The sequence below is a fragment of the Nomascus leucogenys genome, chromosome 25 (genome assembly GCF_006542625.1).
Source record: "Nomascus leucogenys isolate Asia chromosome 25, Asia_NLE_v1, whole genome shotgun sequence".
Taxonomy (NCBI): Eukaryota; Metazoa; Chordata; class Mammalia; order Primates; family Hylobatidae; genus Nomascus; species Nomascus leucogenys.
In genome coordinates, this window is record NC_044405.1 from 20,764,046 (window position 1) to 20,836,134 (window position 72,089).

The following is a 72,089-nucleotide window of genomic DNA, read 5'->3' on the forward strand; positions in this document are numbered from 1 at the left end:
CTCATTAGCAGCTCAGGTTCTCTCTGGTCAGTAGCTATGTTCTAGGCAGTCACCCAGGGGAGACTTGGAAGGGAGCTCCCTAGGAGCACCCGAGAAACACACACAGCTGTGGCAGGCATTAGGTTCCTCCTGTAATAGTTCCATGCTGTGGGTGGGTGTTCCTCCTGCTGTATTGCACACAAGCATAGCTCTCTGAACCTCTTTGTATTTCCACAAACTGCCCGACACCCTGTAGCTTACGGACCTTCAATGAGCTAGACTGAATTCTGTTGTCTAGAACTAAGAACTCCGAGGCATATGCTGTAATGCTCCTGCTAATTTTGGTACTCCGTCGAATACCACCTTACATTATACCTTTTTTATTTAAATCTCTAATTGGTCAGATACTCCAGCCCCCAGCAGATATATGTAGCTCCTTCGGCCTTCAGGTCCACAAGAAGAAACACAGCAATTGTCCCGTGCCAGTAATGCTATTGGGCCACAGTGGCTGCGCAGAGATCTTGGAGGGGAAGGAGAAAGAGTAAACACTAGGACATGAACCTGCAGCGCCGCCCCCCCAGCCTGGGAATCTGCTCTTCAGTTTCTCTGTTGGATTCCCTCCTGACTTGCCTTTCTTGGCAATCCATGTGTCTGGGTAGAAAGAAGAGCCTGGAGGTGCCTTCCATTTGGAAGGGGTCTCCAGAATAAATCAAGAGTCAAGTGGGAAATGGAGCAGGGAAGCCAGGTAACCTGCCTCTGGCTTCAAGCCATGTGCGGGCAAGACACAGATAGGTTTTACACCAGCATGTTAAAAAGCTGGCACAGATGGAAACCAAAACACTTTATTCTTCCATCACAGCAGGTGTTCATATAGAAATGTATTCACTTCTTTTAATCAAGGTAGAGGTATTGAGGGAGGAGGGGGGACATGGTACAGATCAGGGTATACTGTCTGGACTCGTTTCTTAATTTACATGTGTTTTTTTCTAAAATATCATACAAATTGCTTTGTCATTCTTCCCCTGTTCCTCAACTGTCTTTTGCACCCATCATAAAACTTGAATCCATTGACTTATTGCCAGGTGACAAATACTTGCAGGCTGGGTCCTTTCCTTTGTTGTGTCTATAGTGTTCATGGTTGGATCAGGGCTTAGGACATAGCAGCCACCTGTGCTAAAATAGAAGTTCTCCAGTCCAGTTTCGTTTACCAAGGATTGAACTTCCTTAGAGAGGTTTAACACCAATGCCCTGGACATAATACACCCCGTGATCTTGCCTGTTCCTGTTCAGTGGGTCTCTCTCTTTCTCTCTATCTTTCTCTCTCTCTCTCTCTCTCTGTCCCTGGAAGGGTTGCAGGAAGCAGAGCAGGGAGTCAAGGATTTGATCCATTCCTGGCCACACATGGTCCTAACTAACGTAACTAGCCCTTGCCTACAACTGCAGTATAAACCACAGAAGGGCAGGAAACAGGCTCTGGGCTTCAGCCATCACTTTGTCTGCTATCTGCTATTTGTATAAATACTTGCTGAACAAATGCACTTAACACTTTACACCTTGAAAAATTTGCATGGAATCCATTTTTGTTTCTTACTTGATGAGAAGACCCCTTCCAGAGTTATGACTTTAGAAATCTGGAAATTCAATGTGGCACACATATGCTGAGATACCAGCATAGGAGAACTAAAAACAAACTGGGGTGATTTTTTAAGTAATAAAAACAACAATAAGAAGTCTAAGCCATATATAAATAACTGATGGGAAAAAAACTCTTTTTAACAAATTATATCACAGCTAAAAGTAAAATAAAGTAAAATTCAGTGTTATTTTATTATTTTTACTGAATTGTAATTGTTTAATTATTATAAATGGGAGTCATTGCAAAAAAAAGTCATTTTGGTCCTAGTAGCCCATTGATTAATAAGTTCCACTGAATGTTTAACAATATATAGAACATTTTAAACAAAAAAGAGTTAAGAGCAAAGAATACATACTCCTTGATGTTGGTTTCGCTTATAGCTCTAAATACTGATGGAAAACCTGTTCCCTGTCATAGAAAACTACTTCTCTAAGCACTTGCACTGCACTAATTGATCTTTTAATTGGCTCAGTCAACACTCTTAGTCTTTCTACACAACAAGTTCTAATTGCTACAAGCAACTGGAGCAACACTCAGATTGTCAAGAAGACAGAGGCATCCTATCAACCTCTGCTTCAAGCAGTGTGCTGGCAAGACACAGATAGGTTTTACACCAGCATGTTAAAAAGCTGCCACAGATGAAAACAAAAACACTTTATTCTCCCATCACATCAAGGGTTCATATAGAAGTGCATTCACTTCTTTTAATCAAACTAGGAGTATTGAGGGAGGGGGCAAACGGTATAGATCAATGTATGCTGTCCAGACTGGTTTCTTAATTTACACGTATTTCTTTCTGAAATAAAATAAAGACGCCTTTGCCATTCTTCCCCTGTTCCTCAGCTGTCTTTTGCACCCATAAAACCTGAATTTATTTACTTGTTACCAGGTGACAAGGACTTGCAGGATAAGTCCTTTCCTTTTTTTGTATCTGTAATGCCCATGGCTGGATCAGGGCTCAGGACATAGCAGTCACCTGTGCTATGAATGAGTTTACGTCTAAAATTCACTCCTATTTGATGAATGCCTTTTCTAATTAAGTAATAGCAAGCAATCAGTAAAATGTTATAATAAAGCAGGATTTCTTAACACTGGCACTACTGACATTTGGGGCCAGATCATTCTTCTTTGCTGGGCTGTTCTGTGTGCTGCAGGGTATGTAGCAGCATCCCCAGCCTCCACCCACTAGACACCAGTAGTACAGAGTAGCCCCCCTAAAAATCATTGCTCCTGTTGAGAAGTCCTGGAATAAAGATGCCATATATACACAGATCAGATACTTTCCTACAAAACTACGCAATTCAGGCTTATTCATTTCTTTTCGAGAAGTTGTTTTCACTAAAATAACACTCCCTGGATAGGCTCAGAAACGAAACAGAGAAGAAGAAGGAAAAAAAGCTGATCTAAAGTGATCTCAAATCAAGCAACTTCAGTGGATTATTAAAAGCAGTCGCAACAAAAAATGAAAACGAAACAAATAAACAAAAACCCCTCGTAATCCACATCTCTCTGAAGGAATTGTCTGGGGTTATTTAACCCTCCACCCAGCCTTTCTGTGTGTCATTCTCCATCCATCCTTGATGACTTATCTCCTAAGGAGCTTGTTAGGAGTTCCGAATGCAGCCAAGGAGGAGTCAGGTCTCTCACTGACAATGGATTATGCTGGTGTAAAGCATGCTTTCCAATTTACAGACAGAAGAAACTGAATGGAGAATGGTTCTTTAACTCATTGATTAATTTGTGTCCTTATTTCTTCCCCCACACCCTTCCTTCCTTTTTTCCTCTTTTTGTTTCTCGTCTTTCTACTTCTCCTTCTCCTTTTCCTTCATCTTTTGACTTCTAGACTCTTTCATTTCTCTAGATAAACATCAATGCTTTTTTTTTTTTTTTTTTTTTGAGACGGAGTCTCGTTCTGTCGCCCAGGCTGGAGTGCAGTGGCACGATCTCGGCTCACTGCAAGCTCTGCCTCCCGGGTTCACGCCATTCTCCTGCCTCAGCCTCTCCGAGTAGCTGGGACTACAGGCGCCCGCCACCACGCCCGGCTAATTTTTTGTATTTTTAGTAGAGACGGGGTTTCACAGTGGTCTCGATCTCCTGACCTCGTGATCCGCCCGCCTCGGCCTCCCAAAGTGCTGGGATTACAAGCGTGAGCCACCGCGCCCGGCCTAACATCAATGTTTTCTATCTAAATGCTGAAATTAAGAAATATTTTTAAAATAGTTTTGGAATTCATGGCTTTAAAAAAACACATTCAAGGCAGCAATCTTTTTTAAATTATTATTATACTTTAAGTTCTGGGATACATGTGCAGAATGTGCTGATTTGTTACATAGGTATACACGTGCCATGGTGGTTTGCTGTACCCATCAACCCATCATCTACATTAGGGATTTCTCCTAATGCCATCCCTCTCCTAGCCCCTCACCCACCAACACGCCCTGGTGTGTGATGTTCCCCTCCCTGTGTCCACCTGTTCTCCTTGTTCAAATCTCACTTATGAGTGAGAACATGGGGTGTTTGCTTTTCTGTTCCTGTGTTAGTTCACTGAAACTGATGGTTTCCAGCTTCATCCATGTCCCTACAAAGGACATGAACTCATCATTTTTTATGGCTGCATAGTATTCCATGGTATCTCTGTTTCTAATATCCATGAATTCTAAGTCTCTCCTGCTGGGAAGAACAAGGAAAAGAAGGATCCTGAGAAGAGAAGGAGACGTGGTGCAAATGTCAGGGACAGAGGGAAGGTTTCTGCATGAAGCCACCTTGGGAAAAAGAGAGGAAGCCTAGAGAGGAGGCTCCGAAGCTGAGCCCTGCACCCGCCATGGGAAGAACAGCGCCACCGCACGTGCATGGGACAGGGCAATGCCACCTGCGCTGGGTGTAAGCTGGGAACTCAAGAAACAACTGTCAGCTCTAATATAACATAATGATGAACTCAACATAGACTCAAGTCTGTTTTTCCTCCTCCTTTATTTTTAGTTAGGGTACATGCAAGCTACTTTTGCTCTTTGGATCCATTGCTGAATCTGGAAACCAGCAGTGACCAGCTCTAGAGTAAAAAAATCAGGAAGGGGGCTGGTCACACTGGGTTGGAGAATCAGACTTGGGGATACCATGCCATGAGGTGTGTGGCCTCTGGGCAACAAAATAACACCAGTTTAGACTCATCTCCTTTAAACAGAAGGAAAAGCCAGGCCTGAAAACATTGGTTAGAACAAGGAATCCTGGGCTAGACACGGTTGCTCAAGCCTGTAATCCCAGCACTTTGGGAGGCCGAGGCGGGCAGATCACTTGAGGTCAGAAGTTTGAGACCAGCCTGGCCAACATGGTGAAACCCCGTCTCTACTAAAAATACAAAAATTAGCTGGGTGCGTGGTGGCGCGTGCCTGTAAAACCAGCTACTGGGTAGGCTGAGGCAGAAGAATCGCTTGAATTTGGGAGGCAGAGGCTGCAGTGAGCCAAGATCACACCACTGCACTCCAGCCTGGGTGACAGTCTAAAGAAAAACAAAACAAAAACAAACAAACAAGGAATCGTGGATGAATAACTAACTTAGCATGCAGAAGATGTCAACAATACCGTGTCTAACATACCAGCTGTCTTGATTTAGGGCCTTCCAAGAGTTAATTCTCTTTCATTCTACATTCCCTGTGAGGTTTGCATTTCTCAGGTGTGAGTTAGCTTTAAGGAGAATTCTTAGACACCTAAACCTCACAGAGGAGAGACACCATCCTACAGCCACACGCCATTTAAGCAAACTCATTTGATAGTGTTTCAGGCTTGCCTGATTGGAGTGGGTGGGGTGTGGACCCTAGATTCTAGGACAGAACCTTGTGCTTAAGGAATTCAGGGCCAAATTACAAACTGGCTGGAGAAACACCTCAGGTAGCTCTAATAGGCCCACTCAGAGAGCAGACGAAAGTCGTGTCCTAGGATGAGCAGATCCTCTCTGGAGGAGGAGCCCCTTTGAAATGAAATGAAATGACAAAGGGTGACCAGGGCTGAGTGGAGCGTCTAGACATGGAAAGTGGTAGAAATGATTACGGTATTACAAAAGGATTTACCTCAGCCCTGGTTCAATCCTATCTCCTCCAAAATGTCTTATTTGAGGCTTTTTTCCCCTCTGAATACACATTTCTAGCTTCATAATAGGAAAGAAGAAGAAAAGTGAATTTATTTCATGGCCAACTTTTTGTGGTGAGAGATAAGAAAAACAGACTTTTTAAAAGGTTCACATTTAGCATTTGAAGAAATCGAATTCTGAAAAATGTGAATTCCTTACCTGGGTTCACACAGCTCGTTTGGGAGGAAATGTGGGTGAAAGTACAAGTCTCTGGCAAAGCTGGAATAATCCACCACTCTTTGTGTAGGAAGAAGGCACAATAGGAAAACGTGCATATCGGCTTTTTTTTTTTTTTTTTTTTTTTGGGACAATCTCGCTCTGTCACCCAGGCTTGAGTACAGTGGTGAGATCTTGGCTCACTGCAACCTCCACCTCCCGGGCTCAGACTATTCTTCTCCCTCAGCCTCCCAAGTAGCTGGGATTACAGGCATACGCCACAACAGCCGGTTAATTTTTATATTTTTAGTAGAGCCAGATTTTCACCATGTTGGCCAGGCTGGTCTTGAACTCCTGACCTCAGGTGATCCACCTGCCTCAGCCTCCCAAAGTGCTGGGATTACAGGCTTGAGCCACCACACCTGGCCGGCTTACTTTAAAAAAAAACAATAAAAATATAGAAAGAGGGAACACCAAAAACAGTAAAAGCAGGTTACCTACAATGGGACGTAAGATGCCAGTGATGAGAACTTGAAAAAGTGAAGCTTTTATAAGTAAACTGTAATATTTTGATTTTTGAAGACATGTTTAGAGTCCACACATTTTTAGAAAAAAAATAGTAAGAATGAGGAGGAGAAAAAAAAAACTAAAACCAAAAGCAGACTGAAAAAAAAGAAGATAATTGTATTTCAAATGAATATCAGACAATGATAAAGGGGAATAAAGAAAGTGAGAAAGCAGGAAAGAGGTACTGGAAAGAAAGGAAGGAGGGAAGAGGGAAGCAGAGGCGGGGAAAAGAAAATCCAAGTAACTTGAAGGAGGGAAAATCCAACAAATTTATGAACACAGTATCTGACTTTAGAACCTCTGTTTTGGGTAGAGTGGAATGGGAACAGGAGAATTGCAAACAAATCTTGACTACTTTTAACAAATAAATTAATAATTAGGTATTAAATTGCATTAATAATCAGAGGAATTAAAATTCATCTAATCAAAAGAATTTCTTGTAGTATACGGGCAAAAAAAAAAAAATCCTGTGACTGTTTTGGATGTATTGAAAGAGGAGCAAATATAAAAATGTGCTGATGTTTGAGAACCCTCAGGTTCTCAAACAGGCACTGCAGGGTTCTCACTGCAGAAAAAGGAATATACAAATATGTAATGGAAGAAGGCAAGAAAGGACTTTGTGGGGATATATTTGAATTCAAGGTACTGGCATGAAGTCATGATTTCTAAGATATGTGTGCTTATATAGCTATATTTTTGTATATATTTGCTTGCATGAATATACTAGAAATATACATATACATGTATGTATTTCCTCCCTGCCAATTGAAAGGGCCAAGAAATTGTGAGAGGAAAATAAAATCTCAGAACCCCAAACTCCCTATGCCAAATGGAAAGTTAAGCTTAAGAACTAAGCCTCTCAAAAACCGCCTAGCTGTAATTTCACATGCCTACTTTGTCTTATGTAAAATGCAGATTTACTGAGCCCGAGATGAATGCACAATTGACTTTTCCTCCCACTCCTGTCTTTTCACATGTAAAATGTAGATCCACTGAGTGCCAATCAGAGCCTCACAAGCATGGAACCACTTGCCTCGTTGCCTACCCTCCCCCGGCCCTCCTGCTGGTTCTTTCCACTTTAAATATTGAAGCCCTCAAAACCCTCTGGAAAAAGCACAGATCCTACTGTGACTTGTGTTTCTTTTTCCTAGGTGCATCCTCAACGCTGGCAAAATAAACCTTTGAATCGATTGAGATCTGCCTCGGTGATGTTTAACAAAAACAAAGACATTCAGTAGCTATGAGTACTCCTAGAGCTCGGCTCTTCACTGCAAATGCCATCCCCCACTAAATGGAACAAGAGCTCTTCAGAGGAATAGCTAATTCCAGGGCTCGGGGCAGGGTAGGTCAGCATGAGCTGGAAAGGAAGAAAGTAGCTCATAGAATGAGAGAGCTATGTTGTAAGGACACAGGAGCCACCAACAGAGCTCCCAGTGGCCAAACTGTGGGCAACTGGAATCCCAAAATAATGCAAGTAGAATAATGAACTATTGACAAATAGGAATTCATGAATACACAGGCATAAAAGGTAAGGAGAGAGGGATGGATCCTACAGTAGAATGCCAAAATCTGACTGATAGATGTGGAAAGCATGTCGGAGTTGGAAAATCGCATTCTGCAATAATCATGGCAAAGACTGGATCAGGCAAGTATTGTCAATGCGTGCATTTAAATCTAAAGGGATTTTTTTTTTTTATGAGAATCAGGATATTTTCAGGGTCTTAAAATGTCATCCCATTGACTGCTTATTCTCGTTGCAAAGGAGAGAAAAACAGTAATTAAACAGTGAAGATATCAAACACCACTTTAACCAAGTGACCAATATTAACATCACCAAAGAGGGCTGGATGGCTGTTGAGCGTCCCCAGATATGGTACTCTGAGAAGGACACACCATTCTCTATGTGGTATTTCAGCATGCAGCACATGACCTGAATGTAATCACACACAAAAAAAAAAATCAGAGAAGCCCACAATGAGAAATGTTCTATTAAAATAAGCAGGGGCGTGGGCTGACTGTATTCTTCAAAATGTTAACATCTAAAACACAAAGAAAGCCTGATTCAACAGGGAAACTAAAAAGACAGGACAATTAAATGCACTACCTGATACCAGAGGGATCCTGCACTGCAGGAAAAATGCTCTAAAGGACATTATTGGGTCAACGGACACAATTGGAACACGAATGGTAGATTAGATAAAACATGTTACCAATGTTAAAACACCAAAGTTGATAAGTGTACCATGATTACGTAAGAACATATCCTTATTCTTAGGAAATAGCCCAGGAAGAATTTAGGCATAAAAGGGCATGATATATGTAAATTACCCTCAAATAGTTCAGAAAAACAGGTATGTGTGTGTGTGAACACACGTGTATGCATATATGTGTGTGCACATGTACATTTGAATGGAGACAGAAAAAACACAAAGACAAAGCAAGTGGTAAAAATGTGTGTGCTAAATGATTCGTGTCTGCTCTTCATGTTATTTTCATTTTTGAAACATGCCTTTTAGTTAGAAATTATTTTCAAATAAAAAGTTTGAAAATGATGCTTGTACACATTGAATGCATCCACAAATGGCTGTCATGAAACAGCCCAGCAAGTGTTGCTGAGAGGCCATTATTAATCAATACATATATATTAATATGTCATTCCTGATGTTTTACATCACATTTTAATTGTCCACTAGAGCTTTGATTTCCAAACCTTGCCCTTTAATGGGCTGTATCTGAATCCCCTAGGATGCTTTTAAATGATACAAATTCCAGGAACCCGGAACCTGATATAGAAGGTCTGAGGGGGGGCTCGGAATCTGTTTTTCAAACAACCACTGGAAAGAGAATACATCCACGCATATACTTATAAGCAACATGTTCTTTAAAATTCCACCCAATTTTTGTGTTTGTGAAGTGACATTCCAATCGTGTCAGTCCTTCACACTTGCACGGTATACTTAATCTCTTTTGATTCTTTCCTACAGACCATCACTTCACCCTGCACTGCCCAGGCATCATCCACTGAATATCCCCCGAGGCCAGGTTAAACTTTGGTTGAGGACATTCTATTCCCTACATCCCTCACTCAGTCCTCCTGCTTTCACTGTCCTATAGGCTACCACATGTATCAGCTCTATTCCCCTTCTGATCCTAATCACTCCTGGGTTCAAATCTGAGCTATCATCACAACCTCCACGTTTCACCTATTAGAGAAATGATCCTCAGGTAGAAGGGCTTGTAGTCCTTCCAGACGTCTCTGTGATTCTCAACCTGCCTGGTCCCCTTTCCTGTTTGTTCCTTCTTTTTTATCAAAACATCTTTACATGTTACAGAGAGATATTACCTCGGTTTCAGCACAGCAATTTGTTCATCTGATCGCATCTAACTGAAGCATCTGTCAAGGATGAGATAAACATGGTTTCACAACGGGGACTATCGCCCAACCTGGCAGTCTCACCTCTCAACTGCCTTCTAGGCCTGCCTAGATAAAAGCTGTTGTTCTGTGCTGTAAAATAACAAAATAACGTTGGTGTGTTTTTCCTTCCCACCAAATAGCCCACAGCCATTCTCCTAAAATTGATGACGTTTTCTTTTTTTGACACCTTCTTTAACTGGTTCAGTTACAAGCTTATCTGATTTTGATATCAATGTCTCAATTCCAGCTTAATCCTTAAATAAGTAATGAATGAAGCAATGACTCAAATGGCATCACCCCGTTTTATGGACCTGAGCATGTTTCACACAGTGTGCCCTCTGCTCGACCTTACGGGCACTGAGTTTTCTGTGTTGTAGTGAACAAGTTTTCAGCTAAAACTAATCAAGGAAAGATCAAGAGGCTGCCCTACAAGAATATAAACTAAAAGGAAATTTTATGATGTGTGCATACACTTGTTATCTAAATACTTGTTTCAAAAATAATAGAAGGTTCACTTTTCACCTGCAGTCTCAACATCTTACTGAATCAATAAAAATTCAAAATGCCTGTGTTTTATGAGTGACCAGGAGTGACCTTTCCCCACCTCTCTACCCAAGGCTCCAGGGTAACTTGAAAATGACAGCTCTGGATACAGCAGTGGTTCTCCAGGTGTAGTCCCTGGACAAACAGCATCACCTGGGAACTTGTTAGAAAAGCAAGTTCTTCCTTCCACACGTCCATGTGTTCTCGTCATTTAGCTCCCACTTACAAGTGAGAACATTCGGTATTTGATTTTTCTGTTCCTGCATTAGTTTGCTAAGGATAATGACTTCCAGCTCTATGTCCCTACAAAGAACATAATCTCATTCTTCATGGCTGCATAGTATTCCATGGTGTGTATGTACCACATTTTCTTTATCCAGTCTATCACCGAAGGACATTCAGGTCAATTCCATGTCTTTTCTATTGTTACTAGTGCTGCAATGAACATACATGTGCTTGTGTCTTTATAACAGAATTATTTATATTCCTTTGAGTATATACCCAGTAATGGGATTGCTGGGGCCTATTGGACAGTAGAGGGTGGGAAGAGGGAGAGGACCAGGGAGAATAACTAATAGATACTAAGCTTAATACATGGGTGATGAAATAATCTATACAACAGATCGCATGACACATGTTTACCTATGTAACAAACTTGCACATGTACCTCTGAACTTAAAAGTTAAAAAAAAAAAAAAAAAAGAAAGAAAAACAAGTACTCAGGCCCCACCCCAGACCTACTGAATGAAAAAATCTATAATGAGGCCCAACAATGTTTTAACAAGCCCTCCTCCAAGAGCTACATCATTGTCCGGGTGCTGGAGATCTGAAGGCTGATACTAGCTTCAGGAATTCTTTGACCAAGTGAAATCAAATAGGAAAAGAGAATATACATAAGTTTTCTAAAGTTTTTCTTAAGCCTAAACTATGTGCTTAACTATCCAATTAAAGTTGAATATTCATTATTTTTCCTGTTTTCTGAAGTTATTATGGAGAACATTTGCTGCATTCTTTATTTGGCTGGAGATGCTTATAGTAACCAAGGCTGAGTTATGGTGCTTGCCTGAGGTGCAAATTCAAAGGCGCAAAGCTCATGAATCAAGATGAATATTAATGCAATATTTAAAAAGTCAAAACGAATCCAAAAAATTATGAACAAAATAACAAAATTGTAAATGGAGATTAGGCCAGCCCGGAACTTTTATGACTAACCCTCTTACATCACTCTAATCCTGGCCTTGTTAGTAATAACCTCATATTATCATCAATAAATTGTGATAACCTTGGAAGAGGAGTGTATCAGTTGTGCCTCATATATGCTCATTTTTTTCCTGAGTGTTTTGCCAATGGCATGATCATAGACGGCAGCGTATAATGGGAGCAGAGAGGACTGGGGACCAGCTGAGTGGAGCACAGGCAAAGTAATGTTCCAGAAGCCTGGGGAAGGTGCCGTCCAGGGGGACCTACGCCAGGATTTGAGGTAGATGTGGGAGACTAGAAACAAGTGGGAGACTGGAAACAGGTGGGAGTGATGGACATAACTATTTGCCAAATGCCATGATGGGACAGGGATTAAAACAAGTAAAAAGTCATGGTTAAGTCCACACAAATAGCAGGAGACAGAAAAAGCCTGTGAGCCATAAAATTAGGCAAAGCTGAAAGGAGGGAGTTGGCCTTGAGACCAGGAAAGAAAGTGGGCCTGCACAAGAAGAGACAGTCCCAGAAGGTAGCATGACATATATAAAAAGTCAACATGCCAGGCATAGTGGCTCATGCCTATAATTCCAGCACTTTGGGAGTCTGAGGTAGGAGGATCACTTGAGGACAGGAGTTCAGGATCAGCCTGGGCAACATAGCAAGCTCTTGTTTCTACATAAAAAAAAATTAAAATTAGCTAGCTGTGGTGGCTCGGCTGTCACCTGTAGTCCCAGCTACTGGAGAGGCTGAGGCAGGAGGATTGCTTGAGCCCAGGAGTTCAAGGCTGCAGTGAGTTATAATCATGCCACTGTAGCCCAGCCTGGGCAACACAGCAAGAAAACACAAAAATACAAGTCAATAGCCAGGACATCATTGAGAACTATGCATACGTATGTAGATCTGCAACCAGCTTTTTTCAATTAGCAATATATTCAGAGAAAAATTTTGTATCAGAAAATATGGCACTGCTTCATTTTAAGGTGATGCCATGTTATCTGTATTAGTCAGGACTTTCCAGAGACAGAACCAGTAAGAATGGATGGATAGAGATTTGATACACAGATGATTGACTGATAGGTAGACAGATGATAGGTAGATAGATAGATAGATAGATAGATAATGTGATTTATTTTAAGGAATTTGCTCAGGGGATTGTAGAGCCTGGCAAGTCCTGATTCTACAAGCAGGTTGGCAAGCTGGGTCCCAAGGAAGAGCTGATGTTGTAGCTCTGGTCTGAGGGCAGTCTGGAAGTAGATTTTCTTCTTCCTCTGGGGATCTCAATCTTCTTCTCTTAAGGCCTTCAGCTGATTGGATGAGGCCCACCCATGTTATGGCAGGTAATATGCTTTACTAAAAGTCTACAATTTAAAGTTTAATCATAGCTAAAAAATAGCTTCACAGTAACATGCAGACTGGTGTTTAAGCAAACACTGGGCACCATGGCCTACCCAGGGCAACACATGAAATTAACCAATATTAACCATGAAATTAACTGTAACCATTACAGTTTAGCCACAGTAATTTCTATAACCAGCTTCTGATTGACAGAGATTTTTCCTTATTTTTCCATTATCATGAATAATGATACATACAAATAAAAACATTATTTTATATGATAAATGATGATACAGATTTTATATCCATATATGACATGATACTGTTACATGATAATATTGTATTATTTTAACATGATAATATGGATATTTCTGTTGCATACATTCCTCAAAGTGGACCTGCTGCTCAGAAGGTATGTGGACTTAAAAAATCATAATGGATACTGTCAAACTGCCTTCCACAAAGCTTCATTCCACAACAGCATGTGAGAAAGCTTGTTTCCCTATGTGCTCTTGGACACTGGGTATTTCCAAGAATCACAATATTTGCCAATACACTTTTCATGAGCATAGCCAAGGGAAGTGGGTGGAAATGGGAGCAAGAGCAGTAGTGGCTGGAACAGGCAGGCCCTCGGACTTTCTCCACACAGCAAGCATGCTGCCCACCATGAGACCTTAGAATGATTCACCAAGGCAGTCAATGTCTTAAAAACGAGAACATAAAAGAAAGGCATTATGTCACTCAGGGAACATTGGCACAATTTTCTTTCTTGAGATCCCAGCTGATCCTGCCTCATCCTTCTGCAGAAATGACAAAAGGAGTCGCCCCAGGGGGATTCTCCTTCAAAATGTTCTTTCAAGGACACTTTTTGAAGAGGAAGGGAACTGGATTAAACCACTCTTGCATTTCTACACAGACATACAAGATGGGCAATTTATAAAGAAAAAGAGGTTTAATTGGCTCAGGGTTCTGCAGGCTGTACAGGAAGCATGGTGCTGGCAGCTGCTTGGCTTCTGGGGAGACCCCAGGGAGGTTTTACTAATGGCGGAGGGCAAAGCGGGACACCTTGGTATCCCATGGCCAAAGAGGAAGCAAGAGAGAAAGGAGGGGGATCTAAGTTCCTTGAAACAACCAGCTCTCATGTGAACTAAGCGAGAACTCACTCGTCATCAAGAGGATGACGTTAAGCCATTCATGAGGGATCTACCCCCACGACCCAATCACCTCCCACCAAACCCCACCTCCAACATTGGGAATCATATTGCAACATGAGATCTGGAGAGGACAAACATTTAAGCCACATCTGGAACCTGCCTGAGCTACTGGGAACTCACCCTCATCTACCCTCTAGCCAGAAGCTCCATGTGGCAGGCACTGTTCACACACTCTATGTGCATTGACCTAACTGAGTTAAGTAGAATGTTTCTAACATTTTAGAGATGAGGAAACTGACGCACAGGGTATTTAGGTATTGACTACGATCATACAGTTGAAAAATTGAGGAGCCAGAATTCAAACCTATATGGATTGACCTGGGGCCTGTGTGAGAGGTTCCACTCACATCTATGTAAGGTTTCAATTGAAGAAAGGGCTCAATGGCCAGAAACATGAGCAAACTGCTGCTTTCAATGGGGCCAGAAGTGACACCCTCGGACTAGGAATTTGAAGAAAAGCTCCAGAGTAACATGCCAGGTACACACACATGCACACAGGTGCATGCTGGTTCATGAAAGCACCCACACTTTTCCCACTCAAACTGCCACAGCATCCAAAGTCTACCATTAGAAATTCATGCCTATTCTTCACTACCCTTTCTTCTTTTAAAATTCAAATTCCACACCATGTCAGACTACAGCAATCATCAGTTTATTTGATCCCTGTGAGAAGATGATCAGATTCAAACTTAGGAATAAAAAGCAGGAAGGGGCTGGGTGAACTTAGAAGGGATGGTGCTAAGAGAAACACGGAGTGCTAAAAGAAGACTCACAGATGCATTCCACCACTCTCTGGAGTGTTCAGACCTGTCTGAGGATATCTGGCAGAATGGTGGGGTGCAGCTGCCTGGAGTCAATTTGCATGAAGGATCGAGGAACATTCTGGAAAAAAGCATATGCAGATGCAATACAAAGGTAAGCAGACAAGGCTGGCTTGACCAAGTGCCTGCTTCCTCAACTTTCTGAATGTAGCAGGGTCTGTTTTCACTACAGATTTCCTAAGACATCTGTGCATAGGTCCTGCCTTGATGATCCTCTCATGGCACACAGTGACCAAGTGGGAGAGAAGCTTCTCCACACTTAAGAAAGCACCTTGGGTGGAGAGGGCTCCAGAAAACATAGAGTAGCCTCATCACCCCAAGACCCAGAGATGCTATAGAGTGCTGGTGTGCCAGTGGTCATGGGCAGAAGGAACCAGGGCACAAGTGCTGGTGCCCAGGAGAGCCAGGGTACCTAGGAGAAGAGGCAGAGGTCCTCTGTGAACAGGCTGTTGGTAACAGAAAGCACTGTTTGATGGGTGTATTTGAGAGCACCATCATTCACTAGGAAATACTTGCTCAGAAATATGTGAGGGAGACTTAGAGAACTAGGGATTAGGAGGTTAGGTAACGTCATCTAGGGGAGGTGATAGCAAAATGTGGAAAATAATTTTCCTATTATTATGAGTGAATTGTGTCCCCCATCTCCCAAGGTTTGTATGTTGAAGCTTAGTACCCCAGAATGTGGCCTTACTTTGAAATAAGATCATTGTAGATATAATTAGTTAAGATGAGATCATACTGGCTTAGATCTACTCCAAAATGACTGATGTCCTTATAAAAAGAGGAAATTTGGTGGATGCAGTGGCTCTTTCCTGTAATCCTAGCACTTTGGGAAGCCAAGGTAGGCAGAATGCTTGAGCCCAAGAGTTCAAGACCAGCCTGGGCAACATAGCAAGACCCTGTCTCTACGAAAAATACAAAAATTATGTGGGCATGATGGCACCTGCTTGTAGTCCTAGCTACTTAGGAGGCTGAGGTGGGAGAATTGCTTGAGCCCAGAAGGTCAAGGCTGCATTGAGCCATGACTGTGTTACTGGCATTTCAGCCTGGGTGACAAAGCAAGACCGTGTCTTTTTAAAAAGAAAAAAAAATGGAAACATAGACATGCACACAGGGAGAACACCATGTGAAGATGAAGGCAGATATCTGGGTGATGCTTCATAAGCCAAAGGAATGCCAGGTTGCCAGAAATCCACCAGAGACTAGGAGAGAGGCACAGAAGATTCAGCCTACAGCCTCAGAAGAAACCTTCCCTGCTGACACCTTGATCTCAATCTTCCAGCCTTCAGAGCTAAGAGATAATCAATTTATGTTGTTTAATGCAACCCAATTTGTGGGACTTTGTTACAGCAGCCCTAGGAAATGAACACAATGAGGAATGTAGCTGCATTTATACCCACAGGCCAATGTGACCTGGGTTGGCCAACATCTGCAACTGGAAGCTCACCTTGAAAATCGATGCTCCTTAAACTCATCACCAGGACCTGATTATGATACAGTCAGCCAACTAATTACTGCCAAGAATAAGAAATAAAAGTTTTCTGTTTTCACCAGAGTAAGAAGGTCCAGCTGTTCCATTAGGAGGAGTGATTAATCCAGTTTTGAAGAGCTGGGTATTTCCTGTTGAGCTAGGTCTTTCCTCTGGGGAAATTCTTATTTTTCGCAACCAAGGAAGAAAGTCTTATTCACTATATGGAAGGAACTCAAGAAACATGGTATTGAGGATGTTGATGACAGAGATGATGGGAGTAGTAGTGGTAAAAATAGAAATTAGCCATTTCTTCAATAATCTTCGCTATAAGAGTTGGATGGAGCACAACCATCTTCCACTGGAAGTTGTTCCTGTTTTCTCATTTCACCTTCTGACATCACTTGTAAAATGTATATTAAGAGAGCAGCATACTATTTTTTGAAATGAGACATTTAAAATACCTTGAATCAAGTAAAAATATGAAAATCTTTAAATTAATAATAAGTACTTGCTGGCCTTTAGAACATTCATTTGAGCTATTTTTGATATGTGAGAGAGTTGTGCAATCTCGTCTCTTATAATGTGACTTTCACTAGTGTATTAGAGAAAATGTTATTCCAATTTGCAAAAATTATGTAACTAAGAATTTATTTGCTGTCTTTTATATGCCAAGTAGTGTGTAATGGAGAATAAAGAAACTCAATACATGGTTTCCGCTCTCAAGTACCTTACTTGTTAAGCAAGGCAAGACCTTAAGACAAGACGCAATAATGGGTGAATAAGGTGAGGTGTTGAATTTTTCAAGACTAAGAAAGCTTGAAGAAGGAAATATGCAGTCCTTGGAGAGACAGGACCCAAAGCAATCTCACAAAACCAGTCCTGTTTTGACTGGAGAGTCTGTCTGGCTTAGACCATCCTTTTCATCTTTTGGTTTCTAGTTTGGCACAGGGAAAAATGTCCTTGATACTCCAAAGCATACTTATGAGAAATGCACCAAAATTTTTTAAATGTGCATTTATTTGATGATCAGCAAATATTAGGTCAATTGTGGTAAAACTTTTTCTGGGTCGGGTGCGGTGGCTCACGCCTGTAATCCCAGCACTTTGAGAGGCTGAGGCGGGCAGATCACGAGGTCAGGAGATCGAGACCATCCTGGCTAACATGGTGAAACCCGTCTCTACTAAAAATACAAAAAATTAGCCGGGCGTGGTGGCGGGCGCCTGTAGTCCCAGCTACTCGGAAGGCTGAGGCAGGAGAATGGCGTGAACCTGGGAGGTGAAGCTTGCAGTGAGCTGACATCGCGCCACTGCACTCCAGCCTGGGAAAAAGAGCGAAACTCCGTCTCAAAAACAAAAACAAAAAAAACAAAACTTTTTCTGGCCAAATGGTCACCTGTTGGTTTTCCCTACTCAGCACTCATTTTCCTGTTGTTGTTGTTGTTATAATGCAAATATTTTCCTTTAGAAACCACCTCTCACCCACCCTCAGACCAACCACATTGGCTGGGACTGATCCCACTTATTCCTATTTTCCTATGGGCCCTGACAGCAGCCTGGCCATTCAGAGCAGTCCATGCCTCAGGCCAGACTTGGGCTCAAGAATTGGCATAGCTTTGTGTATATGGAGCCAAGACGCCCTTTGAAAAGTACAACGTTGTTTAATAAGTCTTTAAGTACCCTTTTCATCTGCCAATCAATTTATAATAAGGTATTGAACTACTAGTAAAGTCTAAATTAATGTCATAATATTAAAAATAAAACGAATATGATATTCAAAAATATATCAATGTCTTGGGAGGGTTTTAAACAAGCGTTTTAGAAATACTTTAGAAACAATTATCTGGGCCAGAGAGATATAGTGCTTTATGGACTGAGTTGTAGGTTTATGATCCTTACATTATCCAAAGCACCTGATAAATCATAGGGCTGTTTCAGCTCTTTCCAATGGTCACGAAAACTTTGAGTAGATCTAATTATCAATGTTATGCACATTTCTACATATTGAAAGCACTGGAAGCTCTTCCTATATAAAGTGACAAAACATGAAATAGTTTGAAAAAATGTGTCAGGCTTCATTTTATTTGATAAAATGCTGTATTTAAATATAATTAAAATAAAAAGTCAAAACCACATTAAAACGTGTCAATATTTCAGCAAAAGGTGATTTTTTTTTCCTCAAAACTCAGAAATCTATCCCATCTCAACTGATATTCCACGGGCTATACAGTATATTTCCTGTATGTAAACAAGTAAAAATAACACCAGCACTTCTCCAGGGCTTCTGTGTCAATATGTTATCAGAAAATGTCACCTCTCTCCCTTCTTGGGCTTATTAAAATGAAATTTGATAAGTTAAATCAATTAGATGAAAAAATACTTTTTTAAAAAGATCAATTTTATATTTTAAAATTAGAAGTAAAAAAAATCATATTGTACTTTTGCTACGTTGAAAGCATTGCTCATTTCTTGATAATGAAGAAAAGGGAAACGTTACATCCAGTTGAGAGGAAAAAAAAAAGATGCTGATGGTGATGCCGACTTAAAATAAATAATCACAAATAGCCACGCATTTGTAGCCCTGCACTTCCAGACTTTCCCTTCATGAAAGCCCTGGGGATTGGGGCCATTTTTAAAGGCTCTGGAGTGACCAGAACATTAGCTAATTTCAGAGAGTACAAAATGAAATACTATCTATGAATTCCAATAAGTATCGTCGCTAAAGATGACTTCTCAGAACTGCGGAACTCTTTATGGAGATTTTAGCTGGGATGATGGTGCTTGTAAGTAATCTCACTCCAAAGCAGTTCATTTTCAAGAAGACACTTACATCACTAATTGTTCTCACTCAGAGAGCTATTTAATGCTCCCAGATCCTCCAGCCCCTCCCCACTGCTCTCCTGCGTTCCAATGCTGTCTTGTCTCCTAATGAGAAGCCTGCAGCATCTATCAGCCCTCCCAGAAGCCCTGTACTCCCACCTCCTGCATGGGAACGTGTAACTGCAGAAGGGGCTCTGAGCAACAAATGACTCTTCCTTAGTGAGGAACGAGATAGACTGCGTTCATGGTAAGAAAGCTCAGAAAGTGTAAACAGAGCACCTGAAAAAACAATGACCAGCAATTTAGTACAGACAGAAGTAACAGCGAGTTAGCAAGCTCTAAAGCAGAATTGTAAATCCCTATTCTTCGAAAAGCATAGTACATTCTAAGGAAAAAACTGAATTATCTGAACACTCTAGAAATCTAAAAAAGACAACTCTAAACCATACTAAATGTTTCTACCCCAAAGAAAAGACAAATGCTGATCTTGGAGAGTTTACATGCTCCTAGAGATCTCTGAGGTTAAAAATTCCCCCAAATGATTCATTTTGACCACCTCAATTTTGGTGAGAAAGGAAGAAGACAGCTTACGATATTGAAATTAATGTGCATGGGGAGTATTCATCCTGCATGGAAATCACATCAAAGAACACCTTAAGTTGTTAATTTCACAGACTTAAAATACTTTAAGCTTCTTAGCATTTATAGGAAAAATTACTACATTTCGTGATCAGCTGAAACTAAAAATTTTCAAGAATTTTCTTGTATGAAAAGAGGAGGAGATTAAAGCTATCTTTCTTGGGATCATGGAAAGTCATCAAATTGATACAAATTGAGTGTTAACTCTTTTTCTGTTCCTTTTATTGTATATCCCCCAGTCATTTATCTTCTTTGTGGTTCAGCACCCTTCTTTGTGGAATCAAGCTGTTTTGAAAGTGCTAGATTCTCTACCCAGGAAGATAGTGTACATTCTAGGAGTAAGTGAGCCCCCACTGAGAGATGTGTGAATTAGCCCTACTGTGGCGTGGCGACAATGTGTAAACTCTCCTCCAGTACACATACACCTAGTAATTTAGATAATTCTATTAACCATATGTTGCTAGAGATTTCCCTTTCCCATAAGCAAATCACAACAAAGGGAAAGGTTGTTTGAGCACCAGCCAAAAATATAAAAATAAAAAATAAAAAAAGAATGTTTATTGATGGCTTTCATTGTGCTAGATTCTGAGACTCCGTGAGATAGCCCCTTCCCCCTGGGTTTTACCCGCCAGCCCAGGAGCTACGACCCAAAGTCCCGGAGATGAACAGAGCAGCTTCAGTTCAGTGTTGGCTGTGAAGGCGAGAGGCACATGCTCTAGGAATTCCAGAAAGGAGGTCATACGAGGGACCGGGCTGGACAGCAAACAGCATTCTGCAGAAATTATATGACTTTTTTTTAAAGACCTTTTTACTTGGAAATAATTTCAAACTTAGAAAAAATTACAAAACACCACAAAGGGCTCCTTTATGTCTTCACCAGATTTCTCAATTATTAACATTTTGTTATTTTTGCTGTCATTTTCTACCTTATGAATCATTTGAGAGTAAATTACAGACAAGATGCCTCTCTACTAAACACTTCAGTGTGTATGTCCTAAGAAGGATATGCTCTTACATAAGCTCAGTGCAGTTATCACAGTCAGGAAATGATCATTGATACACTACTCTCATCTAACCTTGGAGATGACTTTTTAACTGCCCCTTTTGCACAGTTTCTCCTATTCCATGGGTTTCTGTGTATTCAAAACAATAAAAAACAACCCTCATTTTTATTTGGGTCTTAAGAGATTCCCAACAGGGAGAGAGGTGGACCTCAAACCATCCAAACCTCAGTCCAAAGAGTCTCCAATAAGATGGCATTCAACTCTCAAAGGAAACACATTTTCAACTCATCATTTAGCCAGCTTCATTTCTCAAAATTCCCTCCGACAGCAAAAGTTTTAACAGTTAAGTTTCTGCCAGAAGAGTTGTCTAGCAGTTGTTCCCGTCCCCTGTTCCTCCGTGCCAGCTTCCTCCCCCTCCCTGTCTGCCCCATGTCTGACACCGAAGCCACATCAGACGCTGGGAGAAGAAGCAGACACACACCCTGTCAACACATCTTTGGCTGCCCGACTCTCAGCACAGTAGTGACGGGGGGTCACCAGCAGACAGGATGCTTCCCACATGGGGATGATTTAATCCCCAGCGTTTTCATCCAGTGCAAGAGAGAAGCCCGCTGCTTGTGGGCCAGGTGATGGGAATTAGGCAGGAGCCATGGTAAGAATAAAGGTGCTCCTGAGTGACAGGCATCACCCCTCCTCCACTGGGGTTTTGCCACAGTAAGGCTCAAAATATCCGACAACAAAAAACTTCAGTAATTAATCTGGGATTTTCATTTTAAAAAGACTTTTTGAGCCCTTTTAGGCAGATGCTGAAATCATTTCAACATGCCCTTCCATAATAAGGTTCAGTGTTATTTTAAAAAATTACTTGGAGCAGGGTGTTCATGCTTGGTAACAGATACATTTTAGGACTTGGCTCCTGGGATGGCCTGTTAACCAAATACAATCATGTGATTATTCTAATGACACGCCTGGGTCCTTCCAGAAATGTGAAAGAATGAACAATCTAATAACCAATTCCTGGAATAAATCACATGTGCTTTTCCAGAACTTTCTCACAACCTAATACAGTTTTCTTCCATTAACAAAAGGCATAACATTTAGCATTTTCTCTGGCAAACTAAAAGCATAAAGAACCCACAAAAATTAAAAAAGTAAGTGTAGAGAAATATTTTTATGATAGTTTTATAGTTTTATTTATGATTAGTTGAAATGAGAACTTGGGTCTTTTTATTTTTTTCAAACAGGATCTCACTCTCTTGCCCGGACTGGAGTACAGTGGCACAATCTCGGCTCACTGCAATCTCTGCCTCCTAGGTTCAAGTAATTCTCCGGCCTCAGCTTCCTGAGTAGCTGGGACTACAGGCATGCACTACCATGCCTGGCAATTTTTTGTATTTTTAGTAGAAACAGGGTTTCACCATGTTGACTGGGCTGGTCTTGAACTCCTGACCTCAAGTGATCTGCCTGCCTCGGCCTTCCAAAGTGCTGGGATTACAGGCGTGAGCCACCGTGGCCGACCAAAGACTTGGGTCTAGACACTTTGCTCAAAATGCGACCCAAAGATTAGCAACATCAGCATCACCTGGGATTTGTTAAAATTCAGACTCAGGTCCCACCCCAGGACCCCGGCATCAAAATTTGGATTTTAACAGGATGTCTAAGTGATTTGCACACACACTAAACTGCAAGAAGCCATTTTGTAAACAAGTGTGCCATCCAGGCAAGGCTAAAAGAAGTCACCAGAGAGTGAAGAAAATCCCAACAGAGTTCACAGAAGAGGTGGGGGCCACAGTAAACTTAAGGAGTATGAGTATTTTCCAAAGAACCAAAAAACTAATATCCCACTTAATTTATCCAAAATATAGTTACCAGATTTAGCAAATAAAAATACAGGGCACCCAGTCAAATTTAAATTTCAGAGCAGCAACGGACAATTTTTTGGTATGTCCCAAGCAGCATTTGGACACATTTTTACCAAAAAATTATTTGTAGCTTATCAGAAATTCTAATTTAACTGCACATTCTATATCTTATCTAGTAATCCTATTTCAGAGACTCCAGATTAAGAACCAAATTGCAAATATGTCCTGAATGAAGGTTTCCCTAATAGACTTTGACGAACTTTGCTAAAAGAATGATAGCCTTTTCTTTCCTTAGTTATTGTATTTGTTTTTGTCTTTTTTCCTTCCTTTCTCCTTCCTTCCTTCCCTTTCCTTTCTTTTTTTTCTTTCCTTTCTTTTCTCCCTTCCCTTCCTTCCTTCCTTTCTTTTCTTTTCTCTTTCACTCTTTCCTTCCTTCTTTCTTTTATACCTGAAGTTCATCTTATTTCTCATGTGTTCCTGAGACTGTAGCTAACCTATTTTATTCTCTTACCAGAACTCAGGCAAATAAGTGTTAATCTGGAATAGTTCTACTTGTTGTGGCATGAGAACTGCGCACAACTGGAAAAAAATGGTTTTTACTTACTGGGAGCATCCTGGCTAAATTCGTAAACGCGTCCCTCCATTACCGATAATAAACGACGTAGGACTATACCATCCAAATAGCTACCTTCCAATATTTTAAAGTGCTTAATTGTGAAATGACACTTATAAGTAAGAAAACTTAATAAAATGTAGAAAAGATTATACAGTTCAAGAGCAAGATTTTACCTTCTAAGAACAGAATGAAAACAATCAAACAAAAGCTCTGAGGCCCAGTAATTTCACTCAAATTAGAAACACAGAAAACAATGAGTAGGGCCAATGTGCAGTAAAAGGCACATTACACTCATGGAAAAGGAAAAAATTCAAGCATGTGTTAAAAGGGCAATAAAAAAAAAGGAGAAAAAATATAACAGCCTATTAAGCCACAAGAATGTTTCTTTTGATGCTTATTTTTGTATTAAATAGCACAAGGATAATGCCATCAATTAACCATGATCTTCATGATAAAACAGAATATTTTACGGTCAAAAAAAAACTTGGAAAAGCCAGCTTTTAGTTCTCATGCAACATCCTAAAATCACTAGAACAAGTGAGTTGCTAATTTTGTTCTCTGTTACAACAACAGAAATAAAATCTGGCAGAGAACAAAACAGTTACCATACCCACAACCAACATATCTACGCATCTTTTTTTTTTCCAGCTGCTATTCATATCAAGTTTAAGAAGCCACCCCATAAGTCTCCCAGAAGTCTCTGAAAAATAAAAATAGGCAGAAAAGATGATTACTGAGGACTGTGAGTGGGAAAACCATGTACTCAATTTGTTCCCAAAGTTTTGCAAGAAAGCAAGATGATTGTAATAACATATTTGCACTGATTCCTCTAAAAGGACCATGCACCATAATGAATGCCGAGTAGTGGAGTTGGTGGTGACAGTTGGGTTGGCATTCTTAGACCCAGATGTTCTCAGCCAGCATCAGCCCTGATCTCCCTGATGACCTGCACACTCTTAAGGTGCTGGTTTAGAAGATTTTTTGCAGAGTGGAAAATATCAAGGAAAGATGCACAGAGGAGTGCTGAAACCCAAATGCTGTCTTAGGTTGGTCAATTGTACCATGAAAGGAATTAAATTTCTCAGAGATAAGAGTTTTGTGTACATTATAAGATGAACTTTTCCATTCCTGATCACTAGATGGTGTGAAGGAGTCCAGAATATGCCACCCCAAAATATGCCACTTTAGCATGAGTATTATTTTGAGCTGAAGGCAACTGTGAATCAACAGAAGCAGGGAAAGTTCTCTGCCCTCCCCTTATTTGCCTAAAAACAGGGCATAAATTTCCTCTTGTGAAAGTATCATATATTCCCCAGTCCCCCTGGACCAGGATGAAAAGAATGACCTTTATCACTGAAGAAATATGATTGACACTGATAAGTCTGCATAAAAAAATTTTTAAATTATCCTTAACTTTTTTATTAGTCAGAGGGACAGAACGCTAGAGGGGCAGAACTAATGGAATAGATTAGATTAATAGAAAACTCCATTAGTTACCTGACCTCCATAAGCCCGTCCTTTAACTGGAGGACCACAGTGACATTTAAGGTCCCCTGGGATGAACATCAGTTCACAGCCAGTGTCCAGTAGTCCTCAAAAAGTCTGATCATTTCCCTTTTCCCAATGCACAGTTACCCTGGTAAAAGACTGGAGGTCTCCTTGGGGAAGGATGGGACAAAGAGTCACTGCATAAACAGTTGGTAACGTAGTGGGGGTCCTTCCTCAAAAGGACCCAGACTCCCCTTCATTCAAGGGGTTCTGGGTCTGTAAACCATCTCAAGTCTGGAAATTGATTGAGGGGCTGTGATTCTCCGTTTTTATAATTCAAATTAGACTTTCGTCCATTTGATCTAGAAGTTTTCTGCTTGTATAAATTAAGTAGGCACGCAGTAGGCTTCCTATCAATTTCACTTCTGGGAACACCATGATTAATTACCCAATGCCAGAGCTCTACACAAGTCAGACTATTCTGATTGCTGCTTTGCCTCTGCTGTCCATTATGGTAGCTACACCCACCTTGTCTTTGGTGGTTGAGTGCTGCCACTTGGCCCCTGCCACCGAAAGATCCAATTATTGCCACTGTATTTAAATTTTGTAGTTGAGTGACTGTGGTTCCCCCTGTTAGATTTGACATACAGAAAACAGCAATTACAGGGCTCTTCAAAGATGCAGGTGCTGCTCTCACAAATCCATTTTGCAAGGCATTGGTCAAGGGTATATTTTCTGGACCATCCTAGCTGGGATGAGCAGGTCTAAAGTGACTAATTCACTCCACCATCTCAATCTCCCTAAGCCTTTGGATCCCTTCCTCTACACTAAACCAAGGGAGATCAGGCATTTCTATCTTGCTCACAGGGGTCGTTTTTTTAATCCAAATTTTAGCTAACCAGGCAAATAAACTATTAGAACCTTTTTTAACTTCCTGAGCTGCAGCATTAAATGCAGAGTCCCTACTTCATGGGCCCAAATCAATAAATTCAGCCTGATCCAACTCTATGTTCCTTCCACCATTATCCCACATCGTTAATATCCATTCCCATGCCTGTTCTCCAGATTTCTGTTTATATAAATTAGAAAACTCAAGCAGTTATTTTTGAGCATAGTGCACCCCCTCATGGGTCACACTCTCAACCTCACCTTTAGGGGCCTGCTTGGACTTTAGTCTAGTTACAAATCTAGAAGCAAACAGGGGTGTTAGGGGTGGCTCCTGAGGAGAATCAACATTATTTTGCCTGGCAACTGCCTCAGAGGAGGCCATCACTGTTGCCTCAGCAGTGCAGGGTTTATCTCCTCAGACAAAGGGGGAAAGGCTGATGGCCATGATGGCATGGGTTGGGGAGGGGATGTTGCCACTAATGGGAATGAGGAAGCTATTTATTCTGGCAAAAAAGGTTCATCAGAGTTTACAAACTCAGTGTTCCCAGCTTCATCAGGATCCTCCCACACGTCTCCATTCCGAGTTGCAGGTTTCCTTTCTTTCCCAATCAGTGCCCTCACTTTAACAGCAGACACCTAGCAAGGCTGTGCATGCACCTTTCATTGCACATCAGACACTCGCATGATAAAAGCTTGTACCTGTTTCTCCACAATTTCATCTCTTTCTCTACAGGAGATAAGACTCTTACTCAAGGCAATCTTAGCAGATTTGAGGCTCAGTACCTGCTTCTGAAGTTGGGAAATAGAATCCCTGAGTTTGGCTGGGTGCGGTGGCTCAAGCCTGTAATCCCAGCACTTTGGGAGGCCAAGGCGGGTGGATCACGAGGTCAAGAGATCGAGACCACGGTGAAACCCCGTCTCTACTAAAAATACAAAAAAAATTAGCCAGGCATGTTGGCGGGCGCCTGTAGTCCCAGCTACTCAGAGAGGCTGAGGCAGGAGAATGGCGTGAACCCAGGAGGCGGAGCTTGCAGTGAGCCAAGATCATGCCACTGCACTCCAGCCTGGGTGACAGAGCAAGACTCCGTCTCAAAAAAAAAAAAAAAAAAAAGAATCCCTGAGTTCATCATTTTATTTCATCACTTTGTCCAGCGAACTTCAGAGCAACCAACCAGCTTCATTATGTTCTTTGGTTCTCCACATATGATCAAATGCATTATGTATAGAGTCACTAAACTCCTTGCATCTCATGAGTGATAAATCAGGAGTGTCAGATGCATTTATTTTGCATAATTCTCTAAGCAGTTCACACCAAGGACTATCAGTGTTCTCCATACTATTATAAGTAGAGTCCTTACCATTTTTTAGTCTAATCATATTAAGCAGTCAGCTCCAGAAACCCCAAAACCAACAAAAGAACTCCATCATTAACATTCTTTTCCTCTAGAACCACTCCTGGTGCCAAAATCTGTATTAGTCAGCGTTTTAGTCAGGGTTCTCTAGAGGGACAAAACTAATGGAATATATATATATATATATATATATATATATATATATATATATATGGAGTTTATTAAATATTAGCTCACATGATCACAAGGTCCCACAATAGACCATCTGCAGGCTGAGGAGCAAGGAGAGCCAGTCTGAGTTCCAAAACTGAAGAACTTGGAGTATGATGTTTGAGGGCAGGAAGCATCCAGCACAGGAAAAAGATGTAGTCTGGAAGACTAGGCCAGCCTCTCTTTTCACATTTTTCTGCCTGTTGTATTCTAGCCACGCTGGCAGCTGATTAAATGGTACCCATGCAGATTAAGGGTGGGTCTACCTTTCCCAGCCCACTGACTCAAATGTTAATCTCCTTTGGCAACACCCTCACTGACATACCCAGGATCAATGCTTTGTATCCTTCAATCCAATCAAGTTGACAGGCAGTACTAATCATCACAACTTTCATTAGTTTTCCCTAGGAATTTCCTAGTTACTTTTCCACAAATTTTCAGTCCTGGAAGCCCAATTCTTCTTTCCTTTGTCCAGGTACTTCTTCACAATTTATTACTCTTTGTTAAAATGGTATATAAGCCCCAGAGTCTAACCACTTCTTTGTGTTGTCAACTCCTGTGCACACAAAAATGTTAACATCAATAAAATGTATATGCCATTTTCCCTATTAATCTGTCTTTTGTCAGTTTAATTTCTATGCCGCAGTTACTAAACCTAAAATGGTAGAGGGAAAAGTGGTTTTTTCCCTCCTCTACACATCACACAGGGTTGTAAAATATGTTCAAGTTAATTTAATCTGTTTTAAGGTTTAATGAGACTGGTTTTATTTTAGAGCACAATGAACTTTGGAACTCTTTCCTCTCAGTTGCCTAGATGCAGGTATGACACATCTGAGAAATTATCCAGGAATTAGCTTTATCACAAGAAGAAAAAGTCAACCACCCATGATTGTTGCATTCCCAGAAACCAGGGGTGCATCTTAGAATTTCTACACCTCTGACTTGGCAAAAGCCTCAGCTTCATGAATAGTTGCAGGAGGTAAGTTGATGCAATGGGATGCTGGGCAGGTCTCCCAAACCCAAATCTCCCGCTTCCTCGTGTTCCCTGTAATTTCCATAATAGAAGACAACAGTTTTCATTTCAAAATTATTGATAGCAATCACAAAACAATACCCGTGAGAAAGGTTACACTAACAATCCCACGTTCAGTTTTCAATGGTTAAGAGACATCTTTTCCAGCAAAAGATGCGGATGAGACTGAAAAGGATATCACAGATGGAGGAGAAAAACACTTAAAATGGGGTTTAGCCATGATAGAAATAAATTTCACCTACTTCTGAGCTTGACAGGCCAACCCCTACTAGGCTTCATCCATCGACCCAAAGCAGCTACTCGGATGTTACTTTCCAAGCATTGTTGTTATTTTTTTTTTTTTGTAAAAACAAAACAAAACAAAAAAAAACACCTGAGTTCATCATTTATTTAATTTTTTTGGTAAAACAATTCATTTACTTCTTGCCTTCAAAGAGCTTTTCAACTGGAGGAGGATGTAAAGAAAAATGCATAATTATGTTGAGTAGAAACATAAATATATTCTAGCAATTTACAGTCCTTTAGAGCCTGAAGTTTAGAAATACATACATTTCAACACATATTCCAAAAATACTTCTGCGAAGAGGCAGCCCTCTCCTACCAACAGCTACTAAAAGAGTCCACCATAATGTCTAGATATAAAAATACATAATCATACAATTAGTGAAAACCTATTTTTCATTGTGTAAAATTTCAAATATCTATCAAGGTTGGTTCTATCATTGGTGTGCTTGAATTGGAGGGTGAGCAAGGCTCCTATGTTGCACCTGGGAATGCACCTCTTAAATCTCTTAATATGTTATCCTTCTCTTTAATTTTCTTAAAATTTCTTTGTTGAAAAACCTAGAGCATATTTTCTACATTTTGCATGTTGCTGACTGTTATCCCCATGGTGATTCTTGATAGATTTATTTTTCCGTTGTGTTTTCTACAGCCCTAGTAGTTAGACCTAGAGGCTGGCAAAGATTTAGCTTAGAAGGTTTGAGTGATAATATATCAGGAGATGTGCTGTGTCCTTCCCATTGCATCCAACTGGAGACACATAATATCTGTTTCTCTCTCTTTTTGTGATATTGGCATTGACCACTGGGAGTAGGTGATGCTAGCTTCATCCAAAGGTTCCCTTCAGCATTTTGTCTAACAGTTTTAGCAGTCATTGATAATCCTTGCCTAGACTCATTGTTTCATTAGTGGTTACAAAGTGGTGGTATTCTAACTCCTTCTAATGCCTCCTTTGTTTATAAATTCTTTTGAAAAAGAAAAAGTTTATCTCCTCAACTATTTTGGTTATCCCAAGGTACAGAGCTTTCTGGAAATTGGGGATAAATGCTTGATTCTTTACCTTTATTTGCCAGTTTTCAGAACAATGAGTTGGTTCCTGGCATCCTACAAGGGGAGTTCAAAGCTTTTAAAATATCACTATAAATGCTTGGATTTTGACATACCCTCTATGTTTCAATACATTGTGGATATTATTCTTTGTCTGTTTGTGTTAAAATAGGATCTTTCTGCTGTTGCCCAGGCTGGAGTACAGTGCTGCAATCATAACTCACTGCAGCCTCGACTTCTTGGGCTCAAGTGATTCTCCCACCTCAGCCTCCTGAGTAGCTGGGACTATAGGCGTGCACCACCATACCCAGCTAATTTTTCATTTTTTATTTTTTGTAGAGACAGGGTATCACTATGTTGTCCAGGCTGGTCTTGAACTCCTGGATATTGTTCTTTTTAGATCCATCTTTGAATATAGTTTTTTCATCTTTGGCCAGTAGGAGGCTTTACCTGTTAGGTCCTGTGTGTTTTGAGTCTTTTTCCATTGCCTAAGCTTTCTTTGAAGGCTTCCTTGCTTTCTGGTATGACAAGATGTTACCAGCTCATCTTGAACATTTCTTGCCCCAGGCTGGAATTAACCTTTTTTTTTTTTTTTTCTCAAGGACCCCTGGTTCCTTTCAATAAAAAAGGCATTTGGATACGAAAGCATGGATGCTTGGGAGCTCCTTGTTCTTGGGGGGGTTAATCATCGGTTCTAGACCTTTTCAGTGGACATATCCAGAAAATGTTTTTAAATAGAAATACATCAGGAGTTTATACCAATATTTACAATTTAAGTGAAGAGCTACAGATTTTTAAATGTAGTGTCTTTGATTTTCTATTTAATTATCTTAAGTCAAAAAACTTGATTTCTTATGACATAAATATAATTATTTTGTGCTTTTCCTGGTTAATGTAAGAAAAAAAAATTTAAAAATCCATACCAACATATTATTAACAATATAACTACTGAAGCAATAGTTATATTTTGTTGCAGTTCTTTTCGTCCTGAGGACGTATCCCAGTGCAGATATACAACCAAATAGACAAGAGTGTAAATCACTTCAAATAATTCCTTTCTATGTGATTAATACTCCGACTGATTTATTTCATTTTGTTTTTGAATTAAGGGATTTTTTTGTTTTATAATTTTGTCAAATATTTGTATATTTTCAAATGAACAAAACAAAGCAAATTCAGGAAAACCTCATTTCCAAATCTGTTGCTTTCACTGTTTCCTCCCTCCTCTAATTAATCACTTTTATTAATTTGTTGTTTACTATCCTACTGTCATTGAATGTGTTAAATATTAAATACACACTCACTTTTCTTAGGCAAAAGGTAGCATAATACACATTCTAATTTTCGTCTTGCTTTTTGCACTTAAGAATCTATTCTAAAGATTACCGCTTGGCAGTATATAAGTTAGTCTTTTATCTCTTTTAGTAGCTACATAGTAGTTCATTGTGTAGATGTAGCATAGTTTATTCCATTAGTCCCCTCCTGGTGAATATTTGGGCTATTGCCAGCCAGTGCCACAATAAATAGGCTTTTGCATTTTTTTCTCATATTTGGTAGTCTATCTTTGGGATAGATTCCTAGAAGTGGGATTGCTTGGTTAAAAGATAAATAGAGCTATCATGTTGCTGAAATCCCCGCCTAGTGGCTGTACCACTTTGCATTTCCACCAACAATACATAAGAATGTGTGTTTTCCCAAGAGAATATTTTCAAATTTCAAAGTATTCAATTAGAACACCCACCAAGAAAGATCTTTATTAGGAGAATCAAAATAAAGCTATTGATACTTAAAATACACCTAATAACAACAATTTTTAAAGCTTTTGACAGGTGCTTTTCATACATACAGACCTAAGAATTTGACTTAGAAATAACAGAGAAGTTGTACTGAAAAGATAGAACTAGAGAGAGGAGACCCAGTGGAAGAACTGAAAAGTAGAGAGTCATTGGCTTAAAGAGTTGAAAAATAGATCCTTATCTCAGCCCTGCTGTGAGCTAGGTGTGTAATCTACACGAAATTGCCTGCCACTCTGGGTTTCAGTTCCCTCTGATGCATAAGCAGGAGGTGAGGTTTCTTACCTCACCCTGCTGTCAGTTGCCTTCCAGATCTCTCATCTGCGTGCCTGCATGCAGAAGGCGAAAGGAATGCTACAGGAAGCCATCAGACCAGGGTGGGAAAAACTGGGGGAAGCCCCGCTTCCACATTAGACCAAAATCAAATCAGAAGCCCAGACACTCCTAAGCTGGGTGTTGTTTGCAAAACATTGTTCTCCTGGGACCTGGGACCAAGGGTGGGCAGAGGGTGGAGTCTTCAACATTTACCAAGTTCCTGTTTTATGCTGGGCATGCTGTAGCTGCCCGGCATTTGTCAACTTGCTATTGTCCCTGTAATCTGTTTTGCCAATAAAGACACATGGTCTCAGAGAGATTAAGTGGTTTGTCCCAAATCACACAGCTGGCAGCAGAGCTGGGGTGAAAGTCTTATTGCTTTGTACCTGTGAGCCCTACACTGCTGCAGAAATACTACAAAGAATCAGTTCTCTCCTAGACGACAGAGGCCATGTACTGAACACAATTAGTTAAACCCAGTGTAAAACTGGAGCCTTCTGGGCATGATAGAGAACTTCCAGCTGTCTTTGAACTGTGTCCCAAGAAAGCTGTCAAATGACTCACTGCCTGATAAGGAATTAGAAAACCATAAAATAATCCTGTCAATCTATTCACTAAAGCTAGAAGTTCATTTGTTACCAAACTCCTGGCCAAGCAAAATGGTGTCAAAAGGGAAATTAACACTTAATTGATCCATAACTATGCAGAAAGCATTATGTTGGGTGATTTACAGATGCTACTTAATTTAATTTCATAATATTCCAAGAAAATAAGGGTCATCTTTCCATTTTACAGATGAAGCAACTGAAGCTCAGAGAGATAAACTAAATGCTGTAAGTTCTCGCATTTAGTAGTGGTGGGACTACAATTTTACCATGTTACTTTGTGATTTCAAAGCCCACTCTCAATTCCCCAAGTTGTATTAAGCCAATGTGACAGGACCGAAGGAGCCCGGCAGTGGACAAAGAGCAGGATTTTTTCTTCTCTGGTTTTCTCGGTAACCAGCTATGTGCACATCACATAAAGACTTCAGCGTTCAGTTAATTTTTGTCAAGATCTCTTGAATAAGGTCACAGCCCACATTCTTAGCACGGCCACTCTGCCCTATGGCCACCATGGCCTATATGACCTCATCCCTGCCTACCCAATAGAAGTCACTCCCACCTACCACACCCTAGCTCCCCTGGACCCACTGAGCTCCTTCAGAGCATTACTTCATCACACCTTGGAGGCTTTGGGTACACTGTTCCTTCTGCCTAGCACCCAGTCCTCCTTCTCCCTCTCCCACTCCATCCCTTGGGTAACTCTTATCTATCCTTCAAGGATGAGTTTAGCCATGTTTTCCTCAAAAAAGTTCCTGATCATTCAACCCCATAAGATCACTCTGCTATTTGCCTCCCTAGTATCATAGCCTCCTTTCCCTTTTTTAAATAGCATTTGTTACTTTTAACATGACTTCTTCGTCGTATTTTCTATTGCAAAGTTCATCTTCCTTGTAAGTTCTATGATGGTGACAAACACACTATCTGTCTCATTCACTGATCTTTCCCCAGGGTCACACACAGCATCTGGCTCCATAAACACATGCTCCCGACTCCGTCCCTCCTGCTTGCCCCTTCCTGTAGCCTGGACAGAAGACTTGGGATTCTTCCAGGAGAGATGCTCTAGAGTGGACAGACTTCATCTATCATTGGCATTTTTTAAAAGACTTGATTAGAAACCAAAGTAACAAGTATGATTAAATGATGGAAATGCTAGATGTTAAAAACCAAGGTTAGAACTCCAGGTTGTGTCTTGTGACCTCAGTTGCCCATGAGTTTGGCAAATTGCAAAACCACGCATAGGAAGGGTTATTGCCTCAACTGTTGTTTTGGATCAGTTTAGTCAGACATGCATATGGCAGAATTTTTTTTTTTTTTTTGAGATGGAGTCTCGCTTTGTTGCCCAGGCTGGAGTGCAGTAGTGTGATCTCAGCTCACTGCAACCTCTACCTCCTGGTTTCAAGTGATTCTCTTACCTCAGCCTCCCAAATAGCTGACACTGTAGGCACGTGCCACCATGTCCAGCTAATTTTTGTATTTTTAGTAGAGATGTGGTTTCACCATGTTGGCCAGGGTGATCTCAAACTCCTGACCTCAAGTGATCCATCCACCTGGGCCTACCAAATTACTGGGATTACAGGCATAAGCCACTGTGCCCAGCCCAGAAATTTAACATCAGGTATACGTCATCAATTATAAAGCCCTGAGTATGGAGAATTCATCTTTTGCAGAAGGTTCCCCTGTGGCCAATTTACTAGAAAAATACAAAGAAACCACACCAGGAACCAGGAGGTAACACTATCAGCAACATCTTTGCATAAGACAATTTCTCCATCTAAACACACTCATTTTTATTTTTACTTAACTATAATTTGCTTGAAAAAATGCAAAATAATCTTCTGTGATAAATTATAAATACTTTTACTCAATATTACAATTAACCTATATTCCTGAACCCTAAACCATGGCACACTGTCTAAGTGCCTTGTACACACTATTTTGATAAACTCCCACAGTGACTTTAAGGATGGTACTGGTGTTTTCCTTGTAGACAGCCAGGAAAGGGAAGAACAGAGAGATCGAATACTGGTCCCACAAGGCATGGGCGGAATCCAAACCCAGGTGGGAAACTTCTGAGCCCACTAGGAATCCTTCCTGTTTGTAAGCTTGCTTTGTATTAAATGATCAAGCACAGACACACTTATCCTAAAATGGGGAGCACATGCCCTGCTTTTTGATTGAACTTGAATTCTCAGAAACATTATTTATGGGGGAAAAGTCTTACAAGTAAAGAAGTCAGCTGGCTCCTCAGTCCAAAAGCTACCTGGAGAAATCTTTTATTATTGTCCAATTAAGTTTGGCAAATTGCAAAACCACTCGTAGGAAGGGTTACTGCCTAAAATGTTGTTTTGGATCATTGTAATCATACATGCTTATGGTCGAAATTTAACATCAGGTATGTGTCATCAATTATAAGGCCATGAGTATAGAGAATTAATTGCATTTTTTATTGTGACAACATTTACCAAATTGACCATTTTTAAGCATTTACCAAGTCAATCATTTAGCATTCTATAGTTCAAAGGTGATGGGTGTTACATTTAAAGGAAAGATGACATAGTCAACGATGCCACTAGCATAAAGCATCTAATTTCTAGCCTCTCCACTTCCAGCTCTCTTCTTTCTGTTAGGCTGGAAGTAACTGCCATGATCTCACCACTAGAAGGGAAAAAGAGAAATCTACCCATCTATGATAGTGAAGAGAAAGCTCAAAGCAAGTGGATCTATGGCACTTGTACTCAGACTTGAGCAGACACCAGAATCCCATGGAGGGCTTGTAAACATCCAGATTGCAGGCCCACCCCCAGGGCTTGTAAAGATCCAGATTGCAGGCCCACCTCTAGGATCTGAGGTGGGGGGGCCCATGATTTTGCATTTCTAGCAAGTTCTCAGGTGATGCTGACACTGCTGGTGCAGGGACCACGCTTGAGAACCACCTACCCATGACACTGGTGCACAATGTTTCGAACTCATGCCAACAGCAGACAGGATGCATCTACCCACATCTATACCTGGCACACCTGCACCACACAGGAACACCACATACCTGCACAAGGTATCACAGGCATACCCATCACACACATACACACCCTTTTTTGCATGTGTATGCCAGAAACACACTATACATCTGCACCACTCATATGTAATACAAACTGGCATCATGCACACAAATACCACATGCCTACATTACACACTGTCGTGCACACACAGCTGCACCACACGTCTATAACTCACATCATACACATTCACCCCGTATGCAGACAGGCACTCACATATACACTGCACATAAACAGTACATACCTACACCAAACACTCCTCACGCCTGCTCCACACACTCACATGCATGCATACCCCCAATCTACACATCATATGCACTGTTCATCTGCACCACACATGCGCGCCACAGCTACACACACTCACCCTATTGCAGATTCCGAGCTACCTGCTGCTATCACCTTGCTCTTGAGACATTCCCTCAATCCTTCTCCTCCTTTCCCCCTGCCCTTTGGCCTCATCCTATTTTTCCTCCTGGGTGGCCCAAATACATTTCCCAAAGTGTCCATCCAAGAAGCCTCCCACATTGTAGGCATCTCTGTATTTTCTTCCCACCCCCATTTGACTTAGCTACTCTTTGTGAACCAAGTTCTTTATGTTCAACTTCAGTCCAAATACTTTCGTTTCAACTTAAATAAATGCAGCAAATAGTTACAGATCTTTTTCTGTGCAAAGCCTTAAACTAAGCATATTGAGGAGGAAAAGTGATGAACGAGATGATGCTGACATTCATTCATTCATTCATTCAATCAGTGTATTAGCTAGGTACTGGTGAGCCATGGCCAGCATAGGTAGGAGGTACTTGATAAGTTTCTTCCCAGAACTCTTTAGATTCCAGGGAGTGGGCAGCAGGGTCCTCTTCCCTCTTCTGAGGTGACTTCTGGCCCCTATTACAACTCCAGATGGTTCTCTGTGTATGGAAGAACCATCAATACCAGCAAACAAAAATTAACATTTTTATAATATTAACAATAATACTAGCAGCAAAAAAAAATGCCACCTTTTAGTGAGGATAGTATGGATATGTAGGGCGTATCTACATACTAAGATATGTAGCACTATGCACTACATATCTTAACTGGTAATTATTCCTCCAGATATTATCAATCCATTTTCCAGGTCAGAAAATAGAACCATGGGATGAATCTTGCAGGTGGAGAATGGGAGTTTCAATCCAGGTGACTGACACGAGCCAGCGGCTGCTTCCTTTCCATTTCAGCACATGCAGCCCCTTCTCCAAATTCAGACAGAGCTCCCTTGATTGTGCAATCCGAGGCAGCATCAATGCAACTCACAGAAATGGCGGACATCTCTGTCTCACCTGCTCCGTGTCTGTTATCAGGGAGAGCAGTGTCATAAGGTCAAAGGCATTAAAGGTAAAAGCAGGCATTCAAGACAAGCAGATGAAACCACAGTGGGACTTTATTTCTTTTTATCATTTGAAACAAAGCCTTAACTTAGAGTAAACAGGCTTTGGCAAAGAGATGACTTCCATCGTGCAAACCATGAATTCCATTCTTATGTTAGGATGGTCTCCCTGTTTTAATGGAGCCACATACCTTTGTGTGGCTGGTTACACAGTGGGTATCCAAGTAGTAAGGACTAATTTAATTTCTCCATGATTCAGGCTTGTCCAGACATTTGTCCTCAAGCTGTATTTGAGGGCAGCAAGCATAAAGAGTCTCTTGGCCAGAAGACACTCCCTCGTTCACCTCCCACTTGCCCTGTCTGCTGACCTCCAAGGAAATTCAGTCCTGCAGTTAACATCTGTGGTCCCATCAGCTGGGTTGAAGTAAAAGGTACTTAACGCACGCAGCTCGTTTTGCAAGGTTAGAAGGAATCAATAGGAAATGTGTTTAATGTGGTATCACTATCAGGACTCATCACACTTTTAAAAGTGAAATATCTACAGTGCTGTATAATCTTAGTCTCGCTGTAAAGAGAATGGGTTTAATGTGCTTTAAGATAGTTTTCATGCCTATTACAGATGCACACCCACAAAAAATGGGTGAGTGTTCTCTGGAATTTCACTATTACATATCTTCTTACGTATCTTTTTCTTTTCTTTTTTCCCTTTCTCCTTTTCTTCCTTTCAAGCATTCTCTTCTCTCTCTTTTCCCATCTCTCTCTTCTCTCTCTTTTTCCCTTGCTTCCTTCCCTCCTTTCTCCTCTCTTTCTTTGTTCTATCTTTCATTCTTCCCTTGAGTTTTAGGTGTCTAATTCCCTCCCATGGAAATTTGCCAGAATTTCAGCAAACCACCAAAATGAGCTAGCTAGGTGATTTCTCTTTGAGTTCCCCGGAGCACACAGGTCTCCTGTAAGACTGAGGCTTGAAAACTCTCTCATCAAGGAGAGGAGCTGAGTGGAACCCATAGCCTTATCACAAACCCGACTTTTCCATAAGCTTTCGTGAAATTATTCCAAAAGAGAAGCCTGTCTGAACAGAGCATAATTAAAGATAGCACATTGTTCTTTTGCTAAGTAGATTGCAAGGTAAAAAATCTTTGTTGATTTTCACACATCATACATAACGCTGGTGGAAAATTAGAAATAGTAAGGTCAAGAGTGTATTATGTGTTTGCGGGGCAATAAAGGTGCTCTTCAATTTCATAATGACCTGTGTAGGGAAATCACGGTCCATAACAAAGGGAAGTGTCAGAAGAGATGAAAGAAAGCAAACCTTGGTTAACCAGTCCCTATCAGCACTAGCACAAGGCAAACATATGGATATTCAGCTCTATGAGCATTTGTCTATGGCATTCTTAGTACATAGTTCTGATTTAAGAGTAACTCAGCAGTACAGTCTAATGCTATTCCCTCAGATGACTGTTTAGAGAAGTGACTCAACTGCTTGACTTGGAAACTTACTGATAACTACCACTGGTACAATTTTCAACCAAAATGGCTAAACTGGGAATTAACTTATATTGGTTTGCTAGAGCTGTCATAACAAGTACCACAAACTGGATGACTTCAACGACAGAAATATATATCATTTCTCTCACAGTTCTGGAACTCAGAAGGCCAAGATCAAGGTTGGTAAGGTTGGCTCCTCCCAAAGGACGTGAGGAAGAATCTGTTCCAGGCCTCCCCTAGCTTCTGGAAGCTTCAGGAACTCTTCAGTTTGTTACATTCTCCCCATGTCTTTACATCACCTTCTATTTGTGTGTGTCTGTCTCTGTGTCCAAATTTCCTCTTTTTTACTAGTTTTTCTTGTTTTGTGAGACAAACTCTCACTCTGTTGCCCAGACTGGAGTGCAGTGGTATGATCTCCACTCACTGCAACATCTGCCTCCTGGGTTCAAGCAATTATTGTGCCTCAGCCTCCTGAGCAGCTGGGATTACAGGTGTGTGCCACCATACCCAACTAATTTTGGTATTTTTAGTAGAGATGGAGTTTTGCCATGTTGGCCAGGCTGGTCTTGAACTCCTGGCCTCAAAGTGATCCACCCACTTCAGCCTCCCAAAGTGCTGGGATTACAGGCATGAGCCACTACACCTGGCTCAAATTTGCTGTTTTTTTTTTTATAAGGACACCAGTCATACTGGATTAGGACGCACCCTAATGACGTCATCTTAATTTGATCATCTACAAGGACCCTATTTCCAAATAAGGTCACATTCATAGGTGCTGGGGGTTAGGACTTCAAATATATATATATATTTTTCGAGATGGAGTTTCGCTCTTGTTGCCCAGGCTGGAATGCAATGGCGTGATCTCAGCTCACAGCAACCTCTGCCTCCCGGGTTCAAGCCATTCTCCTGCCTCAGCCTCCAGAGTAGCTGGGATTACAGGCATGCACCACCAAGCCCGGCTAATTTTGTATTTTTAGTAGAGACAGGGTTTCTCCACGTTGGTCAGGCTGGTCTCGAACTCCAGACCTCAGATGATCCTCCCACCTTGGCCTCCCGAAGTGCTGGGATTACAGGCATGAGCCACCACGCCCAGCCAGGACTTCAAATCTTTAGGGGGACACAATCCAATGCATAACAACAGGCATTCGTTTTCATATCCACATGTTCATCACTTAATTATTATCCTTACTGAGTTGTAAATGCACACTGTATGTCACTTTACATATTCACACCAAATTCTCTTTCATATGCCCTAAATACCTCTGAATAGAGGGGCTTACATGCCAAAAAGGAAATGAAATTTCACTTATTTTCCCTATTTGACCATCCAGAGAATGAGCCTTTCCAACGGCACAGGACAAAGATGCAACCCATGCCATATGGGAAGGGTTGAGGTCCCAGCCAATCCAAACAGAAGTGTCCATTGTGGAATGAGGGTACCCATTGTCATAGCCACTGTCCTTCCTCTAGGAATTCACCAAAAGTGAGGATGAGGCCTAACTAAGCTAGACTTGGTTATATGAAAGCAGTACTCTGTCTTTCAGGTAAGCGATAGAAACTAGTTCATGACATGGGTAAGCTACACATCAAATTGAGTCTTTTGGCAATATTATATAAAATCTGACACGACTTACGAGGTTGTCCATCCTGTCTCATTAATATCCAAATTACTAAATTTGTTTTGCTGATTTTCCTCCACATGTTTATAACATTAAATATGCAAAAAAGTACTTTTTTACTAATGCCCTTATACCAAGTTCTTCATAATTTATTTTTTTCTTTTTTGCGAGACAGTGTCTCACTCTGTCATACAGACTCTGTGATCCATCCATCCACTGCAGTGCTGCGATCTCAGCTCACTGCAACCTCCATCTCGGGGGTTCAAGAGATTCTCCAACCTCAGCCTCCTGAGTAGCTGAGACTACAGGCACGTGCCATCATGCCTGTCTAACTTGATGGGGTTTCATCATGTTGGCCAGGCTGGTCTTGAACTCCTGACCTCAAGTGATCCTCCCACTTCAGCTTCCCAAAGTGCTGGGATTACTGGTGTGAGCCACTGGGTCTGGCCAGTCTCCATGGTTTAAATATCATTTCAGTATCAGTGTCAAAAATTTGGTGAACATGTAAGTATCAAATAAGTCTACAAATCCTGTGATTATGGCCCCAGGAAGTAACAGCCGATTTCCCTTCAGAGAATCAGCATTTTGCCACTCCAGGCCACCACTTGAGGAATTGTATACCTAAAATATCACAGCTAGAGGTTAGGGCTTCCTTAACTTGATTAACCCAATTTAGGGCCCTACTTGAAGTCACAGCAGATTGTACTCAATCTTATTATTTTATTTTAAAATGAAGAGTGTATGTACAAGGTTCCCGTTTAATAATTTAATAAGCCCACTAAAAAGTGTCTCAGATCTGAGAAACAAGAACTTTTTACAAGAAAAAATTCAAAACTAAAGAACAATCACTTTTAAAGCATAAAGGAAGGACAACTGAAAAAAGGAACTGTGTGTTTGTAAAAGTAAGAATATTTTCCATCTCTTGGATTTATAGTATATTTCATTTTTCCTGAATAAATCACATAGACATGAATGTACCATTTAAGTTTATTTGAAAATCAAGAACTTAATGACCCCTTGAAACTGAAGGTAATTCTGATATCTATAATATTCATTCTTTTTTACCTTTGGTGGACACTACAATGAAGCAAATGCACATGACTATTTTCAGTCTCCTGATGTAGATGGATAAAAAGTACTAGATCCCTATGAATGTTTTTTCACATGATTCTCTATATGTAGTATGGCCACTGTCAAAACTGGGAAAATTCTGAATTTTGTTATACTCATATAATCTACATAAAGACAAAGACCAATTGTGTGCCTAACCAAGAGCACCTCATGGCCTGATACCAGCGGAGTGAAGAACCGCAGCTGGACCATTCATCCTCCTGACTCCAGCCTCACCCCACTTCCACTCACCCTCTGTGTCCTTTAGTTCTGAGCCACTAAACCCTATAATTCAGCACCTTCCTCTTTCAGGAGGTCATCCCGGCTTTCCCGGTCTGCTTGTGAACATTCTCACATTTACCCATTTATTTCTATCCTAGGAATCTCGTTCCCCATGCTCTCTATCCCAGATGGCTCATGGTCTTAATAATGCACCAAAGGTGAGGGCGGAAAAGCTGAGCAATGGAACATATTGAACTTGGTGCCCCGAGAAACCAGACACTCATGTGACTGGATGAAAACGAAGGCTCTGGAGCATTGGCTTTCTCATCTGTATAATGGATAAACTATTTCCAAAACCACGTTGTGATTGTGAGAGTTCAAGGATCTAGTGAACCTGGTCAGAGTAAGTGCTCAGCAAATGTTAACTATTTTATTATTAATAAGTAGTTATTATTGTTAATATTTTACCATCTAGATAGGTATCAATACTTTACCATCTAGATTGTTGGTCAATACTTTACCATCTAGATAGATGTTATCTATTGTCTATCATCATATCATGAATATATTTATATTTTAACAGCAAATGAGACACTGGGGCTCACTGACTTTACCATTCTCATCTAACAGATGGAAGGGAAAGGTGATCTCTACAGCAGCTACTAGCAGAGCCAGGGCTAGGACTCAGCTTCCCCAATTCCCTAATTCCTAACTTGTCCTTGGCACTAGGAAGTTTCTCTTGAGTCCTGAGAATCAGAGAATTGATGTTCACCTTATCAAATAAGATCTTTTAAGATTATAAACTCAGCAAGAGAGGAGACTGTTTCATAGTTAAAGAGTCCCAATTCCCTCTTCATTCTCTTCTGCATTTGGGGGAGTGGAATGCTTTGAGATATCTCTCTAAAGCTTCAAGATACTCTCCTGGGAATGTAAGAGCTTGCCCAGGGTCATTTGATGTCAATGACACACCAATAAAAACGATGCTAAAAACAGCATTAGTTAACATTTTCCAGAATCCATATCTTCCTGGATAGACATTAAAAATCTCTAAAAATGTAAAATTATTTTTTCTTCTGGTTGAGTAGACCCTCTCAACTCTATTCTTTCACTATTATGAGAAAAGCACACTGCTTCCCTACACTCTCACACACCACTTCTGACACCATATGTAAGAATAGTGTTACACTATCCACCCGGAGATAGTGCTAGATCCCAGAGCTTAAGAGCTCTGCCCCACAGAACTGCCCCCACTTCATATGCCAATCACAAGCCCCACGTTATGCTTTTGACCCAACAGCTATAAATTAGTAGTTTATAGCTACTTTTGACCTGTGCTTTTGACCCAACAGCTATAAATTAGTAGTTCCCATGACTCCCATCCTTGGGTTTCATAATTTGGTAAGACAGCTCATAGAATGCAGGGAAATACTTTACTATGTTTACCAGTTTGTTATAAAGGATATTATAAAGGCTGTACATGAACAGCCAGATGAAGAGGTACCAGGAGCAAGATATTGGGTTGAGAGGGGAGAGGGTGGAGCACACAGGTTTCATGACATAAAGCTTTTTCCATGAAAAAGGTAATAATATATGTGGATGGATTTCCTAGTACTACTGTAACAAATTACCACAAACCTAGTGGCTTAAAACAACACAAATGTCTCATATAATTCTTAAGGTCAGAAGTCTAAATAGATGTATTAGGCCATTCTTGCATTGTTATGAAGAAATACCTGAGGCTGGGTAATTTATAAAGAGATTGTATTGGCTCAGGGTCCTACAGGCCATGCAAGCATGGCACTGGCATATGCATCTGCCTGGCTTCTGGAGAGGGCTTCAGGGAGCTTTTACTCATGGCATTAGGCAAAGCAGGAGCAGGCAAGACACATGGCAAAAACAGGAGTAAGAGACAGCACAGAGGTGCCATGCACTTTTAAACAAGCAGACCTCATATGAACTCAGAGAAAATCTCACTCATCACCAAGAGGATGGTGCTAAATCATTCATGAGGAATCTGCCCCCATGATCCAATCACCGCCCACCAAGCATTACCAGCATGGGGAATCACATTTCAACATGAGATTTGGAGGTGATAGACACTCAAACTATATCATTCAGCGCCATGGCCCCTAAAATATCATGTCCTTCTCACATTGCAAAATACAATCATCTCTCCCAACAGTTCCCCGAAGACTTAACTCATTCTAGCCCCAATTCAAAAGTTCCTAAAGTCCAAATTCTCGTCTGGAGATGAGTTTCTTCCACCCATGAGCCTGTGAAATCAAAGACAAGTTACTTACTTTCAAGATACAATGGGGGTACAGGCATCAGGTAAACATTCTTGTTCCAAAAAAGAGAAATCAGCCAAAAGAAAGGGGCTATAGGCCAGCAGGGCAATCATTAAATCTTAAAGCTCCAAAATAATCTTCATTGACCCCATGTCCCACATTCAGGGCACACTGGTGCAAGGAATGGGCTCCCAAGGTCTTGGGCAGCTCCACCCCTGTAGCTTTGGAGGGTGCAGCCCCTGTGGCTGCTCTCACAGGTTGTCAAGTTCCTGTAGCCTTTCCAGACCCCCACATTTCCCCTTGGCATTGCCCTAGTAGAGGTTCTCTGTGATGGCTCCACCCCTGCATCAGGCTTCTCCCTGAGCACCCAGGCTTTCACATACGTCCTCTGAAATCTAGGTGCAAGTTGTCAAGCATCCTTTACTCTTGCATTCTGAGCACCTACAGGCTTAACACCATGTGGAAGCCACTAAAGCTTATGGCGTGTACCCTCCAGAGTCATGGCCCAAGCTACACCTGGGACCCTATGAGCCAAGGCTGGAGCCAGAGAAGTGAGGATGCAGGGATCAATTTCCTGGGTGGCTTAGGCCATTGGCAGCTCGGGCCTGGCCCATGAAACCATTCTTTCCTCCTAGGCCTCTGGACCTATAATGGGAGGGGCTGCCTTGTAGATCCCTAAAATGCCTTCAGGGCCATTTTCCAATCGTCTTGGCCATCAGCACTTGGCTCCTTTTTAGTCATGCAAATCTCTCTAGTAAGTTGTTGTTCTGCAGCCCACTTGGATGCTTCCTCTAAAACTGGGCTTTTCTTTTCTACCACATGGCCAGGTTGCAAATTTTTCAAATTTTTATGTTCTGCTTCCCCTTTAAATGTAAGTTCCAATCTTAAGTCATTTCTTTGCCCCTATATCTGCCAGTCCACCTCTTAAAAGCTTTATTGCTAAGAAATTTTTTCTGCCAGATACCCTAAATCATCACTCTCAAGTTCACAGTTCCACAAATCCTTGGGACATGAACACAATGCAGGCAAGTTCTTTGCTAAAGCAGAACAAGGGTGATCTTTGCTTTAGTTCCCAGTAAGTTCCTCATCTTCATCTAAGATCATATCAGCCTGGCCTTCACTGTTCATATCTCTATCAGCATTTTGGTCACAACAATATGACCAGTCTTTAAGAAGTTTCAAATTTTCCTCATTGTCCTGTCTTCTTCTGAGCCCTCCACACTCTTCCAACCTCTGCCTGTTACCCAGTTCCAAAGCTGCTTCCTCACCTACAGATATCTTTATAGCAATGTCCCACTCCTTGGTTCCAATTTTCTGTATTAGGCTGTTCTTGCATTGTTATAAAGAAATATCTGAGACTGGGTAATTTATAAAGAAAAGAAGTTTAACTGGCTCAAAGTTCTGCAGGCTGTGCAAGCATGGCACCAACATCTGCATTTGTTTGGCTTCTAATGAGGCCTCAGGGAGCTTTCACTCATGGTGGAAGATGAAGTGGGACCAGGACATCACGGGAGAGTGGGAACAAAAGAGTGAGGTTGGAAGTGCCACACACTTTGGTGATAAGTGAGTTCTTGTTCAGAGTTTCACGGAAACTCACTGAATTTGCATGAAACTCTGAGCAAGAACTCCCTTATCACTAAGGAGATGGTGCCAAACCTTTTATGAAGAATCTGCCCCCAGAACCAATTACCTTCCACCAGGTCACACCTCCAACATTGGGAATCACATTTTAACCCAGATTTGGAGGGAACAAATATCCAAACCGTATCAATGGGTCTCTAGATTAAAAGCAAGGTGTCCAGAGGGCCGTGTTCCTCCTGAAGTCTTCCGTCTTCTATAGACTGCTCACTTTCCTTGGCTTGAAGCTCCTTCTACTGTCTTCAAAGCCAGCAGTGGTGCCTGGAGACCTTCTTGCACTACATCTCTCTGACCTCTCCTGCCTCCCTCTTCCACTTTTCTGGACCCCTGTGATTACACTGGGCCTAGCAGAATAATTTCAGATATTCTCCTTACTTTAAGGTCAGCTGATTAACAACTTTAATTCCATCTGTAACCTTCATTCTTCTTTGCCATGTGAGGTAATATGGGTTCTGGGGATTAGAATGTGGATGTCTTTGGAGGAGCCATTATTCTGTTTTCCATAAGATGTAAAGTACCTGTTTAGTTCTAGTAGTTTTCTGTCATAGAGATTTTTTCAACTGAAAACACAGACAGCCTAATTAAAACTTAATTTAATGCTAATATAGCAAACGGGTTTGCCACTTTGTGTTGAATTGCTTCACCAATTCTGGGCTTCCTGAGAAAATCTTCTCTAACACCCCCATTTCACAGATGAGCACCTAGGGCTCTCTGACTCACATGGCATTTAACAACCAAGACAAAATTGGAATCTGGTGTCCTGTGTAGTCATTTCTCCTTATCACATTCCACCATCATGAAGCCCCTTGAAGTTACTGCTCCAAAAAATGGTGACTCTCCCCTGATTCAACAGAGTGGACTGACCTGCAAGGCAGCCTGCACTGGCTGATCAAAACACCCATGTATACTCCAGACAAAATTCGTGGAAAGCACAATTTTGGTTTAATGCTATGACAGAAAAAAATTTCATCAGCATTCAGAGTATTTTTTTAAAATTCTGACATGTATACACAAGCATTTCATCCTTTGTATAACCAAAGGCCTTCATACAATAAAACTACTGGGTTGGTGCAAAAGTAATCACAGGTTTGCATCAACCTGATACGTCTATCAAGTTTTGAAGGGAAAAGATTTTATTCAAGAATCTTGTTGGCCGAGCACAGTGGTTCATGCCTATAATCCCAACCCTCTCAGAGGCTGAGACAGGTGGATTGCTTGAGCCCAGGGGTTCAAGACTAGCCTGGGCAACATGGCAAAACCCTGCCACTACAAAAAATACAAAAATTAGACAGGCCTAGTGGCACACACATGTAATCCCAGCTACTTGGGAGGCTGAGGCAGGAGAATGCTTACCCCAGGAAGTTGAGGGTGCAGTGAGCCATGATCATGCCACTGCACTCCAGCCTAGGTGACAGAGCAAGACTTGTCTCAAAAACAAAACAAAAAATGCAAATTCTGTGGCCCAAAAAATTGTTGTCTACATGTGAAGGGACCTGAAAGAAGCTTTGAGAAAGCACACAGGCATCCCTGGGCATATTTGTTCAGGATCTACTTCAACTTACTAAGAGAAAAACCCTACAACATAATACGATAAAATTTCTATAACCCTACTCTAAAATCACAGGTGACACCAACGAAAACTGGGAAGTGGGCCTAGATGTAATACGGAAACTAAAGACTACTAATCTTCTCACTTTACATAGATGCGAATCAGTATTCAGTGCTTTTATTTTTATGTAGGTAATTTAATAAACATTAATGTGTTTAAAATATTATTATTAAAAGCATTTTGATAACAAAGTATATTACTAGTAGAATTTAAAATAAAATTGCTACAGAAAAGAGCAAAGAAAACATAGTTCATATTTTTTTAAAACTTGCTAGGGAAATAGCAGGAAAAAAATTTTTTTAATGAAATAAGATAAAGAAAGGAAGCACAATTACATCAGTAATAATAACATACACATCTACCCTAAACTGCAAAGTAAAAGACAGCCACGTGGTTTGATTTGGTTAGTTCAAGTGGTGAGTTAATCAAATTCAACCTAGTATTATTTAAAAGCCCTAACGCTTAAAATAAATTGGCACATAAGTATTATTAAGTGATTAGGCAAAGATGTAACAGCTAAAGGCAAGAAGAAATAAAATAAATATAAGAAGAGAAAATAGAAAATTTCATATTCTTATCAGGCAATGGAGAATTAAAAGAAAAAGCCATCTCCTGAAATGAAGAGAGTTATAGTATTCTGATAATAAAATCCAAAAGGAAAACATGAAAGTCATAAATCTTTATGCTCCAAATAATATTGTTCAAAATATAGTAATCACAAATCATTAGAGGAATAAAGATAAGTTAACAGTAGTGGGACCTTCCTCCATCTTTCACAGTTGAAGTATACAAATATATATACACCTGGGTGGGGTGTAGAGAAAGAAGTTCCAAATAGCAATAAGATTTATTATGTTTACAGAAAGTTTGGTGTCTTATGAGAGAAAAGGATGATATATCTCCTATCAAGCTTACAAAGAATATTGGCAAATACTGATTATATAGTACGCTATATACTCTTATAAGCCCAAAAGATAGAAAAAAAGACAGTCCAAAATTATCACATCACAAATTATTCTCTACAAAAAAATTGCACCACAGTGGCTCAGGCCTGTAATCCCAGCACTTTGGGAGGCTGAGGCAGGTGGATCACCTGAGGTCGGGAATTCAAAACCAGCCTGACAAACATGGAGAAACTCCGTCTCTACTAAAAATACAAAATTAGCTGGGCACGGTGGCACATGCCTGTAATCCCAGCTACTCAGGAGCCTGAGGCAGGAGAATTGCTTTAACCCAGGAGGTGGAGGTTACAGTGAGCTGAGATCACGCCATGGCACTCCAGCCTGGGCAACAAGAGCAAAACTCCATCTAAAAAAAAAACAAAAACAAAAAAACAAAAAATAATTGCACTAAAAATCAAGCACACTATTAAGGATTATTTTGAAACTAATGAAAGTGAAAACATAATTTATGAAAACGTCTGGAATGCTGATACAGTTATATACCAAAGCAAATTTATAGCCTGTAAGCCTTTTATCAGGACATCAGAAAGAATGAAAATTACTAAAATAAGTGTTCAATTTTTAAAAATGGAAAAACAAGAACAAAGACAATTTAAGGAAAATGAAAAGAGGGAAAAATAACAGCAGAAATTAATGTATTAGAAAATAAATTATAGATAAAATAAATAAATCCAAGAGTGGATTCTTTGTAGAAAAAAAATTTCTGATCAAACATTTAGCAGGCCTAATCAAATAGAAAAGAGAAAAAACATGCATACATAAAACTGGGAACAACAATGAATATGACCACAGACATAAGTAAAAATTGTGTAATATCGTATTCCGACAAATTAAAATTTTAAATTAAAGAGATGATTTGTAAAGAAAACATGGAAAACTGGCTAGCCATATGTAGAAAGCTGAAACTGGATCCCTTCCTTACACCTCATACAAAAATTAATTCAAGATGGATTAAAGACTTAAATGTTAGACCTAAAACCATAAAAACCCTAGAAGAAAGCCTAAGATATACCATTCAGGACATAGGTGTGGGCAAGGACTTCATGTCTAAAACACCAAAAGCAATGGCAACAAAAGCCAAAATTGACAAATGGGATCTAATTAAACTAAAGAGCTTCTGCACAGCAAAAGAAACTACCATCAGAGTGAACAGGCAACCTACAGAATGGGAGAAAATTTTTGCAACCTACTCATCTGACAAAGGGCTAATATCCAGAATCTACAATGAACTCAAACAAATTTACAAGAAAAAAAAAAAAAAAAACCCCATCAAAAAGTGGGCATGAACAGACACTTCTCAAAAGAAGACATTTATGCAGCCAAAAAACACATGAAAAAATGCTCATCATCACTGGCCATCAGAGAAACGCAAATCAAAACCACAATGAGATACCATCTCACACCAGTTAGAATGGCCATCATTAAAAAGTCAGGAAACAACAGGTGCTGGAGAGGATGTGGAGAAATAGGAACACTTTTACACTGTTGGTGGGACTGTAAACTAGTTCAACCATTGTGGAAGTCAGTGTGGCGATTCCTCAGGGATCTAGAGCTAGAAATACCATTTGACCCAGCCATCCCATTACTGGGTATATACCCAAAGGACTATAAATCATGCTGCTATAAAGACACATGCACACGTATGTTTATTGCGGCACTATTCACAATAGCAAAGACTTGGAACCAACCCAGATGTCCAACAACGATAGACTGGATTAAGAAAATGTGGCACACATACACCATGGAATACTATGCAGCCATAAAAAATGATGAGTTCATGTCCTTTGTAGGGACATGGATGAAACTGGAAAACATCATTCTCAGTAAACTATCGCAAGGACAAAAAACCAAACACCGCATGTTCTCACTCATAGGTGGGAATTGAACAATGAGAACTCATGGACACAGGAAGGGGAACATCACACTCCGGGGACTGTTGTGGGCTGGGGGGAGAGGGGAGGGACAGCATTAGGAAATATACCTAATGCTAAATGATGAGTTAATGGGTGCAGCAAACCTACACAGCACATGGATACATATGTAACAAACCTGCACATTGTGCACATGTACCCTAAAACCTGAAGTATAATAATAATAATAAGAAAAAGAAAACATAAAAGATGCCAAAAAGCTTAATGAATAAATAACTAGGGAAGAAAATCTCACAATTTTCTAAAATTTCTTGTAGAGAAAGATGGAAGAATTTTCCACTTTTTTATGCCAATCTCTACATGGATATTTGAAAAAGTGAAAAACTCCAGAAATATAAATCTACAGACCAATCTTCCTCATAATTATAAATGAAAAAATTCTAAATCAAATATTGACAATTTAATTTGGAAATGTAGATTAAAAATATTATATCATGTTCAAGAATAATTTCCTCTAAGAATGAAAAAATTATTTACTATGGAAATTTCAAAAGAATTCACTGCATTAGGTCAAAAGAGAAGATTCTCAAGGGTATTAATTCATTAGAGACCAAAATGTATTTGACATATATATAGCATCTGATACTGATTTTCTCAGTCTTTTAATAAAGGTGCACATCCATATGTCTTAAGATGATAAAGACCACTACTGCTCACTGTTAGCCAGTGGTCCTTCATGCTAAAACACTAGAGATATCCATATTAATATATGAAAAATACATGATACCTTCTATAATCACTGTTTTTAAAAATTGTTCTAAATGTTCTGGCATTGCAAAAATATGCTTTAGAGGCAAGTCACAGTCTATAAATATGGTGGAAAAAGAGGCAAGTTATTGGAAAAAGAGAATTACAAAACTTAACTGAGGGATGAAAAAGAACTGAATGAAAGAAGTGACAAATTATATTTTAGAAAAGAAACAAATATTAAAATTCTCCCCCCAAATAATTAATAGGCATAATTAATTTTGTTTAAATCCAGTAAGATTTTTGGAAACATGGTAATAAAAAGCTAAAGTACATCTGGGAGAATGGAATACTTAATAATTGACCATTGAGTTAGAAAAGCAAGAGGTATATAAGTTGATTTCAGAAAATATATAAAATTTATGAATATGTAGTATAATTTTATGTAGAAGCATATATATTATGATATTAGTTAAAATGACAAAAGTGAAAACAAATTTGAAGGTGCAATACAACACTCTAAACCTAGAATACTAGGTATAGAAATTATGGAATAACTATACAGAGATTTCAAGGCAGATGTTAAAACATCATGTAGAAAAATATTATACCAGTAAGTCCATGTTCACATATTTAAAATGATCCCAATCTTACAAGTATATATGCACATAAACTATATATGTAATACATAAAATATATTTATGCTGTCCCCAAAACATTTTTTATTTATACAAAAAATGCTGCAATGTGATATCAGCCATAACAATCCACATCAATGATGTGACATTGCTATGCTGATTCTCTCTAAATGACATGTTTTTGGATGACTATTATATTCTTTTTGGGCTTTTCTGTATTTTTCATATTTTCTGAAAGGAATGTGTTATAGTATCAGAAAAGATATTTTATATGAATAATACCATACTAGTATTGTGCATAATGTTTTGCATAATTCTAATTTTTTAATCACAGAAATCTTTGAAAATCTTATAAAATTCTTAGCACTTTCCCCAGAAAAAAATCAACGCATTATATACAAGTAAGCATCAAATTTTATATAACGTTACAGATTTTATAGACCCACTGGAGCCCACTCAAGGGCTCTAGGTGAGAAACAGACTGTGGAAAAGTTCAAAGAAATTCCTTACGCATTATCTCCATGGAGTCTCATCAAAACTTCATAGATAGGAATAGCTACAATTTTTGCCAATTTAAGAATGAATAAACTATGTCACAGAGAGGTAAAGAACACACAGTTGACAGGGACAGAATTCACAGCAGTGGCCACGTCCTGTTGCCTTAGCACTGTGAGTTTCATGTCGTAGCACAGGGTGGTTTATTATATACGGAACAGGATATTGTCAAATAACAAAACCAGACCTTGAATCCTGATTCACCTGTGAAATTCTGAAAAACCTCCTGACTTTACCATGCCTTGGTTTCATCATCAATAAAGTAGAGATAATAACACTTGCCCTGCATATCCCCCAGAGTTGTTATGGAGATAAAATGTAGGGGGAAGCACTTGCAAACATAATTTATCTTTATTATTATTAATACATAAACGTGTCTATTACGCATCTACTACAACTCAGGCCAGCACTGGGGTAAGTGCTGATGGGACCTAGGCGGGGGAAGAAAAAGACAAAGCATCTTACTAAAAGGCAATTAAAATGCACCATTCTAGTTCAAAAAGTCTGTTTCCATGAGTAATTAGCAATCTATTATGCATCTGACAATGGTTTGTTGGCTATTACATCAGTTCCATGTGGCCATCCTGTAAAGTGAATCAACATAGCAGGGAGTTCCCAGCTTTAAAAAATGTTTGCTTTTACAGGTATCTGTCTAATTTATGTCTGTGATTTAATTTTAATGATTAAAATTTTAAGTTAATTTTGAAGTCTGCCCTTTTTCCACTGCATTCACCACAGACTTGCTGAAGACTCCGGGACAATTAAGGCACATAAAAGCATAACAAAGCTCCCTCTCCCTATTTGACCCTATCAGGCGTCATATTCTTATGGTTAGAGGTAATTCACGTGCCTTGATACCCTGATACTTTGTTTGCATAAGTAGGCTAGGTCTTTCATAAATGTGAGTTGAGTTGCAGTGTGTGAGTTAAGATGCTGAGCTAGTTGCTCTCTGAGGTGAGAACACTTCATGCAACTCAGTTTTCTCGTCAGTAATCTGGGTATCATGAAGCCTGTTTTAATGGGAAAAGTCTCTATAAATTACAATGGCCCATGAAAGTGGAATAAAACATGATTTTTTGCATTTAGAACTTCCCTGAGCCAGTTCCTTCCAATATCTTCTTCATCACAAATAGTGTATGACATCACCTAATGTACTTAACAGTCTGCCTCTAAAACTGAACTGAGACTCACAACCGATGTTCTTGTTTTGGGTTTTTGTTGCGGATTGCACTCACCTATTTAGATACCCCTTGTTCACTGTTCACCAGGGTATGGGCCATCTGGATCCATTATCTGTTTTATTTCTTACGTACCCCACAGACGGGTTGTTAAAGCAAAAAACTTTATGTGCTGATCCTTTCATCCTTAGTCGCAACCCTTCTAGAGTTGCTCCGGAGTGACGGTTACAGAGCCCGTAAGTGTGAGATCACTCCAGGCTGCTCTTCTAACCTCTAAATGGAGTCAGTCCTCAGGGATGGATGGAATTTCACTGCATTTTCCCATTTCATTTGTATAATGAAATCATTGTTTGGCCTTTCGTTCTGTACTTTTGCCCTTTTTGGTCTTAAGGTGGACCATTCAGTAGCCTCTTCCTATTTCTCTACAAAAACTAAGAATCATAAATGGACTCTCATCAAATCTCAACAATTTCATGTATTTGTAAAAATATCACATCAAATACATTCTGCCTTCACAGCAGTATCTATTTGTTATATACTTGCATGTTTTTATATACACATAGAAGTGAATATGTATATAAATCTATAATGTGCGGACGTGGTAAAACTCAAACCATCATCAGAAAAATCAATCGCTTATCATCACTGATTGGGTCAGTCGTGTGATGATATGATCCATGTATGATCGGAGTCAACTCCAAAGAGCAGCATGCAATGAAACATTAGCCTTCCCTGGAATCACCTGGGGTACTTGTTAAAATAGAGACAATCATACCTCGCCCCAGAATTACAGGTGGTTTATGGAACAAACAGAAATACAGTTTTTAAAAAACGTATTTGTTGATTTATAGCCAAAATCTCCCCAATGTTACATGGAGGGCAACAAAAGGGAGAGTTGTTGAGTAGATTACACAATATTCGTTTAATGGGAACCCCACAGTGATTAGCAAGAAGCCTAATAAACAGAAAAATGCATATGGTATTATGATAAATAAAAAACCAACATAATAATTGATGGATCAGAGAAAAAGGTCAGCAGTAAATCAACATACTTGGGAAGCTTTAGTTTTGAGCAAAGATGATCATTCAAATCAGTAGGGAAATAACGTATTATCCAAGAAATAGTGGTGAGGCATCTAAGTAGCTACCTAAAAAATTGTATCCTCCTTTACACTTACACCAGCACAAATTCCAGAATGAATGAAAGTAAAGCCATAAAAGCAATAAAGGAGAGCATAGAAAATATTACAATCTCAAAATAACAGAGTTTTCCAACTATAATATAAAACCCCAAAGACAATAAAAAATACTGATCAATCCAACTGTGTCAAGGCCTGTTTTTATATGCTCTTTCTCCCCAAATAAACACCATAAACAAAATAAAAAGACAAAGAACATACTGGAGAAAATATTTACAACTCTTAATGTACAGGGCTAATTAATATATGAGTCATTCAAAGTCAGTATTTTAAAAATTCCATTAAAAATGGGTAGATGACAGAAAAACACAGAAAATAAAATATGATAGCTTTTCATCATATACAAAGTTTCTCAACCTTACTTATTCTCAGAAATAGACAACAAAACTTCAGGAAGATACTATATTTCACTTATCAGGTTAATGAAGATCAAAAGCTTGATGACACACTATGTTGTGGAGAAATGAGCACTGCCATTCATTGCTGGTGGGTGTGTAAACTGGTAAATCTCAAGTCAATTAAAATATAAAATGCACACACTATTTGACCCAGCACTTCCATTTCCCATGAATTTCTCATGCAGTTGAGAATTTAAATTTTAAAGGAAAATAGTAACTCTTTCTTGGTCACAGTCCTAAGGTATCAACAAGTCACTACTACAACTTGTTATAAAGACATCAAAATTGGCCGGGCACAGTGGCTCATGCCTGTAATCCCAGCACTTTGGGAGGCTGATGCGGGCAGATCATGAGGTCAAGAGATGGAGACCGTCCTGGCCAACATGGTGAAACCCCTGTCTCTACTAAACATACAAAATTAGTTGGGTATGGTGGTGCACACCTGTAGTCCCAGCTACTCGGGAGGCTGAGGCAGGAGGATCACTTGAACCGGGAAGGCAGAGGTTGCAGTGAGCCGAGATCGTGCCATTGCACTCCAGCCTGGCGACAGAGCAAGACTCTGTCTCACACACACACACACAGAAAGACATCAAAATTGATCCGTGACAATCCGCTTTCGTAACAGACTTCTGAAAGCTAGCCAAGCAGTCCCAGCCATACTTCTGAAATCCAACTATTAGCAACAGGCACACTCCAAATGCCAAGCTTTCATGGCTAAAGGTCAACTAATTTCTAAACACACTTCTCACAGTGTTTTAATTCCTGAACTTAATACTTCCCAAACCCTACATATGATCAGCATTTGCTTTGTTTTGACAGAACTGTATCCTACAAGCACTGCTGTCTCTTGTTTAGCAAACAATAAAGTCAGGTTTTTGCTTTAGATATTGAGTGGTAGCCTTTTCCGTCCATCCAAGAACTAGAACATAGGAGAGACAGCATATGCATAACCATGTTCTACTCTTTTTCAAAGCATTGTTTAACATGGCAACAGGTTGCAAACAATGTAAATAATCTCGAAGGACCAGTAAATTAGAAAAACAGAAACATCAGATGTGTCCTGGAAATGGAACTAGCTGGCATAGGGGAAAGGAGGGAAGGAGAGACCAATACATTTCATATTCACAATTTTGGACTTCTTAACATTTTGCCCCATACGCAGATAGTACATATTAAAAAGTAAGTTATTTAAAGTCAGAATTTTAAATTGTATGTGTAAAAGGAAAAAATACATATGAAGTTGGTAACAAACCAGTAACTGTTGGTATGCTAAATTATCGGTGGAATAGTTTTTTCAATGTCTCTTTCCCTAAACATTTCATAATGTTGTGACTTAACTTGCAATTTTAAATGGAAATGATTTATAAATTTCATGCACAATATCAAACCAAAATGCAGCAAATGAGATTATTCCATTGCAAGTTGGCATATAACCACAATATCGAAGGGGCATAAAGCTAATTTCTCTTATTAGGAGAAATAACCAAGGAGAAAAGAGGAATTACAGAAGTCCAATTACATTGCATGAGAGAAACTGACAGAACAAAATCTTCCTGTAACATTAAAAGCCTTCAAACAAAGCCCGACACCTCTGTGAGACTTGGAGCTAACACTTCCATTCCCAACAGCTTGGAGAGCAACACTCTTGTTGCATTGGAACTCAGGTGCAACTACAGACACATGAATTACTTGTCTATTTTTGCAAGTAAATAGTTGCAAAATAGACAAATAATGCATGTGTATTGCAAACTTTGCAATTACTTGTCTATTTTTTAAAGTTAACCTAGTAAAGAGAAGATACATATTTTGCTTTATTTTAAATTAGTTCTTTCTCCCTGATACACAAGTCCAGGAAAGATCCCAGCAGCCTCTACTTCCAGAAGACAGCTACATGTACAGCACAATACCAATCAGAAATGACATCTCCCAATATCACATTTGCTGAGTCACTCAAGTACTCAAAAAGAAAAAAAAATAGACCTTGATTTTCTTACCACTGTGCTGTGCACTCTTGGAATTCAGAAGCCAGGTTAAGCTTTCTTCTTTCAACTGGAGAACTCTAAAAGGGGAGAAATAGTAAAACAATTGAAATCACGTTGCTTAAAAGCTATCCTAAGCTGTCGAGCGGAGAATAAAATAGTACATTAAAATGATCCAAAGTATCAAACAGAACTATTTTCATCCATCATTGGATAGTGACACATTACTCAGACTGTGCCGACTTGCAGAGTGAGGTTAAGTTGCAGGGTTTCAGCCACCCATTAATCCTAAGGTAACTCACAAGGCATATTTGTATTATTCCATCACTTAAGACAACTTTAATCCAGTCCCCCATTCCATTTTCATTTCTAGTCTTGAAATACTTAATACAGGATAAATTGATTATAGAAAAAAGTAATACTCTTGGCATAGAATGTAATTTTGCAGTTTATTCATTTTAATTGGTGTCTACACTCAAAACCTTTGACAAACAAGAAATTTGAAAGATCTGATAATTAAACAGTTAATCCAAACTTCCTCCTGTATGACAAATTGTAATTTTTAGGACTAAAACCAAAAGGCAAACTTTGAATATATTTGTATTTCTTTTCATGTTTGAGAAATCACTTAAATAATCACTCGTATCAGTCTTATACATAAAATTTATAGTTTTAAAAGTTTTTTTCAAAGGCTATCAATAGGCAATCTGGCACTATCTAATAAAATTAAAAATACATAAGGCCAGGCACCATGGCTCATGCCTGTAATCCCAGACCTGTGGAAGGCCAAGGTGGAGGCATTGCTTGAGCCTAGGAGTTCAAGACAAGCCTAGGCAACATAGAGACCTAGACTCTACAAAAAATTTTAAAAATTAACCAGGCATGGGTGTGCATGCCTGTAGTTCCAACTACTTGTGAGGCCGAGGCACGACGATTGTTTGAGTTCACAAAGTTGAGGCTGAAGTGAGTGGTGATTATGCCACTGCACTCCAGCCTGAGTGACAGAGCAAAACCCTGTCCCAAAAAATAAAATAAAATAAAATTCTTATGCTACAATTCCATTTCTGGGGATCTGTAAAGGCACATGTACCATGATACTCATTACAGCATTGCTATTTGGAGGTCAAGAACTGGAAACCATGTTAATGCCCATAGATGAAAGAATGGTGGGATAAACCCATGGAGCAATGTTATATCCACTGGACAGAATATGAAGCATTCATGAAAAGTAATTAAATAGCATTAATTATATGTTAAAGAACCTTGTCAATGATTTTGATTGGGAAAAGCAGTAGGTAGAAAAGCAGTAGGTAGAAAGAGAACAAAATGGTTACTATATGTATATATACATACATACATATATATACACACACACATACATATATATACACACACATACATATATATATACACACACACACATACATATATATATATATATACATACACACATACATATATAAACAAATTGTAAAACTAAGCCTTCATATCAGTTATTCCCAATCAAGAGTGATATTGCCTGCTAGGGACATTTCGTGATGTCTGGAGACATCAAAGCTGTGGGGAGCATGCTCTTAGCATCTGGTGGGTGGAGGCCAGGGATGCTGCTGAACATGCCTCAGTGCACAGGACAGCCCCCACCACAAAGACTTATCTGGCCCACATGTCAATAGCACTGAGGCTGAGACATTCCTGTATGTGGACATGATATGATTTTATAATTAAATTACATCAGTATAGAAAATGTGTGGAAACTCACATACCAGGTTGTCCACGTAGCTCATCTAGCAAGAGATGGGGGAGGGGACGAAGGCTGAGATGCTAGTGGAGAGGAAGAAGTAGTAGAGGGAGGTGCGCAGGGTAGGGTCAGCTTTATAATACAATCTTATCTCTTATATCTTGTTATGCTTCGGCTCTGTGTCCCCACCCAACTCTCATCTTGTAGCTCTTATAATTCTCACACACCGTGGGAGGGACCCAGTGGGAGATGACTGAATCATGGGGGTGGGTCTTTCCCATGCTGTTCTTGTGATAGTGAATGCGTTTCATGAAATCTGACGGTTTTAAAAACGGAAGTTTCCCTGCACAAGCCCTCTCTTTGCCTGCTGTCATCCATGTAAGATGTGACTTGCTCCTCCTTGCCTCCCGCCATGATTGTGAGGCCTCCCCATAAGTGAAACTGTAAGTCCAATTAAACCTCTTTCTTTTGTAAATTGCCCAGTCTCGGGTATGTCTTTATCAGCAGTGTGAAAACAGACTAATGCATACCTGTATCAAATTACCTTGAAATTATTACTGTCATATTTCTTTTTGTTCCTTAGATGCAGCAAAGTAAAACATAACTTTAAAATTTCACTAAACCACACTCTTCCCAGATAAAAGAAAAATAAACCCAACTTGGAAGGAAACCCCAACTTAAAGGCCATCAAAGGGAGAGAAATGATAACAGCCAGCCTGGCCTTTGGCCAATCTTTGTACAACATTGCTTCGATTCTCCTAAATAATCTTGTTGATTTCAATTAATTTGAACTGGCCTCACCCTCTTCCACTGTTCATATAAGTAGTTTGGTATTTTTATTACACAATAGGGAATTCAATTTTAAATAGAGCAGAGCACCAAAAATATGAAAAGTCACTCATTAACTTTGCATAGATGTGAGTATGGCTGGTGTCATTGTTCCACTTTTCCTGCTAGCAAATCCACAAGATACACTTCAAAATGAGTATTCTGCCTTATGTCGGACATGAACCACACCTAGTCAATGCCATTTCTGAATTAAGAAGTAGTACTTTTTGTCATCCTTCCTAAACTGTTAGTCTTCAGGTGTTTTGTGTAGATTTTAGCAAAATCACAGAGCTTCATTGTATTCTGAGTAAACCCCTCTTTGATGTAAGCCCTTGTGAAGCTTGTATATGGCTATATGGCATTACTGTCAGACATCAGCACCACCAAGAAAAAGTACCTATTCTCACTAAATGCCACATGTCAGGTTACTGCGTACACATAAAACGCCAGGAAAGCAGAGGGTGATATGGGAGGCCAAACCGATCCTCACTATTCAACAGAGGAAAAGAACATTTTTTGTGTACTCCTATTTCTAACTCTTCCCAGGCCCTTGCCCCTTGATTCCATTGATCGGGGTGATAAATTCTCCTCCCATTTTTTGCTCCCATTGGTTCTTCTCTCACTCCTTCCCCATAATTTTATTTTATTGTGGAACATTTTCTTACTGGCCTGTAATGTTTTGTAATTCTCAGCATAACGTATTTTTCCACCCGAAGTCTCCTTACCCAAATATCTATCCTCAAGCTATTGTCTGATTGCACTTCCCATCTCATGAAGATGCTGTCACTAGTCCGGCCTACATATCCATACTCATTTGTGTGCACTAAGTGCTTGTTTTCTGATTACCCCTCTGATGAGATAACACCACAACCCTTTGATGCCCACTCTGTTCTGACTCTCAAGGTCTATTTTAACTTTCTTGGTTGTGTCACAAAACACAGATTATAAGACTATCAGAGTACAGCTGGGAGCACTGGCCTACAGTAGCCAATAGGTTTCAATTCCCCTGCTAATGCCATTCATTGGAAAGTGTGTTTTTGCAGTGTCCAGAGGAATGCCCTGTGGGGGAGTCCACCATGATGCATCAGCAGTGTTGGCATCATAGAAGTGGGTAGTGGCAGTGGACATGGCCAGCATCTGTTTATTGCCCCAAAACCAGTCATAAGGGACCTTTCGATGACAGGGAAAATCTACGGTATATGTGCTTGTTCTATGTACCTGAAGTGCATTTAAGAGTGTGGATATATACATAGACATGCACACAAACTACATGTGTGTGTCTCCAATGTGGAAAAGACCAAAGGTGTTTGTAAGCTGTAGACAAGATACCAGAAGAGATTTCTTCTTGTTTCTTCCATATTTTCCAGTAAAGTCCAAATTCCTTCCTGACATAAACTTCCTCCCTAGCCTTCTGTTGGGCAACTCTTTGAAGAGCCACCCAGAACATGCTTCTTGCCAGCTCTCATGACTGGTTCCTTCACTGTATGCAAGTGTCTCCTCAAAGGTCACTGTGATGGTTAATATTAGTGTCAACTTGGTTGGATTTGAAGGATGCCTAGATGGCTAGTATTGTTTTTGGATGTGTCTGTGTGAGTGTTGCCAGAGGAGACCGACATTTGAGTAGGTGGAATGGGAGAGGAAGACCCACCCTCAATGTGGGTTGGCACCACCCAGTTGGCTGCCAACATGGCTAGAACAAAGCAGACAGAACGGATTTTCCTTGTCTCAGATGAGACTTTGGACTTTAGACTTCTGAGTTAATGCTGGAATGAGTTAAGACTTTGAGAGACTGTTAGGAAGGCATGATTGTATTTTGTAATGTGAGAGGGACATGAGATTTGAAGGGGCCAGGGCCAGAATAATACAGTTTGAATCTGTGTCCCCACTAAATCTCACGTGGAATTGTAATCCTCAGTGCTGGAGGAAGGGCCTGGTGGAAGGTGGTTGGAATATGGAGGCAGAGCTTCCATGAATGGTTTATCACCATCCCCTTGGTGCTATTCTTGTGATAGTGAGTGAATGAGTTATCACAAGACCTGGTTGTTATACAAGTGTGTGGCACCTCCCTACTGTCTCTCTTCCTCCTGCTCCAGCCATGTAAGACACCTGCTTCCCCATTACCTTCTGCCATGATTATAAGTATCCTGAGGCCCGCCCCTCCCCGCCCATAGAAGCAGAAGCCACTTTGCTTCCTGTACAATCTGCAGAACCATGAGTCAATTAAACCTCTTGATGTGGTTTGGCTGTGTCCCCACCCAAATCTCATCTTGAATTATATCTCCCATAATTCCCACATGTTGTGGGAGGGACCCAGTGGGAGACCATTGAATCATGGTGGTGGTTCCCCTATACTGTTCTCATCGTAGTGAATAAGTCTCATGAGATCGGATTGTTTGATAAGGGGAAACCCCTTTCACTTGGCTCTCACTCTTCTCTTGTCTGCCACCATATGAGATGTGGCTTTCACCTTCCATCATGATTGTGAGGCCTCCCCAGCCACGTGGAACTGTCAGTCCATTAAACCTCTTTCTTTTGTAAATTGCCCAGTCTTGGGTATGTCCTTATCAGTGGCATGAAAACAGACTGATACACTTCTTTTCTTAGAAATTACCCAGTCTCAGTTATTTCCTTATAGCAGTGTGAGAATGGACTAATACAGTCACCTCCTCAGAGAAGCCATGTCTGACTACTGTATGAACAGGGCCTGGCCCTGCCTCCTGGCTGTTCAGCCCCAGCTCACTCTTCCATAAGCCAGCATCATTTTCTTCACAGCACGTGTTCCCTTCTGATGTAACACTAACGATGTTTGCTGGGTTATGTGAGTCTTAAGCCTGTATTCATCCCCTGCCCATGCTCACTGAATTGTGATCACCACCATGGGAAGGGCTGGGCTGTCCTCTGGACCAGGCATCTACCACAGGGCAAGGCATGAGGTGGACACTGGACAGAGGTTCATGCGATTTCTTAGTTGATCTGTTTTCTGTACAGATGAGGAAGAAAGGCCCAGAGAGGTGATATGACCCAGCCAAGGTCACTCAGCAAATACTAATAACTGAACGTTTCATTTGAGCCCAGAATCCTTTGCCCTAAAGCATTGGCTCAGATTTAATTTACTTTGTTTTGTTTTGTCTTTCAGAAAAAACTATAAATAACTGATGCAGACTGTTTTTTCCCCAAGGGAAGCCCAGAAAAGTGACTTATATGCTATGAAGAACATAAGTATGTCTCAGTCATGAGCCAGACATTTTCAAGTAATTCTCAGGAATTCTCAAGGAATTCTGAGTCCTGACCTTCCTCTTCCCATGGTGAACTCAGAGCCACAAAGTCTGCTGCACACGGAGCTTCTATAGATGCAAATCTGAGAACCCTGTTGGCTCAAAGGTATCACTGCCGCTTATACTAAGTTGCTTTGCCTCAGCTTCCAAAAAAGTCACGGAAAAAACAGGCTCAAATTCTAATACCTCTTATCCTGAGTCCCTGAGATAAGTCACCTCCTTCCCCCAAGGCCCCCATCATCTCCTTCTCCTTCTTCCTCCTCCTCCTCTTTTTCTTCTTCCTATTCTCTCATTTGGTTCTTCATTTGTGTTTTGATTGTTCCTTGTGCCCAGTTCTTTTACAACATCCATGGCACTTCTCACTGTTAGGTATTTGGTTATATACACAGCGAGCATCCTAGATTTTGGAACCAAGCATGTGCCAAGTGCCTTATATGTTACAAAGTTAATTTATTTAATCATCCCAATAAATTTATGCAGCCAATATTTGTATCCCAGTTATAAAGATTAAGGCAACTGGGTTTCAGAAAGATGAATTCACTTGCCCCCTAACAGAGCTCAGAGACAGCCTGTCCCAAAGTCCAGTTCATCTCTTTACATCATTGTAAGTCACTATAATCCCTTTGTGACTTACATGAAATGCAGAAAGGGGAGACAGTGTAGGGAGAGTGGGAGATAGGCAGGAGTATAGAAGAGGTAAGAGCTTGGGCTGTGGAGTAGACTTTGTGTTTGAATCTTTATGAACTACGGACAAGTGATGTAACCATTCCAAGCTTCACAATTCTCTTAAAAGCTTTGCAAATCTCTCTTTCAAAAAGTAAAAAGAGAATATTTTCCTCATAAAACTGATATATGGCCGGGCATGGTGGCTCACGCCTGTAATCCCAGCACTCTGGGAGGCTGGGGCAGGTGGATTACGAGGTCAGGAGATCGAGACCATCCTGGCTAACACAGTGAAACCCGGTCTCTACTAAAAAATACAAAAAATTAGCCGGACGTAGTGGCGGACACCTGTAGTCCCAGCTACTCGGGAGGCTGAGGTGGGAGAATGGCCTGAACCCGGGAGGCAGAGCTTGCAGTGAGCCGAGATCAGGCCACCACACTCCAGCCTGGGTGACAGAGCGAGACTCCATCAAAAATAAAAATAAAAAAGCTGATATAAGATTAAATAAGAAAATATATGAAATGTATATTTGCCTCCAAGTCTAAAGGATAAGTGATGTGTAAATATATTATCTAGGAAACACCAGAGGGGCGCCAGTGTGTGCATCGGCGGGGCTGAGTATCTGGAGGCCCTGGTGTTGGTCCCGTGTGCAGAAACCTTAAGGTATAACAAGATAGGAGTCCTGAGCTATTCTGACCCTGGAGATGTGGGCTTAACTACAAGTGCATATTCCCATGTCTTTCCCAGCCACTGACAAGGTGGAATGCCTAAGATCGCCTGGCTGCCAGGAACAGCTGGAAGAACACCAGCATGTGACAGGGGACAGAGATCCAGAGCACTTCAGGAGACCCCGGGGAGCAGGCACCATCTTCCACCGAAGGGGAGGCTGTTATTAATCGTGGAAAATAATTGTTCTCAAAATCCTGGTTCTCTTAAAATGCAACTACCATATTTCATTTTTCTAGTGAGTAGAGTCACCAAATTTAGCAAATAAAAATGCGGTATAGCTAGTTACATTTGAACTTTAGATAAGCAGCGAATGAATTTTTATTGTATTTCTCATGGAATATTTGGTAACCCTAGCTCTGAGCAATGTTGATTTCTAGGTATCTTTTCTCTAGTTTAACCATCACAGATGTGACTGTTTGAAAACATTGGTTCCCAGATGTCACAGGAATGGTCGATAAGGGATGGCTCTTAGAACTCTGAATCAAGGAAAGGCCCAGGAACCCACAAGTATTCTACATCTTAACCACTATCCCAAAAACAGCATTGCTATTGCTATTGCTATTCTTAACTCTCTCTGTAGTGGCAATGAAAATCCCACATTTTGCACATGTGAAGTGTCTCTCCACTGTACATTGTTTGTTTCCTTTTAATTTTCAAAATTCATATTCTTCCCATTAAAATACCAGACACTCACATTAAGACAGAGTCTCCGTCTGTGGCTCAGGCAGGAGTGCAGTGGTACAATCATAGCTCTCTGCAGCCTTGACTTTCTGGGCTCAAGCAGTCCTCCCAACTCAGCCTCTTCCCTGGTAGCTGAACTATAAATAAGCATGTGCCACAATGCTCAGCTACTTTTTAAATTTTTTGTACAGACAGGGTCTCGCTTTGTTGCCCAGGCCGGCCTCAAACTCCTGAACTCAAGCAATCCACCTACCTCAGCCTCCCAAAATGTTGGAATTACACTGCGCCCAGCTCTCTTTTCTAAATAAATAAACAACACTTCGATTTCTGTTTTTAATCACCCCATCCCCATACAAGATCACTATTAATTGTGGTTAAAATTTCCCACGAAGTCAGTGCTGTCTTGCTTTGCACTATCAAAAGTTACCCTTATGGCCTACAAGGAATTACTGGGTTGGTGCAAAAGTCACCGCGAATTTGCCATTACTTTCAATGGCAAAAACAGCAGTGACTTTTGCACCAACCTAATACAAATATTTAAGATTTTGATGTGAGTTCTTTAAAAGTTTGAATACCACAAATGTGTATTTAAAAAACTACTTTGAAACGTTTTAGGTAAGTATCTATGAATCAAAACATCTGTGAAGGGGGAAAATGACAATTTAACTGTATTTCAAAGATCCTATCTCCAACTTTACTGAGGTACAACTCGCGAAGGGCAGTGAGAGACTGTCGCAGTTTTGAGTCTGGTTTCGTGTCTCTATTCTACCCATATGTGGAGGTCATTTGATAAGCATGGGTCCCCCTCATGGCAGAGCAGTTCCTTATCCATGGTCACGGCCCTAATAGTGATCTTTCACACCATTCCTTGGGCAGAAACACATTTAATTATTGTTATGCAAGAAATGTATCCTTGCAAACCATCGAACTTGTCAAAAGGTGGTTTGTAAACATTTCTCATGCAAATAACCCTCTGGTGACTGAAAGCAGTCCCTTCCAGGGCCTCTTTCCTGCAGTGCTGATTCAGTGGGGTGGGGGTGGCTGACTCTCGAGGAGGGCCCAGGATCCTGCGTTTCTTTTCTTTGTGTTTTTTTTGGGGGGTTTTTTGTTTTTATTATTATACTTTAAGTTCTAGGGTACATGTGCACAACGTGAAGGTTAGTTACATATGTATACATGTGTCATGTTGGGGTCCTGCACTCATTAACTCGTCATTTAACATTAGGTATATCTCTTAATGCTATCCCTCCCCCCTCTCCCGACCCCACAACAGGCCCCGGTGTGTGATGTTCCCCTTCCTGTGTCCATCATTGATCCTGCGTTTTAACCACTACCCCAATCTGACCCAAGTGCCGCTGGTTCTCTGAACACACTTCGAAGAATAATGCTGTCCCCTCTATAAACTGCTCACAGATCTAGGAAGATGCCAGCAAAGTGACAGAGAAGGCTTATAGGTTTAAGATCTCAAAAGAACTTCAATCCAGGGTTAAAGAGAAAAGCAAAACTAGAAGTTAAACATCAGAAGGATACCTCAGTCAAATGAGCTTTCCAGGGTTTCCCCAATTCCTGAGCTTGATATTGACCTGGGAAAGGTCAAGCTTTAAAGTTAAATGCAGAACCTTTTAAAAGCTGCCTCTCTGGGGCCGAGGAGGGTACACATGTGGGGCAGGAGGCGGAGGGCCATGCCATTCCTGTGGCCCCTGCACTCCTGGTCCTGCAGCACCTAGTAACCCAGCCTGGATCAGGCATGACATGTCATGCCACGAAATTCCCCTCTGCATTTGAACATAGTCTTTCTTTCTCAGATACCCTCCATGGCCACTATTTTTCTACCACTGCTCTCTTCTGACCTAAACTAGTAAGTAGAGTTTTCCCTTTGTTACACACTACAGGCATGATCTGCTTTTATCATTCAATGGCAACAATGTCTTGATATGGTTACTTAGTGTCCTGTGAAAATTATTTCTGGGACACAGGTCATGTTTTTGATGCAAATAAAAAAAAAAACTGTTGTCAGGGACAATAAAAGCCTTGGCTTCCTACAAATAGCAAAATTGAGATAAGAAAGCAAAGTTCACGCAACATAGCTGAGTGGACAGGACTCAGCTCAGTGCCTGACCGCTTAGGTTTCACAGCTCCATCTCCACCATCCGACTACCCTTGGGTAAGTTAATGAACCTCTCTGTGCCTCTGTGTCCTCATACTTACTGGTTTTTTTTTTTATGTCTCTTAATTTTTATGACTCATAAAAAGCTTTATTTTTAATTTAGCTTTCTGCCTCTGTGCTTGTTCCTTCAACACTTTTGACAACAATTTTCTGCTCCTCAATAAGGAAAGCATGTTTGATCCCTTCACAAGCACATTTAGCACACATGGAACCACCAAAGGCCCTGCTGACATGTTTCAGTGTTTTGGACAAGCTCATAAGATTTTAGGTCTCACAGCATGAAACCCTTGAACATACTGAATACAGATTTTGGTGCTTTCCGAAGCTTCTTGGTGTAAAGGTAAACAATTTTACTACTATGGGTTCTGTGGCAGCCGAGTTTAGTGAGAAGCTGTATTGCAGGAAAGCCTATGACGGTTTGTCAAACACTGGACCATTCTGAGTGCTTCTAGACATCACCCCCAGAAGAGGAAAAAGCTCATCTTTAAATCAAAGAAAACTCCAGCAACAATCTGGCGAGGAATGCTTTGAAGTTTAGATGTCAGTTGATATCAAGTGCATAGAATCCAGTATGCTCAGTAAATATGAGCTCTCATCATCACTAGAAGAGAATGTTCAGAGCATTGATGCCCCCATCGGCTCCATGGACAATCATCATAGTTCCTGTCTTTCTGTGACCTACTCAATAAGAAACTATTATTGCCACTGGTCAGTTGCATCATTCCACTGGCCACGTGAAGTACATTCGTCTCCCCTTTCTTACCTAGAGCATGAACATATATGCAGTCTCTGAGACTCTGTTATCCCTGTACTTTTCAAACCTCCGTCAATTATAGATGTGTGTGTGTGTGTGTGTGTGTATGTGTGTATAACTACAACTTTGAGAGCAATGTTTGTCCCCAAAACAAGGATTCATTCTCTCTGTCTGCCCTTCTCTGATTCTCCTTTCATCTTTCTCATTCTTTCTTCCATCCTTTGTCTCTGTCTCAGTCTCTCCTTCCTCCTCCCTCCCTTTGTCTCCCTCTCCCTCTCTCTGTTTCTTTCTCTCTCACACACACTCTCCTAAAATAGAAGTATAGTATTAAGAAGAAAATAAGTAACTGCCTAATTTCCTAACATAAACATTTTCATTTTATTTCCTATGGTTCCCCCAACTACCTGTGTGAACAGAATTAAGAAACTATACTACCCTGGAAAATCAAATGACTGGAAATGAGCTTGCAACAGCCAATCTTTAAATCCTTTCATTCCTTCCCTACCCTTTCTCTTCCTTGGCTATGTACCATTTGCCTGTGAGGCTGGCGTCCTGGCAAATAAGTGAATACATAGATTTGCCCACAGAGAAGTCATGTTTTCTCTGCAACTCAATTGTTATTAAATACTTCAGAGCCAACATTTGGTAAGATGAGCTAATAACCACCCTTCATCCTAACTCCTTTAATTCTTTGCCCTTAAACTGCCAACAGGGAAGAAAAGTTGGAAAGCCCCAAATTCTTTCATTGGGGCTGTACCTGCAAGCATTACACTTCTAAATGAAGCCTCAAAGGCTCATACAATGGAATAGTGAGAAATGTTGCAGAAGAAGTCATCTAAATATGCCATGAGGAGTTGGACGGCTTCAGAATCCAGTGGACTTTTTTCAAAGGCAGAATGCAATTGGGGAAGAGAAAGTGGAAGACAGAGGGTCTGAGATCATGAAGTCTTATTCTGATGAGAACTAAAACATTTCCTAGAAACCAGAATGGGAAGTCAGTTTTTACAGGTTCTAGCATTTCACAGCTTCCGAAGATGTGCAGGTGTCTAAAACTGACTTTTCATTTCTTTAAAAAAAAAAAAAAATCTACCTGGCATTGCATTTGCACGAGGGCTCAGGCCTGCTGCTGCTTCGTGTCAGAATAATTAATAATAATTATTATTGTTATTATTATAATTAATAATACCAGAAGTCCATGGTACCATTTTCTCATGAGAACTACACAATAGCCAAGCTTTCTGGAAACTTAAAACATCTCAAAATGCATGGTACACTTTTTTTATTCCACCAAAATTTCCCTAAAATATACTATTTTACAAGTTAATTCCTAGAATTACAGAGGAAAAAAACCCTGAAATTTTGAATTCATGCAGAAGAAATTAACTATAGTAATTTGTACTTTCTGAAAGCATATTCTGTGACTTTGTTATAAGAGTTCCAGGCTAGGCATGGTGGCTCATGCCTGTAATCCCAACACTAAGGGAGGCTGAGGTGGGAGGATCACTTGAGGCCAGGAGTTTGAGACCAGCCTGGGCAACATATTAAGACCTTGTCCCTACAAAAAATTAAAAAATAGCCAGCTGTGGTGGCACATGCTTGTGGTCCTAACTACTTGGAAGCTACAGGAGGATTGCTTGAGCCCAGGATTTCAAGACTTCAGTGTGAGCTGTGATTGTGCCACTGCACTCCAGCCTGGACAACAGAGTAAGACTCTGTCTCAAAAACAAACAAACAAAAAAATCCAGCATATATAAAATACTTTCTTATTTTTCTGACCAGGGTTCCAAAAAGAGAACAACCCAAATGTGATGGTCTACCTATTAAATCACAACCATATTCATATCTATAAACTCAAGTTGCTTAACAAACGCAAATTAGGATTTTTTTCTCTTTAGGTGTTTGTTAACACCTGTAAAGAATGGGACACAGTGGAAACTTGATGCGATATATTTAGTCTAGTACCAATCTGAGTTAAAATGAAAGATGTAACTGAAAGAAAGAAATATGACGTAAAGAGAGATTTATTTGTATATTATTTCCTTAAGACAGTTTCCTTCTAGAAACTTCTAGAAGTTGAATGGCTGTGCAAAAGTATCTTCTTGTTTCTTAACTTGTATTGCCGGGATGCACTGCACTGAAAATGGTAAAGTGGAAAGAGATCTCTGCTTTCCTTAGTTACTCTCAAATTAATGGCTGGTTAACAAAAGCCGCCTTAGGTATTAGTAGCTCAAAAACCTCTTCTATGTATTACAAAGCCCTACAACAAGTGAGCCCAGGAAGTCAATGAAAATCCAATGTATGGACTTTTCCTATCCAGGCAGGGCTCATTTTCCATTGTTTTATTTCTGAAATGAAGAGCATTTCCAAAGCTGTTTGAGGAAGTTGGGCTGCTTGATGATTGAAGAGACATGTGATGAACACCCAAGTTCTCCATCTTAGTCACCACATCAGCATCAGGGATGTGATAATAGCTGTACTGTCCTAAATGCATACTTTCCAAAGACTGGCCTTGCTTGTTGCTTTCTGGAAAGGAAGTGTCCAATGCATGCCTTTCTCCTGTAGGAACATCCTCCGTTATATGCAGCTTCAGTAAACATCTCCCTTTGGTTTGATTTCCCACTCCTCAGACAATTAATTATACTCTTCAGGCTCCTAAGAGTAAAATCTAAATTCATTACTTTTTTTTTTTAATTTATGACTTTAAACAGAAAATTAATGTTACTGGAATAAACAGAACTTTAGAAATCAAGCCAGTAACTGTATCCCACCCACCCCCTACAAAACAAAACACAAAATGAAAATAGAAAGTCAAACAAAAATTAAATAGACAAAAATTAAAAGCCAAAAGTGCCATGTGATTGTGTGTACAGTTTATCACCCTGTAAAGATCTAGATGAACTGGTGCAATGCAAATAAGACTTCAAATAAGTACATCAATTTTAAAAAGAAATGAATTCCTTTTCCCCCATAAAATTAGAAAGTGATAGTAGAGAAAATGAGAAAATGTTGAAAAGATAACAGATGTGTTGGGGTTATTCTGTTTCAGACTTTACCCAAGAGAAAGCGATTAGAGAGTTGCCTAATCCTGGTATCATGTTTCCGGCTATGACAGGAAGAGATAGATCATAATAGATAAAAATGGAAAATGTTGTGAAAAAATCAAATACTTCTAAGAAAGACAAAACGCAAGACTCAGCTGTGGTGAGTGTTAAAGGAAATGAGTGTCGCAACTAGATGAAGCTCAAGACATATATTTAAACATGTTCTAATGGCAGAACAGTGAGAAGAACAGCTAAGAATAATGGCCTAAGACAGTCTCAGAAACCCAGGGCTCAGCCCCTGACTCTTTACCCTCAGTGATTCTCCCCATCAAACCCCATGATCTGTCTGGGCAGTCTTATTCTCAACACCTCCCTTGATGGAAGTCTAATCTCAGCTTCTAGATATTCTAACCAGAGGTCTAAGTCAATCCTTTCTGAAATTTAAATTCAATTCTTTTTTTAACCTGACTCTCAAGAGAAAAATTCAGGTACTTTCTATTTCCAATTCCCTTCTCTAAACTGAAACATAATGTAACTTACTCTTCCTCCCATGAAATAGCTTACAACTTTTTGACCTCTACCAATGGAATAACTCTCACACACATACTCCTATGATCAGGCCTCTAATAAATATTCAATTATGTTTTCCACTTCTTCCGAGGGAGTTGCATGCAACAGAAACTGCAAATGGCATACGAAAGTTTCCTAACTAAAAAATAAACCATATGAGTGATCATCTGCTTAACGTCTTCCTCCTCACTGGAATATAGGGTTCATAATATCAGAGACACTGTCTCTCATTCTTAGCTGACCCATGGCAAGTACTAAATATGCATTTGCTGTATGTCTGGATCACTGAGTGAAGGAATGAATGGACCAACACAACTCAGGGCAGAATTTGTCTTTTCTCATAACCCCAGACTTTCCCATCTGTTTTGTTAACTTGAGACACAACACTTCCCAGAGAAGTGAACAAGCTAGTACTGAGGTCTGGGGGGCCTTCACGGAGAATGCTGGTGTTCTTGGAAAAACACGATAGTGGTCGAAGGAAAAGGAAACGCAGCCATCATTTGTTCCAAGGGAACTAAGCCTAAATCAAACACGTTTGACGACTCAGATGGGCTCCAAAAACAAATACAGAAATATTTATTACCCGAGTCGTTAGGCAGATTTAGAACAAGCAGACTTGTTTAGATCTCCTTTTATAAATAGAGTTAAGTACAATATGTCTTTTCAAAAATACATTTTTTAATTGTAAAGACTCTTGGGATTGTCTGGTAGAGAAAAAAATAATAAACATAGCAACATTCCTTGAAACATACCTTTCTGATTACTCACGAATCCTCATGAAAACATTTTGGGGTCAAAGATATTAGCATTTAGTTAAAAATATAATCAGCAAATCCAGGAGAGAGCAGCTTCCCTGAAGGTAACTCCCAACACTGATGCTGGGGTTAAAAGGGGTGTGGAATATTCCATCACCTCACTGACACCCTGGACCACCTGGGAGCCAGCTGCCACTCTCATCTTTAACCCAGACACCAAGTTCACTGTCCTCGTCAGGACCATGATCTTAACTTCAGATATGCATCAGAAGTAGAAGAAAAACAAAGCTGTGTTCTATCAACAGCAGTAGTGTCTTACATTTTGCATAGTACCTTGCCATTTACAATGAGCTTCTCTGTATATTATTTCACTTAGAGACCAGGATAATCCTGTGAGGTAGACATGCTAGTACTATGAATCCCTGTTTAATAGAAGAGAAAAATGAATCTGAGAAGGTGAAGTGGGTTGCCCACCACCATGTGTTAGCCAAGTCTAGAGCCTCAAAGGAGTGGGAGTCTTACTACCAACTGTGGTTAGATGACAGACACCATTTGCCCTC

The 72,089-nt window shown here is 40.2% G+C and overlaps 1 long non-coding RNA gene across 1 annotated transcript; it reads right to left on the bottom strand.

The window, feature by feature from the left end:
• Nucleotides 1–28,695: 28,695 nt before the first annotated feature.
• Nucleotides 28,696–59,764, bottom strand: LOC105738721. Its single transcript, XR_001114566.1, has 3 exons — nt 59,619–59,764; nt 56,343–56,407; nt 28,696–32,085 (listed from the first exon to the last, which is right to left on the bottom strand). It is a non-coding gene; the product is annotated as an uncharacterized LOC105738721 (long non-coding RNA).
• Between the last annotated feature and the right edge of the window lie 12,325 nt (nt 59,765–72,089).